Here is a 72,089-nt window from a genome sequence, read left to right as displayed (position 1 = left end):
TGCGAGCACGCGCGCGAGGTCGCACACACACGCCACGAACTAACCGTGCGCACGTCGGGGCCACGCGCTAGCCAAGCTCAAGGTCGCGTGCCCTAGGCACGCTGGGCCGAACTCGAGGCTACGTTGGGGCCGACACGACGCGAGCAAGGCACGGCGAGGCGAGCGGGCAAGCACGCCAAGGCAAGCGAGCACGGGCGAGCGAGGACGCCGCGGACCACGGCGGGCGAGGCACGGACGGGGCGAGGACACGGCCGGCCACCACGTCGGGGCGGGGACGGCGCGGCCGAGCCGGGCCCGGGGGCGGGCGGTTGAGCCGGGGGGCGGCCGAGGTCGGGGACGGGGGCGGGCGGTTGAGCCGGGGGGCGGCCGAGGTCAGGGACGGGGGCGGGCGAGCTGGGCGCGGGGCGGCCGAGCCGGGGCGGGGCGGGGGGCGGCCGAGCCGGGCACGGGGTGGGCGGGATGGCGGCGCGGGCTCGCCGGAGGGGGGTCGAGCACGGGGCGGGGCGGGCTCGCCGGAGGGGCGGCTTGCCGGGACCGGGCGGGGTCGGGGCGAGGCGGCCGAGGGTGGCCGAGCCGGGGGCGGACGGGGGCGGCGCCGAGGGGCGCGGCCGGGCGGACAGTTGAGCCGGGGCGCGACGAGGGGAGGGCGGGGCGGCCGAGGGGACGGCGGCCGGGGCCGGGGTCGAGCTCGCCGAGGCCGGAAAGGCACGCCCATGGCGCGGGGGAGGGCGCCGACGGGAGGGAAGGAGGAGGGAGGGGGAGGGGAGGAGGGAGGAGGGGGGGAGAAGCCTCACCGGAGGGGGAAGACGGCGCGACGGCGGCGCCGAGGAGGGGCGGCGGCGGTGCTAGGGCAGGGGAGGCGGCGGCGGTTAGGGTTAGGGAGAGGGAGAGAGAGAGAGGGAGGGAAATTTTGGGAAAAAGAAAAAAAGGAAAAAGGGGGGCGGTTGGGCCGGCTAGGCCCAAAGGGGGGGAAGGGGGGCGCGCGGCTGGGCCGGCGTGAGGCCCACGCGGGAAGGGGGGAGGGGGGCGGCTGGGCCGCCAGCTGGGCCGGCCGAAGGGGGGGGGGCGGCTGGGCCAAAAGGGGAGAAGGGGGGAAGAGAGAAAAAAAAGAAAAGGCTTTTTCCTTTTTCTAATTTCCATAATTTCTTAGATGCCTAATTCTCCAATTCACTCAACCACAAACAAAAGAGTGCATAATCCGGCATGATGCAACAAACAAAAATAGTTCTAGGTTTTGGTTACACAAGATGTCGAGCTAATTCTCGCTATAACTTTGGAAAAGATCAAAGTTTAGCGAGGGAAAAAAAGGAAAAGGAAAGGGTAACGCCCGAATTTGGTGAGAGAAAAGAAGAAAAAAAATTCTACCCCCAAATTCAGGGCGTTACAAACCTATCCCCCTTAAAAGAATCTCGCCCTCGAGATTCAGGGTTGGCTAGCAAAGAGCTCAGGGTATTTAGCCATCAGATCATCTTCACGCTCTCTGGTTGCTTCTTCCTCAGAGTGATGATTCCATCTGACTTTGCACATTCTGATGGTCTTCCTTCGGGTGACTCTGTCTGCAACCTCAAGGATTTGCACTGGCTTCTCGACGTAGGTCAAGTCCTCCTGGACTTCAAGACCTTCCACTGGCAGCTGCACTTCTGGCACACGCAAGCACTTCTTCAACTGAGACACATGAGACATCATGCATAGCAGACAAATTCTCTGGCAGACTGAGCTGATAGGCCACTTCTCCACGCCTTGAGAAAATTTGGTACGGACCAATGTAGCGGGGTGCTAGCTTGCCTTTGACTCCGAACCTTCTGACTCCTCTGATCGGTGACACTTTCAGATAGACGAAGTCTCTGACTTTGAAACTCAGCTCTCTTCTTCTTGTATCTGCATAGCTTCGCTGCCTCGATTGCGCTATCTTCAGATTCTCTCGGACCATCTTGATGTTCTCTTCAGCTTCAAGTAGAATGTCTGGCCCAAACACTTGCTTTTCTCCAGGCTGATCCCATTGCAATGGAGTTCTACAACTCCTTCCATAAAGCGCCTGAAATGGTGACATCTTCAAACTGGCCTGGTAACTGTTGTTATAGGAAAACTCTGCATAAGGCAATCTCTTGTCCCATCCGGACTGATCTTGCAACGCACATGCTCTCAACATGTCTTCAAGAATTTGATTGGTTCTTTCGGTCTGGCCATCTGTCTGCGGATGATAAGCTGAACTGAAATTCAGATGTGTACCCAAGGCTTCATGCAACTGCTGCCAGAAATGAGAGGTGGACTGTGTTCCTCTGTCTAACACTATCTTCTTTGGCACACCATGAAGACAAATGATCCGAGACATATACAATTCTGCCAACACTGCACTGCTGTAGTTGGTCTTGACAGGTATGGAGTGGGCTGACTTGGTCAAACGGTCCACTACTACCCAAATAGAATCGTAGCCGGCTCGAGTGCGAGGCAATCCGACTATGAAATCCATACCGATTTCATCCCATTTCCACTGAGGAATTTGCAACGGTTGCAACAATCCAGCTGGTCTCTGGTGCTCTGCCTTAATTCTTCGACAACTATCGCACATAGCCACATGCTCTGCGATTTCCCTCTTCATTCCGTACCACCAGAATTTCTTCTTCAGATCCTGATACATCTTCTCACTACCAGGGTGAATCGAATAAGCAGTCTCATGAGCTTCCTTGAGAATCAACTCTCGAATGGATTGGACATTGGGAACGCACAAGCGATCTTTGAACCATATCACACCTTCTGCATCTTTTCGAAAATCTTTGCCTCTGCCGTCTAGAATCAGTCGCCGAATCTCACTGATCTTCTCATCATTCTTCTGCGCTTCTTTGATTTCTCGCTCTAGGGTAGGTTCCAACTCAACTGTGACTCCTCGCGAATTGTTTAGAAACCCGAGACTCAACCTGTCAAACTCTTTGGCCAACTCATAAGGCATCGGACGAGCGACCATCAGATTGACTTGACTCTTCCTGCTCAAAGCATCTGCCACTACGTTTGCTTTGCCTGAATGGTAATGGATCTCCAACTCATAGTCTTTGATGAACTCTAACCATCTTCGCTGCCTCATATTCAACTCTGACTGAGTGAATATGTACTTCAGACTCTTGTGGTCTGTGTAAACATCACATTTCTGTCCATACAGATAATGCCTCCATGTCTTCAGTGTGTGAACCACTGCTGCCAACTCTAGGTCATGGATTGGGTAATTCTTCTCATGAACCTTCAGCTGTCGGGATGAGTAAGCCACAACTCTTCCCTCTTGCATCAACACACATCCCAAACCTGTGTAGCAAGCATCACAATACACCGAGAAGGGCTTGTGCACATCAGGCAAGATTAGTACAGGCGCTGTAGTCAACTTCTCTTTCAGCACTTCAAAGGCCTCTTGACATTTCTGGGTCCACTTGAACTCAACCTTGTTGCCTAGCAACGCTGTCATTGGTTTCGCAATCTTCGAGAACCCTTCAATGAATCGCCGATAATATCCGGCCATTCCAATGAAACTCTTGATTCCTCGAGCATCTGTTGGCGCTTTCTAGTTCAGAATGTCTACCACTTTCTTCGGATCCACAGCCAATCCTTCTTTGTTGATTATGTGACCCAAGAACAGGACTTCATGGATCCAGAATTCACACTTGCTCAACTTTGCATACAACTGGTGCTCTCGCAATCTCTGCAATACCATCCTCAAATGATCTACATGTTCTTCTTCGCTTTGAGAATAAATCAGAATGTCATCAATGAATACCACCACAAACTTATCGAGATAGTCCATGAATACACTATTCATCAAGTTCATGAAGAACACTGGTGCATTGGTTAGACCGAAAGACATCACAGTGAACTCATACAACCCATACTTGGTAATGAATGCTGTCTTCGGAATATCCGAAGGTCGGATCCTGAGCTGATGATAACCTAACCTCAGATCAATCTTGGAGAATACACTGGCTCCTCTCAACTGGTCGAACAGATCTTCTATTCTGGGCAAAGGGTACTTGTTCTTGATCGTGACCTCATTCAAAGCTCGATAATCGATGCACATCCTTTTGGTGCCATCTGGTAACAACTTCCTTTCTTTGGCTCAGGCGGGACTAACTCGGTCACCACTTCCTCTCCTAGTGGGGACACCAACTTGATTGTCCTCTTATCACAACTGATAACTGCCTAATACTTATCTAGCCAATTCATCCCTAGGATGACATCTATGCCCTGAGTACCCATCACTATGAGGTTAGCGGGAAACGCTATCCCCCTTATTTCCACACTTACATTCAAACAAATGCTATCAGCTCGAATTCTACCACCGGCTGAGTCAATTTGAATGGGGGTTGACATGGTAGTAATTGGAAGATTATGTGTTCCTACCCATGATACAGTAATGAAAGAAGGTGTTGCTCCAGTATCAAATAACACCTCTGCAATATGGGAGTCGACTGGGAACATACCTACTATCATGCTGGGGGTCTCTTGAACTACTTCAGCCTCCAAGTGGTTCAGTCTCCCATGATTGTAGCACGGCTGAGAGCGATTGCCTGCTCTAGGCTGAGGCACGTTCTGCTTTGCTAGGGCATTGGGGCCTGACTGCTGCTGGGCTGCCTTCTTCGGATATTGCATCACCCAATGGCCTTGCTCTCCACAGTGGAAACATGCTCTGTTTCCAACCTGAGCTGGTGCTGCCTGACTGTTCTGCTGGTTTGCTGGGGCAGGAGGACGAGGTGCCTGCTGATTCTGCCTCTGAAACTGACCTCCTGACTGATTGCTCTGACGGTTCTGGTACTGGTGCTGAGGATACTGCCTTTGGAACTGCTGACGCTGCTGAGGTGGACGCTGGTTCTGCCTGAACTGCTGAGGTTGATTGCCTGAGAAACGAGGACGATTGCTGCTTCCGGACTGGGGTCCACTGATCTTGCGCTTACGATCCTCCATCTCCTTACGCTTCCTCTCTGTCATGATTGCTCTGTCAATCAGGTGCTGGAATGTCGGGAAGGTGTGATTCATCAGCTGATAGTGCAGAGGGTCAACCAAGCCTCTCAAGAAACGGTACTGTCGCTTGGCATCGGTGTTGACATCTTTAGGAGCATAGCGAGACAACTGCAGAAACTTGTCCCAGTACTCACTGACAGACAATGACCCTTGCTTGAGAGCCAGGAACTCCTCCTTCTTCACTGTCATCAGACCTGCCGGGACATGGTACTGACGAAAGCTACCTCTGAACTCTTCCCAGGTGATGGTGTCAGGGTGGGCATGGGTGGCGAGGTAAGACTCCCACCAAGACTGAGCTGCTCCTCTCAACAGACGGGGACCATACAAGACTTTCTCCCTATCATCACACTGAGCGGTATGCAACTCCCGCTCCACAGTGCGCAGCCAATCTTCAGCATCCATGGGGTCAGAAGAGTGAGCAGTCGTTGGGGGATGACCTCTCATGAATTCAGCACGCTTGTCTCTGGGTATCTGGGGCATCTGAGGTTGAGGTGGGGCCTGCTGCTGTTGCTGCTGCTGCTGCTGAATGGCGGCCAGAGTCTGACCAATAGCTTGAACTGCCTGAGTCTGCATCAGAAACATCTGCTCGATCGACATCGGGGGCGGGGGCGGCAGGTGCTGCTACTGGGGCATCTCATCCTGCTGAGCGGCTCGCTCCTGCTGAGCACGCCTTCCTCCTCTGCGCCTGTTCTCTGACATCTGCAGAATGCAACCACACATCAGAACTGATCTGGCAAATCTTGCAGCATAAGAAAAGAGTATAGAATTCTTCAACAGCACTGAACAGATGAGCATCTTCACTGATCTCCAACACAGACCACACATCTTCTCAGATAGAGAGGAAAGTGGAACAAAAGGTTTCCCAACTATATAACTAACTCCATTAACATAATAGGTGAACCAAAATGCAGGGGATACACACACTCTGGTGACAGTCATTACAAAGATCCAAACCAAACATAGTTCATCATGACAAACATAAATGCACAGGATATAGCAAACTACCCTGTCTAACTAAGACTAACTAAGAGCGAGACTAACGCTAAGACTGTAGCTTCTACGTATATATTTTGTATTAATTACAAGATCCAACTCTAACGATCTATGGTTCTAGATTTATCTTGGTCTTGCAGTCGGGATTGCCATAAGACTGGCGTCCACGCCGAGGTGAGCGGTACGGGTGCTGAGTCCCGACAGGAGCGGGGGAACCGTCATCCAGGTGACGACGTTCCGCGCGCTCAGTCCGCAGTAGGGCGACCTCAGCACGAGCCCTACTCAGCTCGTCTAGTGCATGGTCCAGCTCCATGTTTAGCATGGCGGCTAGGTTGACTGTGCTGCTCAACCTAGGATTGCCCTCACCGACAGGTGAGACAATCACGCCTCCTGTGCTGCCAGATGGACGGCGGGGGTAATACTTCAGGTCGAGATCGTCAGCTACCCCACCGAGAACCGAGCAGTAGTGCGAAAGCGCACGCCGTGCGGCATCTTGCATGGCCGCCTCAGCTGAGTCCCGCTCAGAGATAGAATAGTGCTCTGAGCAGGCCTCCGCGCCCTGGAGACCGTTCTCCGGACGACGCACCAAGCAGGTTGCCTCCCAGCGGTCCAGGTAGACCCCGCGACTATGCTGGTAGACCACACAGCGATACTCGATGGACTAAGTACGCCGGTTAAGTGCCTGACGTAGTAGGGTGTTGAGCACATCGTGGAAGTGACACCCGTGAGCAGCGTCGCGAGTGATGGGTCGAGCAACCCATCCTTTCGGCTCCTGGTCAGCAGAGAAGTCGGTGTCGTGGCTCAAGTTGTCATTGCCACCTCCGTCGTCTGGGTCTCCTCCAGCAGCTACTCCAGGGGCTGGGGCGCCCAGTGGTGGTGCAGGGGGTGCCTCCAGGGGAAGCACAGGAGAGCAGCTCCTCACAGACTCTATCTCCTATTGGAGCGAGAAAGAAGAGCCTTGCTGCTCCTGTCGTCGACGTTCCTGCTCCTCATGCAGGCGGTGGCGCAGTCTCTCCATATGGCTGGACTGTCCGGCCACGGGACGGCGAAGCGGACGCTCAGCAAGGCGGGAGGATAAGTAGGGGATGACGGACTTTCGTGCAGTGTGTCTAAGTCGAGCCATCTACAAAAGACATCGTAAGCAAAAGAGTGAGAACAGAACTAGTATGACCAGCAAATAATGAACCATAAATAAATGAAGGATTAGAATAAAACACAATTTTCAGCAAGGTATATTATATAGTAGAACATAGGTTTGGTCGGTATGACCAACTTTTGAAGGGATATCAAAGTCAAGGCAGGGACATAGGTCTATAATCCTTAGAACGACCATTCTACTCTAGGTTAGCGGTCCTACAGTCAACATGGCTTTGATACCACTTATGTCACACCCGGTTTTAGAAGGTAAACCGAATGCGAACCATGTACGTGCCAAGATCAGTTATTCACGTACACAGCAGTTACATAACATGGACATCATCACACAGTGCTCAAAATAGTATTAAAAAGGGAAATAATAGTCGATTACATCATACGTGTGAGACGTCCATATAGTCCTTACAATAAATCAAAGTGCGAAAACGAAACGTAGATAAACGCGGCCTTCACAGGCAGCCGACTGGGGGTTGCCGCTAACCCACACCTAGAACTCGTCGTAGTCTTGGAACTCCTGGAAGTCTCCTTCCACAGCTTCATCTTCTCCTGAGCAGTGGTTGCAATGCTGACAACATGGGGGGGGGTTTGGTGTGTAGAGCAAGAGTGAGTACACATCAACATACTCAGCAAGTATCTTGTTTGGCTGTAGTGGACTAGCTTTATGTGGGGATAAGTTAAGCAGTTGCTTTTAGTTGGTCAGATTATTATTTACTAGTAGAAGCCAGGTTTTAGCATTAACCCAAGTTATTAGCCTGATGTACTCTTTCCAAACGGAAAGAATACCACTTACCAGCACCATAGTCATAACCAAAACCATCAGTCTCATTGCCACCTGCAAACCAAAATGTCTCTGATCAAGTACCACTAATCACTGGAGCTCCCTTGGCCGCTCATAACCGTGAGCACGGCTGATATATCAGTTTTCAAACACTCTGCAGAGGTTGTGCACTTTACCCACAAGCCGTGATTCCCTCTTGCCTCGGGCCGATCAAACCCTTAAACACTACCAAGGTGAATAGGCAGGATTTCACTACGTAGCCTTTACAAAGATTCTCCAGGGCTGTAGCCGCCCGTTAGGTTTCCTAAATGTACCACACTCCTCCCCAAGGGACAAATCAACCTTGGCAGAGCGAGCCGCATACACCGAGCCCCATTGACGGCACGACGGCGAAGCGAACTACACCCTGGATCCTCTAATTATTCAGTTAAGGGCGTCCCACTCCACCCTCATGGTTGCACTGTTTTCCTGGGCGGTCATCCATAGAACAGGTCCTTACGGAGAGGCACTCGAGAAACCGCTCGAGCCCCCTTGAAGACCACAAGTATAACATCATAATAAGAGAGGGGAAAACAGTGTATCATAGATAATCTCACCATGTTCATTGATTTAAGTTGAGCAATAGCATAAAGCTAAACAATAATAATCCAACCCAAATAGGTAAACAAGGACATGGATAACAAAAGCTATTCAATCCTTAGGTATACATGTGTAAAGCGGGAGGTGAATTAAAGAATGAATAGGACAGAGATAGGTCAAAGGACACTTGCCTCCACCAACCAACTGCTGCTCAGGGGCTTCTCCTGCGAGTTCTTCGGGCTCCTCAACCGGATCGTTCTCTATGCGATTGCAAGCATACATACTGTCGGCGTCTCGAGACCGGGGGGTCCCTAAGCCGACGAGTGAGTGTGCCGCGTGCCCCAGCCCAGATGGGTCGAGCGCGTGGGCGAGCGCAAAGGGAGGAAGCGAGGTGGCCGGGACGGGCGTGAGAGAGGTGGAAATCCCGCGGCCTTCGTGTTCGCCCCGCGCCCAGGTCGGGTGCGCTTGCAGTAGGGGGTTACAAGCGTCCACGCGGGTGAGGGAAGCGAGCGGCCCCAAGAGAGCGCCTGTCCCGTCCTCGTCCCCGCGCGGCCAACCTCCTCTAAGAGGGCCATGGTCCTTCCTTTTATAAACGCAAGGAGAGGATCCAGGTGTACAATGGGGGTGTAGCAGAGTGCTAAGTGTCTAGCGGGGGAGAGCTAGCGCCCTAAGTACATGCCGATGTGGCAGCCGGAGAGATCTTGGCACCCAGCTGGTGTGGTGTCGTGGCTGTCGGAGGAGCAACGGAGCCTGGCGGAGGGACAGCTGTCGGAGCGGTTGAGTCCTCGCTGACGTCCCCCTGCTTCCGTAAGGTAGCTGTGAGCCGCCGTCGTCATAGGGCTAGCGGGGCGCCATCATTGCCTATCTGGTGGAGACAGCCAGATGGGACACCAGTCTTGTTTTCGGCGGCCCGAGTCGGCTCGGGGTAGGGTGATGATGGCGCTTCCTGTTGACGTGGCTGACCTGCGCCCTAGGTTGGGCGACGTGGAGGCTCCTCCGAAGCTGAGGTCGAGTCTGTCTTCCATGGCCGAGGCCGAGTCCGAGCCCCTGGGTCGGGCGAGGCGGAGGTCGTCGGCAGAGGCCAGGGCGGTGTCCGAGCCCTTGGGTCGGGCGAAGCGGAGTTCGTCGTCTTCCGGGTCTTAGCCCGAGTCCGAGCCCTGGGTTGGGCGGAGCGGAGTTCGCCGTCTTCCGGGGCCTAGCCCGAGTCCGAGCCCTGGGTCGGGCGGAGCGGAGTTCGCCGTCTTCCGGGGCCTAGCCCGAGTCCGAGCCCTGGGTCGGGCGGAGCGGAGTTCGCCGTCTTCCAGGGCCTAGCCCGAGTCCGAGCCCTGGGTCGGGCGGAGCGGAGTTCGCCGTCTTCCGGGGCCTAGCCCGAGTCCGAGCCCTGGGTCGGGCGGAGCGGAGTTCGCCGTCTTCCGGGGCCTAGCCCGAGTCCGAGCCCTGGGTCGGGCGGAGCGGAGTTCGCCGTCTTCCGGGGCCTAGCCCGAGTCCGAGCCCTGGGTCAGGCGGAGCGGAGTTTCCTATGGCGCCTTTGGCAAGGCCTGACTGCCTGTCAGTCTCACTCTGTCAAGTGGCACTGCAGTCGGAGTGGCGCAGGCGGCGCTGTCCTTCTGTCAGACCGGTCAGTGGAGCTGTGAAGTGACGGCGGTCACTTCGGCTCTGCCGGGGGGCGCGCGTCAGGATAAAGGTGTCATGCTACCTTTGCGTTAAATGCTCCTGCGACTCGGTCGGTCGGCGCGGCGATTTAGTCAGGGTTGCTTCTTAGGGAAGGCAAGGCCTCGGGCGAGCCGGAGATGTGTCCGCCGTTAAAAGGGGGGCCTCGGGCGAGACGGAAACCCCTCGAGGTCGGCTGCCCTTGCCCGAGGCTAGGCTCGGGCGAGGCGTGATCGAGTCGCTCGTATGGACTGATCCCTGACTTAATCGCACCCATCAGGCCTCTACAGCTTTATGCTGATGGGGGTTACCAGCTGAGAATTAGGCGTCTTGAGGGTACCCCTAATTATGGTCCCCGACAGTAGCCCCCGAGCCTCGAAGGGAGTGTTAGCACTCGCTTGGAGGCTTTCGTCGCACTTTTTTGCAAGGGGACCAGCCTTTCTCGGTTGCATTTTGTTCCGGTGGGTGCGCGCGAGCGCACCCGCCGGGTGTAGCCCCCGAGGCCTCGGAGGAGTGGTTTCACTCCTTCGAGGTCTTAATGCCTTGCGTAATGCTTCGGTTGGTCTGGTTGTTCCCTCATGCGAGCAGGCCGTAGCCCGGGTGTACGGTCGGGGCCCAAGTTCTCGGGCTGGTATGTTGACGCTGTCAACGGTTCGGCCGGAGCCGGGTTTGCGAGAGCAGCCCCCGAGCCTCCGCACAGGGCGAGAGGGCGATCAGGGACAGACTCGGCTTTTTTACATACGCCCCTACGTCGCCTTTCCGCAAGGAGGAGGGGGAGAGCGCCATGTTACCCTCGATGGGCACCGAACATGGTGTCTCCGGTGAGCTGCAAGCGGGTAATCCGAGTGGACGTCCGTGCCCCATTCGTTGGGGGTCGGCTAGGGGCCCAGAGGCACGCCCAAAAGTACCTGCGGGTGATCTGCCGGACCCGGTCCCCTGGCGACGGGGTCCGAGGGCTCGATGCCTCCCTCCGATGGGATTCCGTTACAAGATCGCTCCCGCTGGTCTCGGAAATGTCCTAGGGTACCTCGGGAGCGCAGCCCGAGCCTTGGTTATGTATCGAACGTACCCCTGGTCATCCCTCGCTCGGCGTCTGAGGCGACTGTGAACCTTTCGGGGGCCAGCCTTCGAACCCCTGATCAGTAATGGGCGCGGAGCCCGAGTAGCCTGAGGCGGCCGTGGAACCCTTTGGGGGGCCGGCCTTCGAACCTCGGACCAGTAGTGGGTGTAGGGCCCACGCGATCTGAGGCGGCTGTTGAACCCTTCGGGGGGCCAGCCTTCGAACCCCTGATCAGTATGGAGGCTCGGAGCCTGGTTCCTTCACGGGGAAGGATCCCTTTCGGGGTATCCCCCTTTCCCGGTCCCTATCGCAAGAGATAGAGAAAGAGGAAAAAAGGAAAAAGGATACGAAACCGAACGACGCGGCGTACCTTTTTTTGGCGCGGTTGTTTCGGCGAAGGCGAAGCGTCGCCCGCTGCTCCTGTCAGAAGCGCCGCCTGTCCAGCCGCGGAGTTAATGCGACGGGGCGAGTAGTTGGCAGGGCGGCCGTTGCGCGTGCGCGAGCCGTTCGAGGAACGGATCACGGGCGCGTTGTCTTCACGCCATGAGAGGGGGTTCTCTTGCTGCCCCCGGATGGGACGTGAGCTTGGCTGACGACGTGACCGCTGCTCCCGCACGCCTGCCACCGTCATTACTGCCGGCCCACTTTTGGCCGCGTTGGCCGCCGTGTCAGGCTGGCGCTGCTGGGTCGCGTGCTGGGTCGCCTCGAGTCGCGGTATGGGTTCCGCAATCGAGGAGGCGCGATGGTGGCACAGGCGGTACAGTTGCTTGCATGCAGCATCCGGCGCGTCGGTTGCGCGACGCGTGGGCCTGGGCCTCCATGCTGGCGTGTCGGGAGTCGGAGAAGCGCGTCCACTTGGCGCGGTTGCATGCCGCCTGCATGGCTGCCCGCCTCTTTTGCCCGTTGGTCTGGGCAAAAGTGGAGGGTCACTTGTAACCGTTGGGCGGTTGCGTGCACCATGCGCGGCGGTTTGGCTTCTTCTGCTCGGAGCCGGTCTGCATGACATGCGGGACCCAGCCCCCGCGCCGCAGGGGAGGGCTTTGGAGCGTGTTGGAGAAGACTCAGCCCGTGACGGTTGGGGGCGCACGTAGGGAGAGTTGCCGTTAAAAGGAGGGCGACCCCTTTCGTAAGGCGACCATGTCTTCTCGCTCCCTTATGCGCCGCGCCTTTCCACCTTCCAAGCCCCCGGATGGGGGGAAACCGCCGTCTTTTCGCCTCATCGTTGGAGGAACGCAACTCCGTGGGAGTTGGTACCTTTCAGCCATCGTTCGGCTTCAAGGATTTTCATCATGCAGCCCGGCTGCACCCCTCCACCGGCGGTCACCCAAGATGGTGACCTCCAGCTTGATGGTGGGGGAAAGCGAGCCGGGCTGCGGCCTCTGCCCCTCCCTCAGCCTCAAGGATTTTCATCACTAGTGCTGGGGAGGGGAGTGTGCCGAGTTGGGGTCGGCCCCTGCGTGGGCGGTGGCCTGCTCCTTCCCTCCGTGATCGGGGGGAAGGGCGGGAGTTGTCCGTGGCGCCGACAGCTGCACCGTGCCCGGCTCGCTGAGCCGAGTGGCTTCGGAGCCGCTCCCGGTGCCGCCTCCCGCCACGGCAGCTGGAAGAGGTTCCGCCGCCGTCGAGTTTGCCGGCGCCACCCGCGGACCAACCTCCAACTCTATGGCCTTCTGCCCGTCCTTGCCTCTCGAGTTTGGGCATGGGCGGGGGCCTCCTGGCAGCAGCATCCGCCCTGAGGTCATCGCTGCTGCTGTTCGGCCCCCCGAGACAGAAGTCTTCATCGTCGCCGCTGCTGGGGCGGGCGACGACAAGCCGTTCGTCGGTCTTCTGTTGCTCCGCAGGCCCACCCCTATCGAGTGGGGTTGTTCGTACCTGCGGAGGGGGGAACCGGAGTTCCGTTTGTAATGGCACTTCGAATGCCAGGGTTTTTTGTTCATTGCGGCTGTCGAGGCCTGAACATGTATGTAACTTCGACACGGAGCCGTGTTTTTTCCTCATTTTTGAGCACTAAGACTCGTCTGTTGATTATCTGAACCGCTTCACCAAGCATGAGTCGCCCCGTGTCAAGGTGACGAGTGAGGTATCCGTATCCCGGAGGCGTAGGAGTCCCTCGGCAAGGTCGGCCTTGCTGTCCGAGGCTCCTCTAGCTTAGTTAAAGAGACCCCTCGGCCGCTCTTCGACGAGCCGAGGCCAGGGGTAGCGATATCAGTATGAACAGAGGCGGAGTCGGCTCGAGAATGAAACCTGGTTGGCCGGAGCCTAGCCTGGTTGTCCGTTAGCAGGACCGACGCCGGAGTTGATCAGCCGAGGCCTCAGGTCGGGCTGGCGCCCTCGGGAGATGGTTGGCCGAGGCCCCTGGGGTAACCAGCCGAGCCGCCTGCTCGGGCCGGATTCCCGGGGAAGTCCCTGGGAGCGATTGCCCGGGCGTGGTGATGACGTCGTCCTTCGGAGCGGAGAACCTCGGACCGCGTCGCCGTCCGAGGCTAGGTCGGGCCTCGCCGAAGGCGTCGTCGATGCCGAGGGTGTTGCTGCCCCCTTCCAGCGTCAAGACCCGAGCCTGCAGGGTCAGAGTGTCTTGTAGCGTGTGCCTTGTGCGGCCGCCGAGGCCAGAACACACACCCTCGCTGCGTTGTAAAGCTGTGTCTCTTTTCCTCTTGTTTCGAGTATCTGGACTTTTTGTCGGTAACAGGGATGTTTGTGCGAGCGAGAGTTGCTTCTCGCGGAAGGTGATGAGTAAGGTATCCGTATCCCGGAGGCGTGGGAGTCCCTCGGCTCGGTCGGCCTTGCCGCTTACGCGTACTTTCACCTGTCCGTGAGGCCCTGTCACCGACTCGGTCGAGAAGGCTCGAAGGATCGCTTCGGCAGAAGGGCTTCCGAACGTAGGAGTCCCTCGGCTCGGTCCGCGGAGCCACTTTATCCGAACGCGAGTTACTTATCGCAGAAGGTGATGAGTGAGGTATCCGTATCCCGGAGGCGTAGGAGTCCCTCGGCTCGGTCAGCCTTGGCTGCTTACGTGTACTCCGTCGTTTCCAGGACCCACTTTTCGAAGTAGTCAAAAAGCACGAAAGATATTCTGGTAAAAGAGATCTTTTTTCGAGGAAAATTTTGACGCAGAGGGGGTTTCCCCCCTTTTAGCCCCCGAGGGAGGGTCGGGCTTTCCCGAAGCGAGGCCGACCCTTCCTTGTTGACTAAACTTTGCGTGGGTGCGAGGTATATGAACAATTTGGAAACATCTTAAGGGTAGAAGCGACGTAGCTGTTGGATGTTCCAAGCGTTGCCATAGACCTCGCCTTGACTGTTGGCCAGCTTGTACGTTTCGGGCTTCAAAACTTTGGCGATGACGAATGGCCCCTCCCAGGGGGGCGTGAGCTTGTGCCTCCCTCGGGTGTCTTGCCGCAGCCGAAGTACCAGGTCGCCCACCTGGAGGTCCCGGGGTCGGACCCCTCGGGCGTGGTAGCGTCGCAGGGATTGCTGATACCGCGCCGAGTGTAGTAAGGCCCTGTCCCGAGCCTTTTCCAGCTGGTCCAGCGAGTCTTCTCGGCTAGCTTGGTTGCTTTGATCGCCATAGGCCCTCGTCCTCGGGGAGCCGTATTCCAGGTCAGTGGGCAAGACGGCCTCGGCCCCGTAGACCAGGAAGAACGGCGTGAAACCCGTGGCTCGGCTCGGCGTTGTCCTCAGGCTCCAGACCACTGAGGGGAGTTCCTTCATCCATCGCTTCTCGAACTTGTTGAGGTCGTTGTAAATCCGAGGCTTGAGCCCTTGTAGAATCATGCCGTTGGCACGCTCTACTTGCCCATTCGACATGGGATGAGCCACGGCGGCCCAGTCCACCCGGATGTGGTGATCCTCGCAAAAATCCAAGAATTTTCTGCCGGTGAACTGGGTGCCGTTGTCGGTGATGATGGAATTTGGGACCCCGAAGCGATGGATGATGTTGGTGAAGAACGCCACCGCCTGCTCGGACCTGATGCTGTTCAGGGGTCGGACCTCGATCCACTTGGAGAATTTGTCGATGGCGACCAGCAGGTGCGTGTAGCCCCCGGGCGCCTTCTGCAAAGGGCCGACGAGGTCCAGACCCCACACAGCGAAGGGCCAGGTGATGGGTATCGTCTGTAGAGCCTGAGCGGGCAGGTGGGTCTGCTTCGCATAGAATTGACATCCTTCGCAGGTGCGGACAATTCTGGTGGCGTCAGCCACCGCCGTCGGCCAGTAGAAGCCTTGCCGGAAAGCATTTCCGACGAGGGCTCGAGGCGCCGCATGATGGTCGCAAGCCCCCGAGTGTATCTCTTGCAAGAGTTCCTGACCTTCAGCGATGGAGATGCATCGCTGGAGGATGCCCGAGGGGCTGCGGTGGTAGAGCTCCTTCTCATCGCCCAGCAAGACGAACGACTTGGCGCGTCGTGCTACCCGCCGAGCCTTGGCTTGGTCGAGGGGTAGCTCTCCTTGGCGGAGATATTGCAGGTACGGGGTCTGCCAATCTCGATCAGGCGTGGCCTCGCTCCGCTCCTCCTCGATGCGCAGCGCCTCGCCCTCGGGGGCCGAGGGTACCTTGGGCTGAACCGAGGACGCCTCGGGCTGGACCGAGGGTACCTCGGGCTAGACCGAGGGTGCCTCGGGCTCGGGCGTGTCGTTGATCTTGACGGAGGGTTGGTGCAGATCCTGGGAGAAGACATCCGGGGGAACCGTCGTTCGCCCCGAGGCTATTTTTGCCAGCTCGTCCGCAGTCTCGTTGTAGCGCCGAGCGATGTGGTTAAGCTCGAGCCCATAAAACTTGTCTTCCAGGCGCCGAACCTCATCGCAGTAGGCCTCCATCTTCGGGTCGCGGCAGTGGGAGTTCTTCATGACTTGGTCGATGACGAGCTGCGAGTCGCCGCGAGCGTCGAGGCGTCGGATCCCTAGCTCGATGGCGATTCGCAATCCGTTGATCAGAGCCTCGTACTCAGCCACATTGTTGGACGCCGGGAAATGGAGGCGTAGAACATAGCGTAGGTGTTTTCCGAGGGGCGAGATGAAGAGCAGGCCCGCGCCGGCTCCCGTCTTCATCAGCGACCCGTCGAAAAACATGGTCCAGAGCTCCGGTTGGATCGGAGCCGTCGGTAGCTGGGTGTCGACCCATTCGGCTACGAAGTCCGCCAAGACTTGGGACTTGATGGCCTTCCGAGGCGCGAACGAGATGGTCTCGTCCATGATTTCCACCGCCCACTTCGCAATCCTGCCCGAGGCCTCTCGGCACTGGATGATCTCCCCCAGGGGGAAGGATGACACCATAGTTACCGGGTGAGACTCGAAGTAGTGTCGCAACTTCCGCCTCGTCAGGATCACTGCGTACAACAGCTTCTGAACTTGTGGGTAGCGGATCTTGGTTTCGGACAGTACCTCGCTGACGAAGTAAACCGGCCTCTGAACGGGCAATGCATGCCCCTCTTCTTGCCTCTCGACCACAATCACGGCGCTAACCACCTGAGTGGTCGCAGCGACGTAGACCAAGAGGGCTTCTCCATCGGCTGGGGGCACCAAGATAGGCGCCTTGGTGAGGAGTGCCTTCAGGTTCCCGAGAGCTTCCTCGGCCTCAGGGGTCCAAGTGAAGCACTCGGCCTTCCTTAAGAGGCGGTACAGAGGCAGGCCTCTTTCGCCGAGGCGTGAGATGAAATGGCTTAGGGCCGCGAGACATCCCATGACCCTCTGTACGCCTTTTAAGTCCTTGATGGGCCCCATGCTGGTGATAGCTGCGATCTTCTCCGGGTTGGCTTCGATGCCTCGCTCGGAGACGATGAACCCCAAGAGCATGCCCCGGGGCACCCCGAAGACACACTTCTCAGGATTGAGCTTGACGCCTTTTGCCTTGAGACACCGGAATGTCACTTCAAGGTCGGAGAGGAGGTTAGAGGCTTTCCTTGTCTTGACTACGATGTCATCGACGTAGGCCTCGACCGTGCGACCGATGTGTTCGCCGAACACATGGTTCATGCACCGCTGGTACGTCGCACCCGCGTTCCTCAAACTGAACGGCATGGTGACATAGCAGTACATGCCGAAGGGCGTGATGAAAGAAGTCGCGAGCTGGTCGGACTCTTTCATCTTGATTTGATGATACCCTGAGTAGGCATCGAGGAAAGACAGGGTTTCGCACCCAGTAGTGGAATCCACGATTTGATCGATGCGAGGCAGAGGGTAGGGAACCTTCGGACACGCTTTGTTGAGACCAGTGTAGTCTACACACATCCGCCATTTCCCCCCTTTCTTTCTCACGAGCACCGGGTTGGCGAACCATTCGGGATGGAATACCTCTTTGATGAACCCGGCTGCCATTAGCTTGTGGATCTCCTCGCCTATCGCTCTGCGCTTCTCCTCGTCGAATCGACGCAGAGGCTGCTTGACCGGTCGGGCTCCAGCCCGAATATCCAGCGAGTGCTCGGCGACATCCCTCGGTATGTCGGGCATGTCCGAGGGACTCCACGCGAAGACGTCGGTGTTCGCGCGGAGAAAGTCGACGAGCACTGCTTCCTATTTGGGCTCGAGCCCGGAACCGATCCGGATCTGCTTGGAGGTGTCGCCACTGGGGTCGAGGGGGACGGTCTTAGCCGTCTCCACTGGCTCGAAGTTGCCGGCATGACGCTTCACGTCTGGCACTTCTTTGGAGAGGCTCTCCAGGTCGGTGATGAGGGCCTCAGACTCGGCGAGGGCCTCGGCGTACTCCACACACTCCACGTCGCATTCGAACGCGTGTTTGTACGTGGGGCCGACGGTGATGACCCCGTTGGGGCCCGGCATCTTGAGCTTCAGGTAGGTGTAGTTGGGGACGGCCATGAACTTCGAGTAGCATGGCCTCCCCAATACCGCGTGGTAGGTTCCTCGGAACCCGACCACCTCGAACGTCAAAATCTCCCTTCGGAAGTTGGAGGGCGTTCCGAAGCAGACAGGAAGGTCGAGCCGTCCGAGGGGCTGGACGCGCTTCCCAAGAATGATCCCGTGGAAGGGCGCAGCGCCTGCTCGGACGGAGGACAGATCGACGCGCAGAAGCCTGAGGGTCTCGGCGTAGATGATGTTGAGGCAGCTGCCCCCATCCATCAGGACCTTGGTGAGCCTGACATCGCCGACGATGGGGTCGACGACGAGCGGGTATTTCCCCGGGCTCGGCACGTGGTCGGGGTGATCAGCTTGGTCGAAGGTGATGGGCTTGTCGGACCAGTTTAGGTAGACTGGCGCCGCCACCTTCACCGAGCAGACCTCCCGGCGCTCTTGCTTGCGATGCCGAGTCGAGGCATTTGCCGCATGCCCTCCGTAGATCATGAAGCAGTCGCGGACCTCGGGGAACTCTCCTGCTTGGTGATCTTCCTTTTTGTCGTCGTCGCGGGCCCTGCCACCCTCTGCGGGTGGCCCGGCCTTGTGGAAGTGGCATCGAAGCACGACGCACTCCTCGAGGGTGTGCTTGACGGGCCCCTGATGGTAGGGGCACGGCTCCTTGAGCATCTTGTCGAAGAGGTTAGCACCTCCGGGGGGCTTCCGAAGGTTCTTGTACTCGGCGGCGGCGACAAGGTCCGCGTCGGCGACGTCGCGTTTCGCTTGCGACTTCTTCTTGCCTTTCTTCTTGGCGCCGCGCGGAGTAGACGCCTCGGCAGCATCTTCCGACGGGCGGCCCTGGGGCTGCTTGTCCTTTCGGAAGATAGCCTCGACCGCCTCCTGGCCAGAGGTGAACTTGGTGGCGATGTCCATCAGTTCGCTCGCCCTGGTGGGGGTCTTGCGACCCAACTTGCTCACCAGGTCGCGGCAGGTGGTGCCGGCAAGGAACGCGCCGATGACATCTGAGTCGGTGATGTTGGGCAACTCAGTGCGCTGCTTCGAGAATCGCCGGATGTAGTCCCGAAGAGACTCTCCCGGCTGTTGCCGGCAGCTTCGGAGGTCCCAGGAATTCCAGGGGCGCACGTACGTGCCCTGGAAATTGCCGGCGAAGGCTTGGACCAAATCATCCCAGTTGGAGATCTGCCCCGGAGGCAGGTGCTCCAACCAGGCGCGAGCAGTGTCGGAGAGAAACAGGGGGAGGTTGCGGATGATGAGGTTGTCGTCGTCCGTTCCACCCAGTTGGCAGGCCAGGCGGTAGTCTATGAGCCACAGTTCCGGTCTCGTTTCCCCCGAGTACTTTGTGATAGTAGTCGGGGGTCGGAACCGGGCCGGGAACGGCGCCCGTCGGATGGCCCGACTGAAGGCCTGCGGACCGGGTGGTTCAGGCGAGGGACTCCGATCCTCCCCGCTGTCGTAGCGTCCCCCACGCCTGGGGTGGTGGCCTCGGCACACCCTTTCGTCGAGGTGGGCTTGACGGTCGCGACGATGGTGCTCGTTGCCGAGGTGGCCCGGGGCCACAGGCGCGGTGTTGCGCGTGCGCCCGGTGTAGACCGAGGCTTCCCGCATGAATCGGGAAGTCGCGGCATGAGGTTCTGAGGGGTATCCCTGCCTTCGGGAGGCAGAGCTCTCGGCCCGTCGGGCCGCAGCGCCTTCCAGAAGATTCTTGAGCTCTCCCTGGATTCGCCGACCCTCGGTGGTTGATGGCTCCGGCATCGCGCGGAGGAGCATCGCTGCGGCTGCCAGGTTCTGACCGACCCCGCTGGATGCGGGTGGCGGCCTGACCCTGACGTCGTTGGCGACGCGATGCTGGAAACCCTGGGGCAGGTGGCGTATTTCTCCGGCCGGGGGTTGGCCCGCCCATACCTACCCGACGTCCCGGCGGATCGACTCGAGCGCTCCCGCTCCCTCGTCGAGCCTGGCCTGCGCCCCGCGGACTTGCTCGAGCTGTGGGTCGTGACCCCCCGCCGGAACGGGGACCCCAGCTAGCTCCCGCAGGATGTCGGCGCGAGGCACCAGCCTAGGGAGATCACCGTCCTCCGGCATGCCGAGATGGTTGCCTTCGGAGTGATCCCCTAGCTCGACGTGGAAACATTCGCGACTTGGGCCGCACTCCTTGTCGTCAAGGCTGCGGCTACCGTCGGAACAGTCGGAGAGGCAGTAGTCACATGCGGTCATAAAGTCCCGCATGGCACTGGGGTTGCCAAATCCAGAGAAATCCCAGCAGATGCTGGGATCGTCATCTTCCTCGGACCCAGAGGGCCCGTAGGTCGAGACGTCCGTCAATCGGTCCCAATGCGACCGCATACGAAACCCCAGAGGAGTTGCACTCGCCTCAATGAGAGCGCTCGCCAAAGCGAGGTCGCTAGGCGGGTTGAGGCCGAGTCGAAATGACGTAGGATGGGAATCAATCAGTACCTTTTGGTCGACGAGGAGCGACATAGTCACGTCGGGGACTGATTGCGCCGTCGTCTTAGGTACGAGGGCGACGTCCTACAGGCCCTCCGCGAGCATGCTGGCGTCGTCCACTTGCTCGGGATTGGCGTGTCGCGGGGGGACGGCGCTCGCCTTCGTCTCAAACGCGAGGTCGACACCCGACGCGCCCCCCGTTGGGGCGCTGGGGACGTCGATTTGCTCGACAGCCGACGAAGCACGGCCTCCCGCTCGGCCTTGGTTGCCCCGCCTCCTCCTCCGATGGCGGGGGAGAGGACGGGGCGAGCTCGAATGTTGTTCTTCCACCACGCGGGGAAGACGTCGTCGATTCCGCCGCCGGCGGGCGGGTTGTCGGCCGCCATTGTCGTTGTCGCGCGGCGGTGGAAGGAGTATCATGTCGTAGCCGCCGTCGAGGGACATGAACTCAAGACTCCCGAAACGGAGCACCCTCCCGGGTTGGAGAGGTTGTTGGAGACTGCCCATCTGGAGCTTGACGGGAAACTGCTCGTCAACACGCAGCGTGCCCCTACCTGGCGCGCCAACTGTCGGCGTCTCGAGACCGGGGGGTCCCTAAGCCGACGAGTGAGTGTGCCGCGTGCCCCAGCCCAGATGAGTCGAGCGCGTGGGCGAGCGCAAAGGGGGGAAGCGAGGTGGCCGGAGACGGGCGTGAGAGAGGTGGAAATCCCGCGGCCTTCGTGTTCGCCCCGCGCCCAGGTCGGGTGCGCTTGCAGTAGGGGGTTACAAGCGTCCACGCGGGTGAGGGAAGCGAGCGGCCCCAAGAGAGCGCATGTCCCGTCCTCGTCCCCGCGCGGCCAACCTCCTCTAAGAGGGCCCTGGTCCTTCCTTTTATAGACGCAAGGAGAGGATCCAGGTGTACAATGGGGGTGTAGCAGAGTGCTACGTGTCTAGCGGGGGAGAGCTAGCGCCCTATGTACATGCCGATGTGGCAGCCGGAGAGATCTTGGCACCCAGCTGGTGTGGTGTCGTGGTTGTCGGAGGAGCAACGGAGCCTGGCGGAGGGACAGCTGTCAGAGCGGTTGAGTCCTCGCTAACGTCCCCCTGCTTCCGTAAGGGAGCTGTGAGCCACCGTCGTCATAGGGCTAGCGGGGCGCCATCATTGCCTATCTGGTGGAGACAGCCAGATGGGACACCGGACTTGTTTTCTGCGGCCCGAGTCGGCTCGGGGTAGGGTGATGATGGCGCTTCCTGTTGACGTGGCTGGCCTACGCCCTAGGTCGGGCGACGTGGAGGCTCCTCCGAAGCCGAGGTCGAGTCTGTCTTCCATGCCCGAGGCCGAGTCCGAGCCCCTGGGTCGGGCGAGGCGGAGGTCGTCGGCAGAGGCCAGGGCGGTGTCCGAGCCCTGGGGTCGGGCGAAGCGGAGTTCGTCGTCTTCCGGGTCTTAGCCCGAGTCCGAGCCCTGGGTCGGGCGGAGCGGAGTTCGCCGTCTTCCGGGGCCTAGCCCGAGTCCGAGCCCTGGGTCGGGCGGAGCGGAGTTCGCCATCTTCCGGGGCCTAGCCCGAGTCCGAGCCCTGGGTCGGGCGGAGCGGAGTTTGCCGTCTTCCGGGGCCTAGCCCGAGTCCGAGCCCTGGGTCGGGCGGAGCGGAGTTCGCCGTCTTCCGGGGCCTAGCCCGAGTCCGAGCCCTGGGTCGGGCGGAGCGGAGTTCGCCGTCTTCCGGGGCCTAGCCCGAGTCCGAGCCCTGGGTCGGGCGGAGCGGAGTTCGCCGTCTTCCGGGGCCTAGCCCGAGTCCGAGCCCTGGGTCGGGCGGAGCGGAGTTTCCTATGGCGCCTTTGGCAAGGCCTGACTGCCTGTCAGTCTCACTCTGTCAAGTGGCACTGCAGTCGGAGTGGCGCAGGCGGCGCTGTCCTTCTGTCAGACCGGTCAGTGGAGCGGTGAAGTGACGGCGGTCACTTCGGCTCTGCCGGGGGGCGCGCGTCAGGATAAAGGTGTCAGGCTACCTTTGCGTTAAATGCTCCTGCGACTCGGTCGGTCGGCACGGCGATTTAGTCAGGGTTGCTTCTTAGCGAAGGCAAGGCCTCGGGCGAGCCGGAGATGTGTCCGCCGTTAAAAGGGGGGCCTCGGGCGAGACGGAAACCCCTCGAGGTCTGCTGCCCTTGCCCGAGGCTAGGCTCGGGCGAGGCGTGATCGAGTCGCTCGTATGGACTGATCCCTGACTTAATCGCACCCATCAGGCCTCTGCAGCTTTATGCTGATGGGGGTTACCAGCTGAGAATTAGGCGTCTTGAGGGTACCCCTAATTATGGTCCCCGACACATACATCCATCCATTCAAATTAGGAAACAAACAGTACACCATACAAGAGAACAATGAAAGTAAATATGCATAGAATATCACATACGATAATGAATTTACCATGGCTAGAAAGAAACGAGGGAAGGTCTTGCCGGGGTTAAGGCTTATGCTCGAGATGCACTACGGGTAAACGAATAACTAGACGTCAACAAAGAAAGTAAATACGCATAGAATATCACATACGATAATGAATTTACCATGGCTAGAAAGAAACGAGGGAAGGTCTTGCAGGGGTTAAGGCTTATGCTCGAGATGCACTACGGGTAAACGAATAACTAGACGTCACGTGCTCTAGTTCCAATTGGTCCTAAAAAAAGAATTAGCTACATGCACTAATGTAAACGTGACCACTTTTAGTAGATTAACATTGAATGAGATAGATGATTAGCTATACAAATTAACTAACGTAACCAATTTCCAAATTGAGACTCCTATCTTATTAATATAAACAACGTGATTAGCGCACATAGGATACGGGGGGGTAGACGGAGGCACGGGGGGTCGTGCCAAGGCACGCGCACTATGCGAGCACGCGCGTGAGGTCGCACACACACGCCATGAACTAATCGTGCGCACGTCGGGGCCGCGCGCTAGCCGAGCTCAAGGCCGCGTGCCCTAGGCACGCTGGGCCAAACTCGAGGCTACGCTGGGGCCGACACGACGCGAGCAAGGCACGGCGGGGTGAGCGGGCAAGCACGCCAGGGCAAGCGAGCACGGGCGAGCGAGGACGCCACGGACCACGGCGGGCGAGGCACGGACAGGGCGAGGACACGGCCGGCCACCACGTCGGGGCGGGGACGGCGCGGCCGAGCCGGGCACGGGGGCGGGCGGTTGAGCCGGGGGGCGGCCGAGGTCGGGGATGGGGGCGGGCGGTTGAGCCGGGGGGCGGCCGAGGTCGGGGACGGGGGCGGGCGAGCCAGGGCGGGGGCGGCCGAGCCGGGCGCGGGGCGGGCGAAATGGCGGCGCGGGCTCGCCGGAGGGGGGTCGAGCATGGGGCGGGGCGGGCTCGCCGGAGGGGTGGCTCGCTGGGACCGGGCGGGGTCGGGGCGAGGCGGCCGAGGGCGGCCGAGCCGGGTGGACGGGGGCGGGGCCGAGGGGCACGGTCGGGCGGGCGGTTGAGCCGGGGCGCGACGAAGGGAGGGCGGGGCGGCCGAGGGGAGGGCAGCCGGGGCCGGGGCCGAGCTCGCCGGGGCTGGACAGGCGCGCCCATGGCGTGGGGGAGGGCGCCGACGGGAGGGAAGGATGAGGGAGGGGGAGGGGAGGAGGGAGGAGGGGGGAGAAGCCTCACCGGAGGGGGAAGACGGCGCAGCGGCGGCGCCGGGGAGGGGCGGCGGCGGTGCTAGGGCAGGGGAGGCGGCGGCGGTTAGGGTTAGGGAGAGGGAGAGAGAGAGAGGGAGGGAAATTTTGGGAAAAAGAAAAAAAAGGAAAAAGGGGGGCGGTCGGGCCGGCTGGGCCCAAAGGGGGGGAAGGGGGGCGCGCGGCTGGGCCGGCGCGAGGCCCACGCGGGAAGGGGGGGAGGGGGGCGGCTGGGCCAAAAGGGGAGAAGGGGGGAAGAGAGAAAAAAAAGAAAAGGCTTTTCCTTTTTCTAATTTCCATAATTTCTTATATGCCTAATTCTCCAATTCACTCAACCACAAACAAAAGAGTGCATAATCCGGCATGATGCAACAAACAAAAATAGTTCTAGGTTTTGGTTACACAAGATGTCGAGCTAATTCTCGCTATAACTTTGGAAAAGATCAAGGTTTAGCGAGGGAAAAAAAGGAAAAGGAAAGGGTAACGCCCGAATTTGGTGAGAGAAAAGAAGAAGAAAAAATTCTACCCCCAAATTCAGGGCGTTACATTAACGAAGGACTCCTTGTCCTTATCATTGATCACAATCCCCTTGCCCTTAGGATCCATCTCTTCGGGCGATTAGTCCCTTTCTTGAAGAGAACGGCTCTGATACCAATTGAGAGCACCTAGAGGGGGGGTGAATAGGTGATCCTGTGAGACTTGAAAACTTAATGCCACAAAACTTGATTAGGAGTTAGCACAATAATGCCATGTGGCTAGAGAGGAGTCTTAGCAAAACACAAGAACCACAAGAGGATCAACACAGATAGACACAGTGGTTTATCCCGTGGTTCGGCCAAGTACAAAACTTGCCTACTCCACGTTGTGGCGTCCCAATGGATGAGGGTTGCAATCAACCCCTCTCAAGCGGTCCAAAGACCCACTTGAATACCACGGTGTTTTGCTTTGTTTACTATATCCCGCTTGTGAGGAATCTCCACAACTTGGAGTCTCTCGCCCTTACACTTTGATGTTCACAAAGAAGCACGGAGTAAGGGAGGGATGAGCAACTCACACAAGACACAAAACTCACAGCAAATACGCACACACAAGACCCAGACTTGAGCTCAAAAGAATATCACGAGATTCTCACTAGAACGGAGCTCAAATCACTAAGAATGTCGAACAAGTGCGCAAGAATGAAGTGTGAGTGATCAACAATGCTCAAAGGATGCTTGGTGTGCTTCTCCATGCGCCTTGGGGTCCCTTTTATAGCCCCAAGTCAGCTAGGAGCCGTTGAGAGCATTCCAGGAAGGCAATTCTTGCCTTCTGTCGTCTGGCGCACCGGACAGTACGGTGCACCACCGGACACTGTCCAGTGCGGATCTCTTTCCTTATTTGGCGAAGCCGACCGTTGCAGATTTAGAGCCGTTGGCGCACCGGACACTGTCCGGTGCCCCCTTGTGACCGTTGGCTCGGCTACGCATCACGCGCGGAATCCTCGGCTGACCGTTGGCCCGGCTGACCGTTGGCTCACCGGACAGTCCGGTGCACCACCGGACAGTCCGGTGATTTATAGTCGTACGCCGTTAATCACTTCCCGAGAGCGACGACTTCGCCTGTGAATGGCTCACCGGACAGTCCGGTGCACCACCGGATAGTCCGGTGATTTATAGCCGTACACCGCCGTCGAAGTCCCGAGAACAGCCAGTCCGCGCGAGCCAGCCTGGCGCACCGGACACTGTCCGATGCACCACCGGACATTCTGGTGCACCCAGACCGAGCTGTCTTTGGCTGAGCAAAGTCATCTCTTTTCCAATTTGATTTCTCTTGTTTCCAGCAGTTAGACACAAAACATTAGCTTTCAAAACAATGTACTAAGTGTAGAAACATACATTTAATCTTGATTTGCACTTAGTCCATCACTTGTCATAGATTAACAACTAAGCACTTGTGTTGGACACTAAATCACCAAAATACTTAGAAATGGCCCAAAGGCACATTTCCCTTTCACAAAATTAATCTTTTTAAGTTTAATTATCAAATAACAATGCGTTTTAGAGTACTACAAATATATTATACTTTTTTTGAACTTGTTCGAACCAGAATTGAGCGGCGGACTGTCCGGCCCTGAGGCCGGACGGTCCGCGGTCCGGACGGTCCGCGCCTGTGGGCCGGACGGTCCGCGCGTGCGCAGAACAGATTAGGGTTCCGAGTTTTGTGCTACGGTTGTTAGCTATATTCGCGGGATTAGCTCGGAATCAGTTGTGTAAAGGGTCCAGCCCCCCTCCTCTATAAATAGAGAGGTCTACGGCCGATTTGTAATCATCAACAATCGAATCAATACAACTTTTATTCGCATTTTATCCTAGGAGTAGTTCTAGTCTAGTTTAGGTTTAGCCACTCGATCCCCAAATTCTCCGTCTCTCCTCGACTCTACGTCGATTAGAGGAGTCTAGGTCGGCCTGCCCGAGCCTAGACACCACCTAGGATCTCTACTCCCCGACGGGGTCCCTCCCGGGAGCGAGATCCAGGCGCCGTCGGCGATCTTCCGCCGTCCCTGCGTACGTGCGGACCGTCCGGCCCCAGGGCGCGGACCGTCCGACCGTCAGGCAGAAGTCCCAGCAGCGCACCAGGCCGCGGACCGTCCGGCCCCAGGCCGCGAACAGTCCGCCCTTGCGCAGAGATCACCACCGCGCCTCGCACCAGGCCGCGGACCGTCCGGCCCCTGCGCGCGGACCGTCCGCCCCTGTGCAGAGGGCACCGCCACGGTTCTTGTTGAGTGTTTGGCGCTCCGAAAAGGCGTCAACATACTTTTGGCGACTCCGCTGGGGACGACATATCTAAGCTCATCAAATCGGCCCTCAATGGCCGGTTCAAGGGATAGCTCTGATATTTCTCCAAGCAACATCATAGAGCCGACTTGGGAAACCTTGCCGGCTGACGAGCAGCTCCAGTTCGAGGAGCACAAGGAGCGGATGATCCAGGAGGCGAAAGCAAAGTTCTTGGCCAACTTCAAAGTGGACAGGAACAACAAGGTCGTCCGACATCGGGCAACGGATCCGGCTTCGCTCCAACCCACGCCAGATATCCCCAATGTAAGTAATACCAACGATTTGCAATCTCTTAGAAATTATGTAGAAGATCAGCGTGAACAAATGCAGAACATCATAGGGGGTATGCAAAGCGATCTTAAGAGACTAGTACGTGCATTTGATAAATCTAGTATCGCAAATTTTCCTTCGCACGAGGTTGAGTTAGGAGATAACGCGTGTAACACATCGGCTACAGGTTGTCACGACCAGTCACAACCCCTTTATGGGATGCCGATGGACACATACCCTAATCAACCGCAAATCGGCAGCAAACCAGCCGATCTGCACATGCCCGGACCGTCCGCACGTGAGCGCGGACCGTTCGGGCCAGCAACAGTCGGGCCTATTTTTAATGAGTTACCTAGATATGCGACCGAGCCACCACACACGGCACAGAACCTAAACTACCCAGTCGGACCGTCCGCGTACAACAACGGACGGTCCGCACATAATCACGGACGGTCCGGGCCAATGTCCGGACAGTCCGCACATGACCTTTTTGAGGAGGATTGTTACCGGAATCCTCACCCGTCCCAGCAGCACTTCCCATCGCACTATACAATGCATCAACCCATTAATTCAAGGTCCAGAACCCAGGAAAACTTTCCGGCCCCACCCAGGAAGCCGGAAAGAAACGATCAAACCTATGACCCATATAGGGCAAATGAAAATGCACCACGTAACTCAAACCAATGGGGGGAAAGACAGCATGCTAATATCCAGCCAACCCCACCTATGTTTGACCAGAGAGCCGGTGGTCTCGCACCGGCTGCCATTGATATAGTAAGGGAAGAGATAGCCGGGGCGTTCCGAGATAAGCTCGGAGTAAGCATGGTCCCTGGGGGGCAATCATATCGGAAACCTTATGACAGTCGATTTGATCACCACCCATACCCACAGGGAACCAGGATACCCGAATTCGCAAAATTTTTGGGTGATCAAGGGAAAAACACACGCGAACATATAGGCCAGTTCTTAGCACAATTGGGAGAATTGGCCGACACAGAGGCATTTCGCGTACGTTTATTTTCATTATCGCTAACAGGAACCGCGTTTGCATGGTATGCCACTTTACCTCCTAATTCCATTTCATCATGGGGGGATCTAGAACAAAAATTTCATGATCATTTTTTCTCCGGTGACTATGAGTTGGATTTGGTAGATTTAGTGTCGTTGCGGCAGACAAAAGATGAATCGGTTAATGATTACATCCGGAGATTCCGAGATACGAGAAACCGATGCTTTCAAATTCATTTAACAGAGAAACAGCTAGTAGGATTAGCCTTTAATGGTCTGCGATATTATTTAAAAGAAAGATTAGAAGGCATCCAATTCTTTACACTAGCACAATTACACCAGAGAGCTTTGGCTTGTGAAAGCCGAAGCAAAGAAACTGCTAAAACAATTCGTCACAACGTACATGTAGTAGAATGCGACCAAAGTAGCTCAGAAGACGAATCAGCAGAGGTGTATGCTGCTGAAATGGTTTGGCCAAAGCAGGCCAAATCTTCGGCTTGTGCCTCCTTACAGCCGGTTCAAAAGAAACGGCAAGAGGAGGTTAAGTTTACATTTAATGTTGGTAAGTGTGATAGAATATTCAATGAATTACTTAAGAATGGCAACATTAAAATAAATCACACTGTTCCATCCGCCGACGAGCTAAAACGTCGTGCATATTGCAAGTGGCATAACTCATTTTCTCATGCCACTAATGATTGTAATGTATTTCGGCGACAGATTCAATCGGCCATTAATGAAGGATGATTGAAATTTTAGGAAATGCAGGTGGATACAGAGCCCTTTCCGATGAACATGATTGACTTCGAGGGCAAGAAAGTCCTGATTCGGCCAAATACAGCTGATAAAGGCAAAGGCAAGGAAACAATCATCGGCAATGCTAAAAAGGCCGATGGGGATTGTAAAGCTTCTTGCAGGAAAGTGGTTGCCGAGAAGACTCCCGATGGAGGGGAGACCCTGAAGGTGACCATCACAGCCTCTAGCATTGGGGGGCAAGCGCAGACGGGAAGACAGTTGCAGGAACCCGTGCTGTGCATCACGGACAGTCCGCCGTCCAGACGCGGACGGTCCGACGCTTCGCCGGACGGTCCGGAGGACTCTGGCGGACGGTCCGGCCGTGCTCAGGACCCCCAGCGACCACGTACCTTCAAACCACGACGACCCGAGATAGGTACGTGGAAAACCAATACATTTAAAGCAGCTGGTCGGCTGATCAAGCCTGGCCCGACTTTCGATCAATTGTTGTCTAAATACGTGAAAAAGAAGGCCGGCCCTAGTGACCGGCCACCAAAGCGACCCCGCTCACCCATTCATGAGCAACGTCAGGTCAGGCCGATTGGATCACCTCACCAATCGGATGAAATGAGAGGTCCTATTGTACAAGTGAGACCTAACATACCTGCATGGACACCTCCACCTCCATATCCACCTATGCCATATCCATACACATATTTACCTCCGCCATATGTCCCAAATCAAATGTGGGGCATGCCACCATATCCATTTGGGATGCCACAGTACCCCGCCTGGGGGGCACCCCAAACATCTGTTTTTGACAGGTTGACGCCACCAGTACAAGACCGATTGAGCACTGCTCAATCCGGTCACCAGGCACAAACTCAACAGGATTGCCGGACTACTCGGCCTTACAGGCTGACCAATCCGGCAGGGGGGCATATGCCTGTAGCGACTCAAAGAACAACAAAAAAGGACATCATCAAAATAGGCACCGCAGATGTTGTCATACAGGGAGATAATAAAGGGCCGATGATTTTCGGCGAATCGACCAACACAACCGAAAAGGATACGGCTACCATCAAAACAGCCGATCCAAAATACTCCATGCCTCGATGGTGCCCAGCGGGATTGACACGATCTCAAAAGAGAAAATTACAGCGCCTAAGAGCAAAGGAGAGCCAGGAAAAGGAGGCAGAAAAGACATTCAATGACACACATCCACTATACCCGCCACCGCAAAAGAAATGGAGACCGAAGGCCGTTGAGAAAAAACAAACGGCCACAGGAATAGAAAGTCAATCTGCACCAGGCGCGGACCGTCCGACCCCTGCGCAAGGACCGTCCGTCGTTCACCAGGAAGTCTCTGGACAACCTGCACCAGGCGCGGACCGTCCGGCCCCCGCGCGCGGACCGTCCGCCGTTCACCAGGAAGCCTCCAACGACACGACAACATCAATGGAAGAGGACGACCTGCTGGGAGAAGACCTGGTCGACTACGAGGCTTCTCCAGAACGCCCAGGTATGGATGTAAATGTTATTACATTTTCTGCCGATTGTACTATTATCGGCGACGATGAACCTGTTGTTGCCCAGTTTGATTTTGGTCCTAAAGAAGCCGCCTTTACTAAACCAAAAGAATCGGTAAATCATTTAAAGCCGCTCTTCGTGTGCGGCCACATTGATGGGATACCGATTGCTAAGATGTTGGTAGATGGAGGGGCGGCTGTAAATCTAATGCCTTATTCGTTATACAGAAAATTAGGTAAACAAGACGACGAACTTGTCCAGACCAACATGACCCTCAGCGGTGTTGGAACTGATAGTTCGATCAAAGCCAAGGGAGTCACGTCTGTTGAATTAACCATCGGGACTAAGACCCTTGCTGCTGCATTCTTCGTCGCTGATGTAGAAGGAAATTACAGTTTAATCCTAGGCAGAGATTGGATTCACGCCAATCAATGTATACCTTCTACATTACATCAAATGCTGATACAATGGGTAGGCGATGATATAGAACAAGTACATGCTGATGTATCGGCCTGCATCACTGTGGCCGATGCCCCTGTACTCTGGACGTATGAGACCGCTACATGTCTCACAGGAGTAGACTTTTCTGATTATCAATTCATAAGTATAGATAAGAAAGGTTTCATTCCTGTAATGCTAGAGCCGATGGAAAATCGGCTAAATCCTAAATAAAGTTAAATGATGAATACACACAAAGTTCATGAGTCTTTGGTCACGGACAGTTCGGCCGCCAAGGCCGGATGGTCTGGTCTTTCACAAAAGAGTTCGGACTTTAAGACCGAACATCTACCACAACGAAAAGACAGTATTACGGATGATCCGGTCCCCGAGACCGGACAGTCCGCCATCACACAAAGATCATCTGATTCCTCTGTGGGGGACATGATAGAGGAATTCAGAGATCTTGATAAACTAGGACAGGGGTTTACATCGGCCGATCCTTTGGAGGAGATTGACATAGGAGATGGTAAAACTCCAAGGCCGACTTTTGTAAACAAGACCCTGGAGACCGATTCTAGAAATGAGATGATCGGTCTATTAAAGGAATATTCAGATTGCTTTGCTTGGAATTATACTGAGATGCCTGGATTAAGCCGAGAGATCGTAGAGCATCGGCTGCCTATTAAATCTGGTTTCAGACCTTTCAAGCAAAAAGCTAGAACATTTCGTCCGGATCTTCTCCCACGCATCAAGGACGAAATCCACCGGCTGCTAGAAGCTGATTTTATCAGACCTTGCAGATACGCAGAGTGGGTCTCCAATATTGTGCCGGTGGAGAAGAAGGAGACAGGTAAACTTAGAGTATGCATTGATTTTCGCAATTTAAATAGAGCAACTCCTAAAGACGAATATCCCATGCCCATAGCCGACACATTAATCAATAATGCATCAGGAAATAGAATTATTAGCTTCCTTGATGGTAATGCCGGATATAATCAGATTTTCATGGCCGAAGAAGATGCGTCTAAAACGGCCTTTATATGTCCAGGCTTCATTGGTTTATTTGAGTGGGTTGTCATGACATTTGGTCTAAAAAATGCTGGTGCTACTTATCAGAGGGCTATGAATTTGATCTTCCATGAATTGTTAGGAAACACTGTGGAAGTTTACATTGATGATATTGTAGTCAAATCGGCTGGGTTTAGTTCTCATATAGCTGATTTGCGCAAGGCCTTTGATAAAATGCGTCAGTATGGTTTGAAAATGAACCCACGTAAATGTGCTTTTGGAGTGTCGGCTGGTAAGTTTTTAGGATTTGTCATACATGAACATGGTATAGAGATAGACCCTGACCGAATCAAGTCTATTCGGAATGTGGGGCCTCCGACCTGTAAAGTCGAGGTACAGAGGTTCCTCGGCAAGGTGAATTATTTACGAAGATTTATTTCTAACCTAGCCGGGAAGATTGATGCGTTTACCCCTATTCTTCGGCTTAAGAATGATGCCGAATTCACTTGGGGGGCAGAACAGCAAGAGGCATTTGATCTCATAAAAAAATACTTATCTTCGGCTCCCGTATTAAAAGCACCACAAGCAGGAGTGCCATTTCGATTATACATTGCAGCTGAGGATAAGACACAAGAAACTGAGGGGAAGGAGCATGTTGTGGCATATCTAAGCCGAAGGTTGGTGGATGCTGAAACAAGGTACACTTTTATTGAAAAGTTATGTTTATGCTTGTTTTACGCATGCACCAAATGTAGATGTTATTTACTGTCTAGTCATTGCACTGTTTCTGGTCAAGCCGATGTGATCAAATACATGTTGCATAACCCAATTATGAGTGGTAGAATTGGTAAGTGGGCTTATGCACTAATAGAATATGACTTGGCCTATGAACCATTGAAATCTATGAAAGGCCAAGTTGTAGCGGATTTCATTGTAGAACATCGGGTTAATGATATTCATGAGCTAGACATGTCATACCTCACTATTACTCCTTGGACTTTATATTTTGATGGATCGGTTTGCCATGAAGGGCAAGGAATTGGCATTGTACTTGTTTCACCAAGTAATGTCTCCTTTGACTTCTCCAGCCGATTGGAAACTTATTGCACTAATAATCAAGCTGAATATGAGGCCCTCCTATTCGGTTTAGAACTTTTAGATGGTATGGGAGTAAAACATGTGATGGTATTTGGTGATTCTCAGCTGGTTGTCCAACAAGTGTTAGAAGAATATCAATGTCTTGATGGTACTCTAAATAGTTATCTTGAGAAATGTTGGAGCATAATCCATTCTTTTGACGAATTCAGTATTCGGCATATCTCTAGAGTTGAGAATCATAGAGCTAACAACTTGGCACAAGATGCATCGGGTTATCGGATAAAGAGAGGGAAATTTCACAAAACTGAAAATCTGATAACCAGTGCAGAGCCAAAATCCCAGGTCGCGGACCGTCCGCGTGTTGACGCCGGACCGTCCGAGGTTACCAGAAAGGTTCTCTTAATCGATTCGGCTGACAATGAAGCTGATACAAGTGATTGGAGGACACCTATACTTAATTATTTGCAAAATCCCAATATCAGGACAGATAAGAACATTCGGCGAATAGCTTTCAAGTATGTTTTGATGAGTGATGAACTTTATCGCCGAACGGTTAATGATGTCCTGCTTAAGTGCTTGGGCCCAGATGATGCTATATTAGCCATGGCCGAAGTACATGAAGGAATTTGTGGTACCCATCAATCAGCTCCAAAGATGAAGTGGTTGTTGCGAAGGTCTGGTTTTTATTGGCCTAGTATGACAGCTGATTGTTTCAAGTACTACAAGGGGTGCCAAGTGTGTCAAAAATTCGGCGACCTACAGTTGGTCCCTGCAGCCGAATTACATCCTATCATCAAGCCTTGGCCATTCAGAGGATGGGGATTAGACTTTATTGGAGAAATTCATCCTTCATCATCAAAGGGGCATCAGTTTGTGTTAGTTGCCACTGACTATTTCACCAAATGGACTGAAGCCGTTGCTCTAAAGAACATGACGCACAAGGAGGTAATTGAGTTCATAACTGAGCATATTATTCATAGATTCGGCATTCCCCAGACCTTGACTACAGATCAAGGTACTTCTTTTATGTCAAAGGAGGTACGTGAATTTGCTGAATTATACAGAATTAAGCTACTTAATTCGTCTCCATATTATGCTCAGGCCAATGGACAGGCCGAGTCTAGTAATAGGACGTTGATTAATTTGATAAAGAAGAAGGTATCTGATAATCCTAAACATTGGCATAAGATTTTGTCTGAAGCTTTATGGGCTCATAGAATATCTAAACATAGTGCTACTAAAGTATCTCCTTTTGAGCTTGTCTATGGGCAGGAAGCAGTGTTACCTGTGGAAATAAGTTTGAATGCTGTCAGGTTTGCCAGACAAAATGATCTAACTGCTACTGATTATTATAATTCAATGATGGATAATATTGATGAGGTGACCGACAAGAGGATGATAGCTTTGGGAGCAATAGAAAAGGACAAGATCATGGTAGCCAGGGCCTACAATAAGAAGGTCAAAGCAAAATCATTCCAAGTAGGAGACTTGGTGTGGAAGACCATTCTACCTCTGAGGAATAAAGACCGAAAGTTCGGGAAATGGTCGCCAAGCTGGGAGGGTCCTTATAAAGTGAAACAGGTGATGTCTGGTAACGCTTATTTACTACAAACATTACAAGGCAAGGATTTACCTAAGGCTTTGAATGGGCGTTTCCTCAAACAATACCATCCTAGTATGTGGCAAGATGCCTAAGAAAACCGATGTAATCACATCGAGTTAGTTGCTTTTGGTTCGCCCAGCTCCACCAAAAGGCAGGGGGGCATATGTTCGAACCAGAATTGAGCGGCGGACTGTCCGGCCCTGAGGCCGGACGGTCCGCGGTCCGGACGGTCTGCGCCTGTGGGCCGGACGGTCCGCGCGTGCGCAGAACAGATTAGGGTTCCGAGTTTTGTGCTACGGTTGTTAGCTATATTCGCGGGATTAGCTCGGAATCAGTTGTGTAAAGGGTCCAGCCCCCCTCCTCTATAAATAGAGAGGTCTACGGCCGATTTGTAATGTCACACCCGGATTTTAGGGGTCCAAAACCCGGGCGCGAACATAAACACCAGGTGTGTTGGGACCAAGTCTCACACAAATGATGCATAGTGGCACAGGATCGAATGTCACGTATTTACTATATAACAGGAGTTCTGTACAAAAATAATTAAATAATTACATCATATGAAGAAACGATCCAGCAACCCAAAGTTGACTGGGAGACGACGACCTAGACCTCTCACGAACACATCGCAGCATCCTCCATGCGCCTCATCCTGTGGTACCTGTTCTTGACCTGTGGGGGGTGTGAGACAGCAAGAGTGAGCTCACATACGTTCATCGCTCAACAAGTTGTGGGGAATAATGTGCATGAACTCGCCAAAGGTGGGAGCTCACGTGAAGTGTAAGGCTTACCAAAGAGGATGGTTAGAGCTGAGCATTGCTTTTAAAGTTGGTCAAAATTTTATTAGCAATTACTAAGTATAAGTAAATACCAACCCAATTAAGTAGTAGAACAAAAGTAACAACATCACCTGCGATGCAATGCATATGACAAATTGAGTTTAAGTTCCATAATTTAATCATCAGAGAGTCCTGAGCCGCTCATGACCGTGAGCTCGGCTAGTATACCAGTTTTACACTCTGCAGAGGTGGTACCCTTTACCCACAAGTCGTGTTACCCATCTGCCAAGAGATCGCGACTTCCCATACACCTCTACCGAGGAGGCGAGGCAGGGTAACACTACGAGGCCTTTACAAAGTTCCACTAGCTTCAGAAAACCCGCTACAGTTTATGGGAAGTTCCAATGCAGGAATCCCTTGCAGGACCGCCATCGCAGCAAAATCCTCCCGAGGGCCTCCCTACACTGACCACTCCCCTACTGCCCTTGCCCCTTTCGGGTAAGGTAGTCCTCCACTAGCTTTCCTAATTAGTCAGCCAAGGGCGTCCATAAACCCTTGTGGTGGCACGTGTTTCTCAAGTTAAGCTCTATGTTCCAATTAACATTTAATGATCTTGTCATGAACATAAATGAAATAACAACATAACTGGAACATAGATATAATGAAATATTAACCCAAAACCATATAAAGCAGTAGCAGAACTACCCAAGTGATTCAGGGGTAAACAAGGTATTCAGGATAAACAAACTAGGTGACCTATTGGGTCCCATCAAAGTTAAACCTATGCAGATCATTATGATTAAATAGAACATGAGTGGGTAAAAGAAGTGATCAAGGGCACAACTTGCCTGGGACTTGAGATTCCAGGTACCAACTTGCTCTTCAGATGACACGTGACCTCACTGCTAGTCGTAGTAATACAAACAAACAGTATATAGACAAGATTAACATTACACCAAACATAAGTACAAACTGAATAATAATGATCTACGCGTTTCTGCGAGACTAACGCAACTTGAACGGATCAAATCGGAGTTAAAACGGAGGAGATACGAATTTCCTAAGGTTTTATGTGCTTAAAATAGGGTTAAATAAGATATTAATTTTATTACTATTTTCATGACAAAACAGAGATTTCCAGTGGTAGATAATAATATTACAAAAATTTAGGAACTGGAATGGAGTGATTTGGACTACAAATGACTTTTCTATGCATTTTACAAGTTCTAGCACTAATTTATATATTAAGAATCTATTTAAAATTTTAATTTCTCTGATTTTCGAGTTGGCTGGACTGGGCGTCAATTACCAGAAAGATCAGGGCTCTTGGCGAAAGATGTCCAAGGCACAGGGAACATGGAGAGGGATGGCGGGTTGGTTTCTACTTTCTACAGGGGCTTAAGTGTTAATTTGACAGGCCGAAGAGGTATCTTGCAATCTCGGCCGCACGATCCAAAACGGACGGTGAGGATTAGATCCCGGCCGCGGTAAACGGTTACACGAGCGTGTCCACACGATCCACGATCGACGGTCGCGATTTAATGAAGCAGGATGCGATCTGAGCCTACGGATCAAAGATCTACGGTCGCGCGAGTTATTCAAACGAAGGGGTATGATCTTCTAATCGCAGCCGTTGCCTGCTAAATCAACGGATCACGCCGATCACCTTCCTCCGACCAACCGAGACGGCGGCGCCGCCCCGATCCCCACCCAGTCGAGCTCCGGTGAGGTGGAATCGGTGCTCCCCGGGTGTTAAGCCTCAAATTGAATCGATATTTACCATGCGGAAGTCAAAACGATCACGAGGGACAGATACGTACCGGCAATCGCGACTCCGACGACGCTGGCCACGCGATGATGCGGTTCCGCGGGGAAGATCCAACCACGGCGAGAAATTCCCAGGGTCACGCGAACCCGCGCGCACCACGCTCCTTCCTGCAGGCTCCACACGTTCAACCGAGCACCCACGACCGACCGCAGACTCCAAATCGGCGGTGAAGGCCAGATATGGGGGGCGCGGATCCTTCTCTGTTCGACGACCCGCTTGGATGGAACGACGAGGCGGTGAGGCCAGGATTATATAGGGAGACGCGCCGGCCCCCAACGATCCGCGACGACCCGCGAGTATCGCGGCATGCGCGCTAGCGATTTAGCCGAGCACGTGTTGGGTCGCTACATCCCCGGCCACGGATTCCGCCCCCAATCTGTTGAAGACGATAACTCTGACAAGAAGGTCCCACGGGGATAGTTAGATAGGTGCGGCTGAGCTTGCAGATGGACCATGCGGCTGAGGAAAATGAGCCCACATTGGCCCAAGCCGAGTGCAGGGGGAAAAAGAGAGTATCGTTGGGCCCGCGCGGATGAAATGGGAGGGTGGGCTACGCAGGGTTTAGGCTAGGAATGGGCCGAAAACAAGGACCTCGGCCCAGGTAGCGATTCATCTTTCTCTTTTTCTATTTTTTTCATTTGAATTTTTGTTTTATTCCTATCTCTATTTATTTGAGATTTTCAAATTCAAATTTGACTCTTGTTTCACATTTAATCTTCAAAATAACAAGCACAATCCAAATCCAACATGTGATGAAGTACTATTTTATTTATTTGTTTGTTTATTATCTTACATAAGTACATACTTTTGGATATGTTACTCCACCTAATTATTTTAAAGATATATATATGTTTTTTTTGTATAATCTCTATTAAGTAAAGCTCTAATATTTATCCTTATAATACTTATCAACTTAATCAAAGAATAATTTATAGAAGAATCTTTTTATTGAATCTTTACTATAAAACTTTTGTTTTAGGAGATGTAACTTCAAAAGTTATGTGAAAAAAAGAATCTAATTCAAGATGAAAAGAAAAAAAAATACATAATTCTCAAAATGAGATTTTGAGGTGTTACAAATCCTACCCCCCCTAAAAAAAATCTCGTCCTCGAGATTTGTAAGGAGAGGGTATATACTCATTTTATCTTAGAACATATGCACAAACAAAGAAATCTGAGCATGATGCATAACTCATTAGCAACACATAGGGTCAACAGACCTTATTATTATTACTAAAAGGGTAAAATACTTCTACTAGCTAAACTAATATTTAGGCCTTACAAATAGTAAAATATATATCTATGTTTATGTTTATCTCTATTCTTGTTGTTCATTGACCTCTTCACCGACTATTTCCTCTTCCACTGGCCCTTCTTCTTGAATTTCCAGTTCACCTGGTTCAGCTTCTACTTCTGCATGATAGGCTTGTCCTCGGTTGACAGATAGGGGCTGACTCTTTCCTGCCGAGGCCTGACCTTGTTTCATTGGAGCTGGTGTAGTGTAGGCAGCCCTGTTGGGACAGTAGTTGGCGTAGTGTCCCGGTTGTCCACATTTGAAGCATGCCCTGTTGGTGGATGTGTTGGGAGCAACAGGTCCTGCGGGGGTGCTTGCTTTTGGAGGAGCAGTTGGTGCCTGTTGAGTTTGTTGTCCAGAACTGCCACTAGCTGGTGTACTTGGAGTGGTAGTATAGCGAGGACGGGAACTACTTCCAGCCTGCCCTTGGTTAGCAGCCTTTCTTTTCTCTCCAAATATACTCCTCTTGTTTTCTACAGCAATAGCTTTGTCAAGTAGCCTTTGGAAGGATGGGAATGTGTGCGATACCAGTTGATATTGCAAGGGTCCAATCAAACCGTCCAGAAAAAGCTCCTGCTTTTGCTCATCATCCTCAACATCTCTAGGAGCATATCGAGATAACTGGATGAATTTGTCCCTATATTCACTCACGGACATACTTCCTTGCTTGAGGGAGAGAAACTCCTTTCTCTTAATCTTCATGAGTCCAGCAGGAATATGGTAATTCCTGAATTGTGTGGAGAATTCTGCCCAGGTAATTGTATCGACAGCAGCATGAGCAGCGTAGTACGCATCCCACCAATCTGCAGCAGGACCAGCGAGACGACCTGATGCGTAGAGTACTTTCTCTCGGTCCGAGCACTGAGCTATGTTGAGCATCTTCTCTATAGACTTTAGCCAGTCATCAGCTTGTAGTGGATCCGTGGAGTTGGAGAAGGTTGGTGGTTTATGGCTCATGAATTCCCGATGCTTATCTCGGGGTGGAACTGGTGGTGGAGGTGGAGGTGGAGGCAATGGCACCTGTTGCTGTTGCTGCTGTTGTTGAAGTTGTTGTTGCAGCTGCTGTTGTTGCACCCTTCTCTCCTGGTGTATCTCTTCCCGCTCTTGGTGCATCTCCCGACGTGCATCCTCTCTTTCCTGGCGCATTTCCTGGCGTTCTTGCTGCATTTGGGCGCGCATATCTGCCATAGTGTCAGCCATTTGCTGCATCATCCTCATTTGAGCTGCAATCAGTGGGTCAACTCCGCCTGGTGGAGGATTAGGAGGATTCATCTCTGCTGGCTGTGGCTGGGGTTGTCTATATATCTGCCGAGTGTGTCGTTTAGGAGGTAAATCAATTCCACCACCCCTCCTGGTATTGACCATCTAAGTTAGAAGCATATCGTAAGATAGTTTTGCAAGGGAATCATTTGGTAGGCAGAATGAATAAGCTAATAGTTGGTTATGTACTGAAGATTCTTTGGTAGGGCTTGACCAGATATTTTATGTCAAGACTAGGGTAACTAGTTGTATGAGGTGAATGTCCAAAGGTAAGATAGAATCTGATAAGATGAGATAGATACGAAATACTAGATTTTTTTTAGGGGAATAATCTAGTTTATCTAGTTATTTTTATAAACATTTTTTATATGTATATGCAGATGTAATTGTGGACATTACTCCACAACTCATCACACTCAATCAAAGATCCAAATCAGACAAGTATCATAAGAACAAACATTCAAGTTCATAGAGATTAAAAAAATATTTTTGTTTTTGTTTCTACGATTAGGTCTCCTATTCCTAAAGGTCACTTTTAGGCATAGGATTTCAAAGTGTGAAATCCACAATTGTCTTTAGAAAGAAAAGGTAAGAATAATCAGAGTAAGCGGAAATAGATGAGAAAGGATTAAGAAAAGTTTAGAAAGAATCAGAGTAGTAAAGATAAGTAGATAAGGGTTATCCAGTTCTATCTAGGTTTCGTCCTACAGTCAACATTCCTCTGATACCACTTCTGTCACACCCGGATTTTAGGGGTCCAAAACCCGGGCGCGAACATAAACACCAGGTGTGTTGGGACCAAGTCTCACACATATGATGCATAGTGGCACAGGATCGAATGTCACGTATTTACTATATAACAGGAGTTCTGTACAAAAATAATTAAATAATTACATCATATGAAGAAACGATCCAGCAACCCAAAGTTGACTGGGAGACGACGACCTAGACCTCTCACGAACACATCGCAGCATCCTCCATGCGCCTCATCCTGTGGTACCTGTTCTTGACCTGTGGGGGGTGTGAGACAGCAAGAGTGAGCTCACATACGTTCATCGCTCAACAAGTTGTGGGGAATAATGTGCATGAACTCGCCAAAGGTGGGAGCTCACGTGAAGTGTAAGGCTTACCAAAGAGGATGGTTAGAGCTGAGCATTGCTTTTAAAGTTGGTCAAAATTTTATTAGCAATTACTAAGTATAAGTAAATACCAACCCAATTAAGTAGTAGAACAAAAGTAACAACATCACCTGCGATGCAATGCATATGACAAATTGAGTTTAAGTTCCATAATTTAATCATCAGAGAGTCCTGAGCCGCTCATGACCGTGAGCTCGGCTAGTATACCAGTTTTACACTCTGCAGAGGTGGTACCCTTTACCCACAAGTCGTGTTACCCATCTGCCAAGAGATCGCGACTTCCCATACACCTCTACCGAGGAGGCGAGGCAGGGTAACACTACGAGGCCTTTACAAAGTTCCACTAGCTTCAGAAAACCCGCTACAGTTTATGGGAAGTTCCAATGCAGGAATCCCTTGCAGGACCGCCATCGCAGCAAAATCCTCCCGAGGGCCTCCCTACACTGACCACTCCCCTACTGCCCTTGCCCCTTTCGGGTAAGGTAGTCCTCCACTAGCTTTCCTAATTAGTCAGCCAAGGGCGTCCATAAACCCTTGTGGTGGCACGTGTTTCTCAAGTTAAGCTCTATGTTCCAATTAACATTTAATGATCTTGTCATGAACATAAATGAAATAACAACATAACTGGAACATAGATATAATGAAATATTAACCCAAAACCATATAAAGCAGTAGCAGAACTACCCAAGTGATTCAGGGGTAAACAAGGTATTCAGGATAAACAAACTAGGTGACCTATTGGGTCCCATCAAAGTTAAACCTATGCAGATCATTATGATTAAATAGAACATGAGTGGGTAAAAGAAGTGATCAAGGGCACAACTTGCCTGGGACTTGAGATTCCAGGTACCAACTTGCTCTTCAGATGACACGTGACCTCACTGCTAGTCGTAGTAATACAAACAAACAGTATATAGACAAGATTAACATTACACCAAACATAAGTACAAACTGAATAATAATGATCTACGCGTTTCTGCGAGACTAACGCAACTTGAACGGATCAAATCGGAGTTAAAACGGAGGAGATACGAATTTCCTAAGGTTTTATGTGCTTAAAATAGGGTTAAATAAGATATTAATTTTATTACTATTTTCATGACAAAACAGAGATTTCCAGTGGTAGATAATAATATTACAAAAATTTAGGAACTGGAATGGAGTGATTTGGACTACAAATGACTTTTCTATGCATTTTACAAGTTCTAGCACTAATTTATATATTAAGAATCTATTTAAAATTTTAATTTCTCTGATTTTCGAGTTGGCTGGACTGGGCGTCAATTACCAGAAAGATCAGGGCTCTTGGCGAAAGATGTCCAAGGCACAGGGAACATGGAGAGGGATGGCGGGTTGGTTTCTACTTTCTACAGGGGCTTAAGTGTTAATTTGACAGGCCGAAGAGGTATCTTGCAATCTCGGCCACACGATCCAAAACGGACGGTGAGGATTAGATCCCGGCCGCGGTAAACGGTTACACGAGCGTGTCCACACGATCCACGATCGACGGTCGCGATTTAATGAAGCAGGATGCGATCTGAGCCTACGGATCAAAGATCTACGGTCGCGCGAGTTATTCAAACGAAGGGGTATGATCTTCTAATCGCAGCCGTTGCCTGCTAAATCAACGGATCACGCCGATCACCTTCCTCCGACCAACCGAGACGGCGGCGCCGCCCCGATCCCCACCCAGTCGAGCTCCGGTGAGGTGGAATCGGTGCTCCCCGGGTGTTAAGCCTCAAATTGAATCGATATTTACCATGCGGAAGTCAAAACGATCACGAGGGACAGATACGTACCGGCAATCGCGACTCCGACGACGCTGGCCACGCGATGATGCGGTTCCGCGGGGAAGATCCAACTACGGCGAGAAATTCCCAGGGTCACGCGAACCCGCGCGCACCACGCTCCTTCCTGCAGGCTCCACACGTTCAACCGAGCACCCACGACCGACCGCAGACTCCAAATCGGCGGTGAAGGCCAGATATGGGGGGCGCGGATCCTTCTCTGTTCGACGACCCGCTTGGATGGAACGACGAGGCGGTGAGGCCAGGATTATATAGGGAGACGCGCCGGCCCCCAACGATCCGCGACGACCCGCGAGTATCGCGGCATGCGCGCTAGCGATTTAGCCGAGCACGTGTTGGGTCGCTACATCCCCGGCCACGGATTCCGCCCCCAATCTGTTGAAGACGATAACTCTGACAAGAAGGTCCCACGGGGATAGTTAGATAGGTGCGGCTGAGCTTGCAGATGGACCATGCGGCTGAGGGAAATGAGCCCACATTGGCCCAAGCCGAGTGCAGGGGGAAAAAGAGAGTATCGTTGGGCCCGCGCGGATGAAATGGGAGGGTGGGCTACGCAGGGTTTAGGCTAGGAATGGGCCGAAAACAAGGACCTCGGCCCAGGTAGCGATTCATCTTTCTCTTTTTCTATTTTTTTCATTTGAATTTTTGTTTTATTCCTATCTCTATTTATTTGAGATTTTCAAATTCAAATTTGACTCTTGTTTCACATTTAATCTTCAAAATAACAAGCACAATCCAAATCCAACATGTGATGAAGTACTATTTTATTTATTTGTTTGTTTATTATCTTACATAAGTACATACTTTTGGATATGTTACTCCACCTAATTATTTTAAAGATATATATATGTTTTTTTTTGTATAATCTCTATTAAGTAAAGCTCTAATATTTATCCTTATAATACTTATCAACTTAATCAAAGAATAATTTATAGAAGAATCTTTTTATTGAATCTTTACTATAAAACTTTTGTTTTAGGAGATGTAACTTCAAAAGTTATGTGAAAAAAAGAATCTAATTCAAGATGAAAAGAAAAAAAATACATAATTCTCAAAATGAGATTTTGAGGTGTTACATGTAATCATCAACAATCGAATCAATACAACTTTTATTCGCATTTTATCCTAGGAGTAGTTCTAGTCTAGTTTAGGTTTAGCCACTCGATCCCCAAATTCTCCGTCTCTCCTCGACTCTACGTCGATTAGAGGAGTCTAGGTCGGCCTGCCCGAGCCTAGACACCACCTAGGATCTCTACTCCCCGACGGGGTCCCTCCCGGGAGCGAGATCCAGGCGCCGTCGGCGATCTTCCGCCGTCCCTGCGTACGTGCGGACCGTCCGGCCCCAGGGCGCGGACCGTCCGGCCGTCAGGCAGAAGTCCCAGCAGCGCACCAGGCCGCGGACCGTCCGGCCCCAGGCCGCGGACAGTCCGCCCTTGCGCAGAGATCACCACCGCGCCTCGCACCAGGCCGCGGACCGTCCGGCCCCTGCGCGCGGACCGTCCGCCCCTGTGCAGAGGGCACCGCCACGGTTCTTGTTGAGTGTTTGGCGCTCCGAAAAGGCGTCAACAGAACTATAAAAAATAATGTATAAGAGTCAAATAGCTCAGTTAAAGTGTAAAGAAGAGTTGAATAGTGGTTGGAACCAGCCTAAGAGAGAGCGTGGAGGTAGCACTGGGTAAGAACGAGAGGGTGTATTCATGTGTAAGATCGCTTCTAACGGCTCAATGAATATGTCCCCCCACACTGTATTCCGTGTACGATGCCTCCAACCATTCCCTCTCCCGTTCCCTGAAATTGAGGTGTGAGAGAAGCAAATCACGCTCTATAGAGGGTGAGGTCTAATCTCCATGTTTCTTTAATTAGTGCTTTTAACTATGTAATTAATCATTTTCATGTTTAATCAATTGATAATAATGTGTATTATGATACTATAAATATTGTATAATTTTTTAAAACTCCAAAAACTAATGTGTAAAAGTTAAACAATAGCTCAATTTATGCGCACAGAGGGAGCTGAGTAGAGGAAATTCATGGTTGAAAAAGAGGGTGAAATATGGTGCAGAATCTTGAGGGGAGATATTTAAATATGAATAAAAAATACGAATAGGAAGATTTGAGAGGGGAAATCGTTGAGTTCAGCCTAAGAGAGTGAGGGGTTGTAACTTACGGTGGCTGAGACATACTATATTGTTAGAGTTTGTGTTAACAGGCCGCGTCTCTAGAAAGTAGTAATGTTTTTTCTCATAGACATGTCTTTGTATTTGGGTTTTAATTAGAGTCTTTCCCCTTTTGACTATTTGCAGAGGCCGCAGCGAAAATTCCCGCTTCTACCAAAAAAAAAATCTATGTCTCTGAAAATTCTCGCCTCTATAAGGTTGTTTGCAGCTGTATGCCTGTACTGCTGGTCTTAAATAGATCGTGTGTATCTGCTTCCCCCCTGAGTATCTGTGTACGTCATTTGCCAAACAATCAATATAGTTTATATCCTCGGCAAATCAATGCATGACAAGTTTGTGCGTGCACAGTAATATATAATAATGGAGCACAGATGAAAAGTAGTCCGATCCTTTGGGAGGTGGTGAGTGGTTGGCTTTCCAAGAAACCAGCAGACAAGGCGTTAATTAATTAGAACCAAGCAAGCATATGTAGAGTGGTTTGCTAATAAACAAATATGACTAAGTGAAACATCCTTGAATATGATGTTTGTGGGAGGAATGCATCGTAAAGTATATGCGAGACTATCACTCGAGGTCGCGTTAGTCTTTTGTATTTTACACTATTCATCAATGACTGATTTTTTTTATATAAACTAGCTCTAAGCTAGATCATTGAAGATGCAAGTCTGTCTCTAGCGGGTGCAGGTCGTGTGTACGTTATGGTTACGTAAAACACTGTTTTATACTGTATACTTCATTCGTGTTTATAGAATGAAGTTTAAAATAAAGAAAATATGATGAGTAAGTTGCTGACAAGCTAATTAAGTGACGTGCAGTAGTTGCGATGTATACCCAGGATTAATTAATAAGCTCTGCGCTAATCACATGCTAATGAACTTTTGTGATGTCGACTTAGTATTCCTAGCTGGCCGTATTTGCATACAGCAGGCTTTAACTTTTGGGAGGAAATTGAACAGCGAGGACGAGATCGGGATCCGTTGGCCTGGGCGAGCCGAGCTCGATCTCCTTGCTGTTGTGCCCGTCTGGAACATGTATAAAAACCAGATGCGCATGCGCTGCATGCATGTGTTCTCTCTCTCCCTCGTTGCTACCGGCCATTTGCTAGTCATGCAACCTGAACAAACATATGCTGTGCATATGCATCCATGTTTGTGTCAGTGTTCCTATCTGGGGCACATCTACAGCTAGCTGGGAGAGTGGCAACGCCGGTGCCGGAGCAGCCCGCGAAGTACCAGAACCATCAAACCAAACATGCAATATGATCCCAAGGTCTGGCACTACAGGACTTGTCTTCTTTGCCAAGTGTCACAGACACTAGACAAAGCCTCTTTTACACTCGGCAAACGCTTTGCCTAGTGTTGCACTCGGCAAAGTGGAGTCGGTAACGAAGGAATCGGCAAAGTGCCTTTGCCGAGTGTCATTTCTCGGGCACTCGGCAAACACTTTGCCTAGTGCCACACGTCACTCGGTGAAGAAAAGTTTCCATGACGGCGGAAGGCACGGTAACGGAAGCTTTGCCTAGTGCAGCACTAGGCAGAGACGACCCCTTTGCCGAGTGCAGCACTAGGCAGAGACGACCCCTTTGCCGAGTGCAGCACTAGGCAGAGGCGACCCCTGTGCCGAGTGCAGCACTAGGCAGAGGCGGCCCCTTTGCCGAGTGTAGCACTAGGCAAAGTGTGTTTCCAGGCTACCCTCGCTTCTTACCTTGCCGAGTGCTATGGTTGTTGCACTCGGCAAAGACCCTCTTTGCCGAGTGCAACACTAGGCAAAATGACCAGAGCCACCCTTTTTATTTATTTGTATATATTCCATCCAAACAGACAGAAAATACATATCAAACACCACATACATATCATCAACATCACATGTAAAGCAGCAACAACACATGTCTCACAAATAAGTTCACATGTCTCATAAATAAGTCCACATGTCTCACAAATAAGTCCACATGTCTCACAAATAAGTCCACATGTCTCACAAATAAGTTCACAAAGATCACAATATATCACCGACAATACATATCTCACAAATAAGTTCACAAACGACGCACGCAATTAGGCTCAGTTGGTGAAACATGAGGATCATTCGATGCCGCCGATTGATTCTTCAAAAATGAGAAGGCATTGCATGTGTGAGACAAGATAAATATATATTATATTTAACGAAAACTTTTATACTCTACTAGGTTTCAATTAGTGCAGTGGTTTGACCCTAAGCATGAACATACAAACTAAAACAGTCATACTCACAGGAGTGGAAAACTGAGATGGAGGTGGATTTGGAGTGAATAGCGAAGGTGGTGGAGCTACACCCGTTGCGGACTGTATGTAACGAAGAATGTCCTCCGTCCTCTGCTGCTCGGACCTCATCCTCGCATCCAACTCCAAACGTTGCCTCCTCTCTTCTTCAAGTTGGGCCTAGAACATTTCACCCACATGTTACAATAATGCATAGAAAAGATATATTATCAATGAACGACGAATATAGCATGAACAACCTGGAGTTCCCTCCTCTCTTCTACCAGTTGGTTCTGCAATATTTCACTCAAATGTTAAAATAATGCATAGAAAAGAAATATTTCAATGAACGATGAATATATCATGAACAACCTGGAGTGCTTGTATCTGATGCTGTGAAGTGTCCTGCCGAGGTCGTATAGCTGGGCTCGCGCTCGTGCTACTTGCTCGAATCTGAGATAGAGAGGGAGTAGCGGCTGAGTCGATTGCACCGTCGCAAATCCAGTAGCGTCCATGCTTCTTGCCTCCTCCAACCCTCATGACAACTTCTGCGTCAAGCTCCTCGGTGCTCGGATCGTATTCAGACCCATGGACCTCCCTTGCCATCGATGTGTACTCACTGAGGCGACTGTGGATGGTTCCATTGCTGTACGCCTCTGGCCCATCCTCTGGGTTATAGTTGACGTCGGACGTCGCCTTGGCCTTGTGGGACATAGCAAATGCCTTGAAGATGGAACAAGTCTGTCCACCATGTGACACCGACTACGAGAAAACCAGTGAGATGATTAGAAATTATGCATAATTGAGTGTTTCAATAAATAAATGAATTCACATACCCATGCTTGTGCGTATCCGCTGAGGCTGCGACTGCCTTGATGGTGTGGTACACCTGGCATCATCAAACGTCGATCCCGACAAGTGTTGTGCACCTCCTCCCACTCGTCTGAGCACCATTTGTCCACCATTCGTTCCCAACACTTGGGATGCTGTTGTGAGGTTATGCACACTAGGGAGGTTGTCACCATAGTATGTTGTTGTGAAGTTCGACACCTCCTCTAGAATGTATGCCTCTGCAATGGAAGCCTCGATTTTGCATTTATTTCTACATTTCTTTCGAAGAACCTTTAAACATCTCTCGATTGGATAGCACCAACGGCCCTGCACAGGCCCCCCCATTCGTGCCTCATATGGGAGGTGCAAAACCAAATGTTGCATCGGATTGAAGAAGCCAGGTGGAAATATCTTCTCCAACTTACACAACAACACCGATGACATCCTTTCCAAGTCTGCAATCACGGTCCGAGATAACTCCTTGGCACAAAGCTGGCGGAAGAAATAGCTCAACTCTGCAAGCACTAGCCAGACATGCTCAGGGACATAGCCTCGAACCATCGTCGGAAGAAGCCGCTCAATCCATATGTGGTAGTCATGACTCTTCATCCCTAAGACTCGCATAGTAGATAAGTTCACCCCCTACTCAGGTTAGCCGCATACCCATCAGGGAACATTAATGTCTTGATCCATACTAGTACTTCCCTCCTCTGTGCCTTGCTCAGGACGAAATCGGCCTTAGGCCTTCTCCATGTCTTTCCACTACTAGGCGGCTTCATCTCTTGGTTTGGTCTATCACATAACACTGCCAGATCCACTCTTGCCTTTACATTATCCTTTGACTTATCAGGAATGTCCATGATTGTTGCCCAAAGTGCCTCGGCGACATTCTTTTCAGTGTGCATCACGTCAATATTGTGTGGAAGGAGAAGGTCATCATAATAGGGGAGCCGAGTCAAGCCCGACTTGTGGGTCCACATATGTTGCTCACCATATCCCACAAAACCACCTTCTGGATTGACCACGAGACCATCTATCTGTTGACGAACTTCAGCACCAGTCATCATTGTAGGTGGGTGGTCTGTCACTATGACATCTTTCGTAAAGTTCTTGATGTCTAGTCTGAATGCATGGTCAAGAGGAAGGAACTGTCGATGTTTGTCGAATGATGAATACTTGCCACCCTTCTGTAACCAAAGGAACCTCAAACCTTCCTTGCATACTGGGCATGGGAACTTCCCGTGAACACACCAGGCGGAGAATAGCCCATACGCTGGGAAGTCATGCATGGAGTACTGGTACCAAACATGCATTTTGAAGTTTTTCTTTGTAGCTCGATCGTATGTCCACACCCCTTCCTCCCAAGCACGGACCAATTCATCAATCACAGGCTCCATATACACACCCATTTTATTCCTCGGGTGTCTAGGAATTATCAACGACAAGAACACGTTTTGTCGTTGAAAGCATACGCCGGGGGGGAGATTGAGGGGGATTACGAACACAGGCCAACATGTGTATGGGACAGCCATTAGTCCATAAGGATTGAACCCATCTATGGCAAGCGCAACACGTACATTACGAGCCTCTTCAGCTTTCACATGGTGAATGGAATCAAAGTGGGTCCATGCTTCACCATCGGATGCATGTACCATCTTGTCGGGATTGTATCGTTTGCCATTTTTGTGCCATGTCATCTATTTCGCGGATTCCTCGGTCATGTATAGCCGCTGGATCCTTGGTATGAACGGAAGGTGCCGTAGGATTTTCATGGGGATGTCAAGCTGCCTCTTCTGGCCATCAGTAGAGTCTACCTCTATGAACCTAGAGGATTTACACTTTGGACAGTACTTTGCTTCCGAGTATTCTTTTCTAAATAGGATGCACCCCTTCGGACAAGCATGTATCTGCTCATATGGCATCTTGATTGCACGAAGAAGTTTTTGTGCCTCATACATGCTCTTTGGCAGAACATGACCCTCTGGAAGCAGGCTACCGATAACTGTCAACATACCATCGAAGGCATCTCGACTCAGGCTATACTGCGACTTTAACGCCATTATGCGTCCAATGGCATCCAATTGAGAAACATTTGTCTTGTCATGAAGGGGTTTTTGTGCTGCAGCAAACATGTCGTAGAACGCCTTTGCGGTTGCCTCTGGCTCCTCCTCCATGCATCCTTCAGCGAACTGTGCCTCGTGATAGTCATTTAACATATCCGCTACCCCAGCGTCATCATCATAATCCTCAACGCGTGGTCTCACCACCTCCTCTCTCATTCGACCGGCTTCACCATGATAGATCCAACGGGAATAGTCTGCTGTAAATCCATTCAACCAAAGATGTTCCCCCATGACCTTCTTTGTTTGTCTTTTCCTGTTTGCACATTTACTGCATGGACAACAAATTCTACTCGCTCCTTTAGCAGCCTCACCAAATGCTCGTTCCAAGAAAGCATCAGTCTTGTTGATCCATTCATTGGTGACCTGACCCTGACCTGAGCGGCCCATGTACATCCACTCACGGTCCTCCATCGCCTAACATATATAGTAGAGAGTAACATAAACAACAATCGCAGGAAAGAACGAGTGAATTGGGTGGAATTGTTCTGTTAATTCTGAATTTTGCAGGAAAGAACGAGTGAACGAGTGAACATGGACATGCTGAAAAGAACGAGTGAACTAGGTCGAATTGCAGGAAAGCTCTACTCGCTCCTTTTGCATTTCTCAACGCAACTCAATTGCAGGAAAAAATGACTCTTTGTGCATTTTTTTTATTTTGTGAATGAGGCCAAAAGGTTATGTGTATGAGGCAAAAGTTTATGGCGAATTTTTTTTATAGAATCAATTACAACAAAAGAATATTATGGTGAAAAAATTATAGAGTAATATTAGGAAAGCATTCGTAAGTCATAATTCACAATTAATACATAAGTCATACATCACTTGAAGGATTATCTAGAAAGAAAGATCACTCTTGCGATGGCATGATAAAAGTTATCCATAGTACGATTATTAGAGTATGCATTTCAGCCAAACAGCAAAATGGCTACTTTCAGCTAAACGGTAATTTGAGCCAAACAACAAAACTTTTAGCCAAACTGAAATTTTCCTACTTCCTACTTGCTGCATTCAACAAAACTACTACTTTCAGCTACTTACGACGGCGGGGAACAACAGCGAACTGAATTCAACAAAACTGCTACTTTTAGCACGGAGCGGGGAACAGCGGCGGACTGAATTCAACAAAACCAAACTGTTTGCTGCTTACGATGGTGGGGAACAACGGCGAACTGAACTTCGCTTGAGAGAGAGCACGAAGCTGTTTACCGGCACTACTACTACTCAGATTTATGGACTTGAAGGGCTTTTGTATTTATGGACACGAAGCTGTTCACATAATACTGGATTTACCTGAGAATTCATGTGAGATACATCTAGTTTCTGGCACTTAAAAAGTTCAACTGGTGTCCGTGGAACCCATTTGAGCTTTACAAATTCTTATTACTGTTATCACGTTAGCCGTAGCACATGCAACTCGTAGATAGTCTTGCTGATGTACTCTGAGTAGTTCAGTCTTTCATGCGATTTGGTGAACATGGTTCAATGCATAACCCCTGTAATCTATCTGCTCAATAGGCTACTCCCTCTGTCCGCTTGATTTAGACGCTCTAGAATTTTTTGGACTGATTAAGTGAGTGGCAAAATGACGCATGTAACCCTGTTTTCTCCTATTTAAATGTTAATTGCAGTGCAACTAATACAAGCTAATTAAGAGTCAGACGCTTTCTCCTAGACGGCACTAAAAGGACCCACTTGCATGTCCAATTAGATGGCGTCAACTATTTTTCTCAGGAGACAAATCTTCCAGCTAGATGGCGCTAACGAGAAGAACGAGGCAGCGTTGGCATGGGGGATATTGCGCCCCCTCGATTCTAGCTGTGAACAAAACACTTGGGCTGCTAGTGTGACAAAATCCGTGGACAACCGAAAAGGACTAGAACGTCTAAATCAAGTGGACGGAGGGAGTAGTTTGCACTACAATACACAAATTACGACTCCAATGCAGGTTGTTAGGAGGACATGGTGACCGGAGGCTAATCTATCTGCTCAATAACCCCTGTAATCTATCTGATGTGCTCTGAGGTGGCCATGCAGTGCGTCGAAGGGCTACTCCAGCTCCACTACCGCGGCGTCGCGCACCTCGACGTAAAACCTGACAACATCCTCGCCAACTCCCGCGGGGAAATCAAGATGGGCGACTGCAATGACAAGCCGGTAGAGCAGGAATGACGGGGAGACTGGAATGCAGGGACTCACCAGAAGGAGAAGAACCGGAGCCGCCGCCACGCTAGGGTTGAACCGGAGCCACCAGAAGCTCACCGTCGGCCAGTGCACAGGCCAAATCCGAAGCCGCCGCCGCCGCCACGCTAGGGTTGGACCGGTCGCGCTCACCCAAGTCCAGTTCGTGAGTCGTGGCCCCACTTGTCACTGATGTGAATTGGAGCTCGTGTGCGTGGCACACTCCATTTTTACTTTGCCTAGTGTCAGTTCAGGAACTAGGCAAACAGACACTTTGCCTAGTGTCAGTTCAGGACACTAGGCAAAGAGACATTTTGCCTAGTGTCTTTTTTTGACACTCGGTAAAATATTTTTTTCTTTTCTTTTTTGCTTCCAAACTTTTTATGATATGTTTCTATAGCACCTAGAACTACATGTAAAGTTTTGATAATTTTTAAAAATGTTTAGCTATATTTAGTTAATTTATTTCATTTAATTGAATTTCGTCTGATAATTTAAATTTGAACTGCAAGTCATTCGCATAATGGAAAAATCGATGGAAAAATGATATTCATGTTATTTAGTATAATTTGAGGCCTTATCCGGTAACATACTAGAGATTTCAAACATCATGTTCACGAAACTTGACCACAAACGTGTGGTCTAGTTGTTTTTAAATTGCATAAAAAGCAAATGAAGTCAGAAAATCATAAAACTTGTCGAGATGTCATGATACCATATATGGAGGCTATGATAAAAATTTGACAATATTCCATAAAAGTTTTTATGTACAATGCTTACAAACCAATGAATTGAGAGAGAAGTTTAATGATTTAATGTAGAGGCCGACTAGGTGGTAACTATCGTTCGTGTCAAACTTGTACGAAACCTTGTCAACTTTTTATCACAGCCTCCACATATGATATCATGACATCTCGACAAGTTTAATGATTTTCTGACTTTTTTTTATTTTTATACAATTAAAAAACAATTGGACCGTAAGTTTGTGGTCATGTTTCGTGAACATGATGTTTAAAATTTATAGTCGGTTACTCGATAAGGTCTTAAATTATGATAAATAACATGAATATCAGTTTTTCGTCATGCGAATGACTTGCAGTTCAAATTTGAATTATCAAAAGAAATTCAATTAAATGAAATAAATTGAATAAATATAGCAAAAACTTCAAAAAATTTACCAAAGCTTGACATGTAGTTCTAGGTGCTATAGAAACACATCATAAAAAGTTTGGAAGCAGAAAGAAAAGAAAAAAAATTATTTTACCGAGTGTCAAAATAAGACACTAGGTAAAGTTCCTCTTTGCCTAGTGTTCCAGTCCGACACTAGGCAAAGAGACCTTCTTTGCCGAGTGTTGAAGGCAGATACTCGGCAACGTTAACGGTTGGTGGATGGTGTTAGATGACGACGCTAGTTTATCAAGTGGTTTTCTTTGCCTAGTGTCTGGCACTAGGCAAACGTCCGGTTTGCCGAGTGTTTTTTTTGCCTAGTGTCTGGCATTAGGCAAACGTTCGATTTGCCTAGTGTTTTTCTTTGCCTAGTGGCGGACACTCGGCAAACGACTGATTTGCCTAGTGTCTTGATTTGTCGAGCGTAACACTCGGCAAAGAAGATCTTTGCCTAGTGCCCGTGAATTCACAATCGGCAAAATATTTAGCGCTAGGCAAAGTTTGTCTCTCCCGTAGTGTGGGTGTAAGGCTGTCTCCAACAAGGTTTGGTAAACTGACCTGTACGCTAGAAATAACGGACCGAGGCGTCCTGAAGGCCTCCAACAAGATCCGCTATAGCCTCCGGTAAAATTTAGGGTGTGTTCGTCGTCCGCTATCTGTAGCGTGCTAGCTTTCGCTCGCTATCTACTGTTCACTCCCGCGCTGCCGTCGTCCGTCGTCTCCCGCGCTGGCTCGAAACCCTCTCGTCGTCGCGCCCACTATGCAGCACATCCCCTCCGATGTACGGCTCCAACGACGACAAGGTGTTCTACCCGCTCCGGCCCAGCTTCCCCTCCCTTGGCCGCACACGCTCCCCCGGCTCCCCAACCAATCTGCCCACACAAAGTCGCAGTAGCTGATGCTGTCGGGGCTCAAGATGATGCGTGTGGAGCCGGATGAAGCGGCTTCGCATGCTGGAGGTGGGCGGCGACATGCCTGAAAGGTTGGCGGCGCTGTGCTTGAAGTTGAAGACGTTGTGGTCAACCACGTCGTCGCTTCCAGACCCAATCTGATTTTGGGCACGCAGGCAAGCAATTTGTCTTTGGTTGCTTCCAGACCTAATCTGAATCCCTCATCACACTTTCTCCTCACGGCAAAACAAGATTCATCATTTACCTGCACATGTAATGGAATAGATTTATCCATTTCCTAAGTGAGATTTAACCATTTCTCAAGTGTTCCTAGCCATTGTTCAGATTATGTCTATTCTGTACATGTGCGACGAGGGATTCAGTAAAGTGTTCCTAGCCATTTTTGTGGATGAAAATGATTTATCTATTCATAGGAATGCTTTCTATTTGGAAATTTGGTTGCATATGCAGAAATTCCAGTAGTCATTGGTCGGGTGTGCTGTTGATGTCTGCTCTAGGTGTTGATTATGCTATTAATCGGAGTACTTTTTTGTTGACATATTGTCGAAATAGTTGAACGCATGCAGTAATTCCTAAAATGCTAAAGATCGATTCAGTTGATCCGATAAAAAATGATGAAAATAATTTATGTTAATATGGTTGCAAAGAATATGGAGGATGGGATATAGAGGACGAAATTTAGAGAACCTTGTTGGAGATGGAGAAGATATAGAGGATGAAATCTTTTAGAGTGTGCTGTAAAGTACAGAGAATATTCCTTTAGGGGACGTTGCTGGAGATAGCCTAGAATTAGGGTATTGGCCAAAGCTGCCCATGTAAGGCCCACTAAGCTACTAAGGTGTCATATAACTGAGTTATTTGCCATTATAATACCACCAACCTCGTCGTTCGCCGTTCTGTTACTCCGACACTAGTAGAAAAGAGCTTTAAGGTGGCGGCACACAGAAATTTATACTGGCGGTTTTAGTTATAGCACGCCAGTGAAAAAAAAACAGGTGGGGCCACCTTAAGAAACCGCCAGTTTAAATATATTTACACTGACGGTTCACATAACTGAACCGTCGGTGGAAAGGATGTATTTACACTGCCGGCTGTATTAAGTAAACCACCAGTGGAAATATCATATACACTGGCGGTTCACTTAACTGAACAGTCAGTGGAAAGGATGTATTTACACTGGCGGGTGTATTAAGTAAACCGCTAGCGGAAATATCATATACACAGGCGGTTCACTTAACTAAACCGTCAGTATAAAACAGATATTTACACTAGCGGTTGTATTAAGTGAACCGCCAATGGAAATATGTATACACTGGCGGTTTACTTAATGAAACCATCTATACTTTGCATGAATTACTCAGTGATCGGTACCCCAATACATTGCATGATTTCTCAATACCAGAGAGTTGATCAGTACACTGCATGATTACACAATCTATATATACCGAGCAATCTGAGATACACTATATATCACTAACTACTTCATTACATCTAACTACTTCATTACATACACTACATCAATGATACTCCGGCAGCGATCCAATCCCTCACTAATGTTATTTCTTGACTTGCATTTTTACATTCACCCAATCTAACACATCGTAATCAGATTGGCCATGCGAACTACTCCCTAATCCTCCTATGTGGCCTCGGTCCAACAAATAGTTATGCAAAGCAAAACAAGCAATTATAATCTTCACTTGCATGCTTCTTTCGTAAAATGGGAGTCCTCATAGCACATGCCACCTTGATTTGAGAAGTCCAAAAGCCCGTTCAACTACATTTTGTAGACTCGAGTGGTGGAAATTAAACTTATCCTGCATAGTCTCTACTCCTATTTGATTAAAATCTTCTAAGTGATGTCTCTGATTCCAATATGGTGGCAAGTAACCTTCGTGAATTGAGTAACCAACATCCACTAGATAATACCTCCTTGTACACAAACAAATAAACCCAGAAAAAGATTTACTAGATCGTAATGCATGAATACAATGTATGCAATGGCGCCAACATAACATGCATGCCACCATACCTGCTGGTGGGTGTGGATAGTTCGCTTCTCCCATACAACTCCTGAGCACTGCCATGTCATGGCAAGAACCAGACAACGTAGCACCTACAAAAGTGAACTGCATATCCATGTCCACTATACCTAATACATTATAACTAGGCCACCCTTTTCTATTTATGTGTTCAAGCCTCGACTCATGACATACGTGAGCTGGAATGTGTATGCCATCTAAGGCTCCTATGCACCCATCAAAGAAAGGGGCATATGGTCTAAGCTTGTTATGCACTTTAGAAAATGTTGGATCTTTTGGACATATAATGGTTTGTGCAAAACCATACATAGCATCTGCCACCATAGACATTTTTCTACTAATGGTATCCAAAGACCTTTCAAATTTGTCTCTAATTTGGCATGTTGCTTGTTGTGTCCCACATGCCCATAAGAACATCTCTAATGCCTCACATGATTCCACCTCTTGTGTTGACCTTAACCCATGATACCTCACTAAAGTATCATGCAATTCTATAAAAAAATCTAGAGTCATACGAAAATTGTCATGACACTTCCTGAAGTCCCTCATATTAAGTTCCACCTATTGTCGTCATGTCACATGCAGCAATGGAGTAGGAAGATTGATCATATATAGGAGCAAGAGTATATGAACAAGAAGCGAAAGCAGCTAGAATAGCCGATGCACCAGCTTGTTGGAATATGTTGGAGCTATCATCACTTATCGTGTCGCTATGGCTGGAGTCTTCTGCACTACTCATCTCGGAGTTGCCTACATTTAACAGAAATGCAATACTAATCTCCAATTTGATTATAAATCATTCAAAACAGAAATACAATACTTAACTTGTATGTTATAAAACTAAAGTGCACAAGCACATAAATAAAATTGAACTGCAATATGTCCGCAAACATCAAAGCAACCCAGAGTTATTACAACACACACATTCAAAACTAGATTGGAAAACTTAACAGTGTACGTCAAAGCATTATTACAAGGCCACACAGACAAGCTACTTAGAAATATGATTCCATTGGAACCTAATCCAATGGAGACGTCCCTCTTTAGTATTCAAATGAAGAAAAAACCTCCTATCTATATCATTTTTGCAAAGAATATTTGCCATGCTGTACAAATCAAAGTCTTCTTCAAGTCCATCTTGCTTCAAGACTCGCACAACTTCATCAACTTCTTCTTGTGCACGACTAAGAGTTCTTCGGTTTCTGATGCAAATGGACTCAAAAATATTAGCAATGTGATCTTCCAAACTCATCTTTTTCTTAGGAGGGCTATCCACTGTGGCTTCCCTGATCGTTTTGGATGATGATCTAATATTGGAGCAACCCACACCGTCATCAGGAGTATCCTGGCTGCCATAGCTTCGCGGGGGCTCACGGACTCCTCCAGCACTAATCAAATTTCCCCTATCATGTGTGGTTCGACCAAACAAAGTGTAAAGCTGTCACACTCGGCTTTAAGAAACAAAGCCAGATGTATCTCATACATGCGCCAAGAAGACAACACATATAATAACAGAGTGTATAGAGATAAATGTCACAAAACATCAGAGTACTTATTACATAGCGGAAGACTTATTACAAAATAAAAGGATAAACATAAAACGAACTAAGGATCGTCGGCGCCAATGTCGACTGAGAAACGCCACCTAGATCAGATCATACTCCTCGCCTTGTGGCTCCACCTGAACCACCTGCTCTTCTCCTGTGGGGGGGTGTGAGACAGCAAGGGTGAGCTCACACATGATCATAGCTCAACAAGTTGTGGGGAACCAGTGGACATAAACTCACAAAGGTGTGAGTTCATGTGATGTGTAAGGCTAATCAATGATAGGGGTTAAAGCTGAGCATTGCTTTTAAGTAGTTGGTCAAAATTTTATTAGCAGTTACTAAGTGTAAGTAAATACCAAACCTTAAATAAAATAATAGAACAAAATTAATAATAAACCCATGCATATGCAAATGACAAAATTGAGTTTAGGTTTCATAATTTAATCATCAGAGAGTCCTGAGCTGCTCATGACCGTGAGCTCGGCTAGTATACCAGTTTTACACTCTGCAGAGGTTGTACCCTTTACCCACAAGTCATGCTACCCATCTGCCAAGGGGTCGCGAATCCCATACACCTCTACCTAGGAAGCGCGGCAGGGCAACACTACGAGGCCTTTACAAAGTTCCACTAGCTTCCGAAAACCCGCTACAGTTTATAGGAAGCTCCAATGCAGGGTTCTTGTCTGACCGCCATCGCAACAAAATCAACCAAGGACCTCCCTACACTGACCACTCCCCTACTGCCCTTGCCCCTTTCGGGTAAGGTAGTCTTCCACTAGCTTTCCTAATTAGTCAGCCAAGGGCGTCCCATTAAACCCTTGTGGTGGCACGTGGTTCTCAAGTTAAGCTCTATGTTCCAATTAACATTAATGATCTTAACATGAACATAAATAGAATAACAAGAATAATTGGAACATAGATATAGTAAAAGATTATCCCAAAACCATGTAAAGCAATAGCAAACTACCCAAGTGATTCAGGGGTAAACATGGTAATGAGATAAACAATCTAGGGTGTCCTATTGGGTCCCATCAAAATTAACCTATGCATGGATAAATGATATTAAAGAACATTATTGGGTAAAAAGTGGTCAAGGGCACAACTTGCCTTCAATGAGCTCCTGCTCAGCTACTTCAACCTGCTGCTCACCAGGATCCTCAATCACGTGCTCTTCTACTCGCCACAATACAAACAAGCACAATATATAGAGAAAATTAACATCACACCAAACATGTACACAAAATACATAATGATAATCTACACATTAAAATAAAATCCTAGGAACATGAATCATAATTTTTTGAGTTATAGATTTTAAGTTATGGATTTTCAAAGGTTTCATGTGTTTAAAATAGATTAAGTGAGGAATTAAATTTCTTACTGTGTTCATGACAAAACAGAGACTCTAAGTGATAGAGAATTAAATTACAAAAATTTAGAAAGTGGAATGGGTTAATTTGGAGTTCATATGAATTTTCTATGAGTTATTGAAGTTCTAGCAATTATTTTCCTATTAAAATCCATTTATAAGTTATTTTCTCTGGTTTTATTACGTTCTGGACTGGGCCTCAAATCCTGGAAAGCGCAGGATTCTCGGTGTAAGTTTCCTAAGACACAGGGTATAGTGACTATGGACGGCGAGTTGATACTAAAATAACAGAGGGTTTCTTTTGCATAATACGCTAGCCGAAGGGGGTATCTTGTGATCACGGCCGTTCGATTCCCATCCGAGGGCCCAGATTAGATTTAACTTATACCGAACCGGTATGCTTAGAGAACCACAGGATGCAGGATCTACGGCCCACAACACTCGGTCACAAAGCCCACTCTCGGCCGCACGATCCGAGATCAAGGGTACTAGTCTAATTAGCCGGATCCAAACGGCAGGATCCAAATCCATCCGCTGCTAGAGCATCCGATGGCTAATTGGTTTTCTTCTACCTACGCGCACCAGCGCCCAACGGCGGTGAGCAGCCTGCGGTGGCGCCCTTGCAGAGCCACCCAAACCTACGCTACCGAGCCAGGACTTGCTACCGGTTGGTCCTATACGGCACGGGGATTAAAGCAGATCGAGGGAGGCACTAACCTTAGACCGGGCGACAGGAGACCTGGGGACGATTGTGGCGGCACCATGACGGACCGCGGCCAAGGAAGCTACGCCGAGCTCCACGGATCGCAAAGGCCTGGCGCGCGCGACCATGGAGCACGCGAGGGCGCCCCGCGCTTGGGTACTAAACGCACGCGTGGTCCACTGGTCCGGGCACCCAGGCGACACACAGAACGCTTTCTCTCACTCTCTCTCCTATCGGCGGCTACGAATGGATGAGCACCCAGCGCGGCTCACGCACACGAGGCATTAGGCTAGGGATGTCGGCGCTGTGAGGTTGGGCGGTCCTGGCGAGATGAGCACGAGCGAGGGCTTCCTCTCCCTCTCTCTCTCATCTCTCGGTCACGACATTGGTGTTCTCGATCCCGGCTGCTCGGATGGCTTGAGTGCGAAGGGAAGGACGTCGCATCACATAAGTACTCCGGCTCGGTCAAGAGGTCAAGCGGGTCCCTCGGTCGCACGTTGTGACGACGAGTTTGCCGCGCACGTCCCCGGGGAAGTCACGCGAGTCGTTGAGATGGCGGCTGGCGAGATCTCCCTGCGTTGGGCGCACAGGCTGACCAAGTGTGTGGAAAAGCTGTCGCGAGTCGAGCGGTGCCAAACCCGCGACGTCCACGCATTAGGAAGGAAGTCCGGGTAGGTCGGGAGGGCGAGGCCGACTTTTCCTGCGCGAGCTACGCCATGTTCCGTTGCGGCGAGGAAGGAGAAGACAGACCCGACAGGTGGGGTCCACACACGGGTGAGAAGAGGGAGTGGGCGGCGCGTGACCAGGAGTCTAAGTGGGCCAAAATGCACCCGATTGGCCCAGGAAGGTTATACTTCCTTTTCTTTTATTCTATTTGAATTTCCCCTTACCAATTTGAATTTGGTTTTTTAATTTCCAATGAAATTCAAGGTTCATGGCAAATTTGTCTTCACAGTTATATGCTCAATTCCTCTTAACGTAGTATGGATAAATTTTTATTTATTTCTCAATTTATTCTATTTTGCATAGTATTTCCTCTCTTTTCTCAAATCTCAAATTCTAAATTTTGTTTAGAACTTAAATTCCATTGTTGGGCTTTTTAATATATTTCTTGTCACATTATTTTTTTTAATGTTGTCACAAAATGCACACAACATGAAAACCCAGCATGATGCATATCTTGGTAGCGTATATCTTAATAGTTATTTGTTTTTTTAAATATGGTGTTCACATGTGATGGTACATAAAGGTCAAACTCACATAAAGAGAAATTGTTTTCTCCATTTATATTATTTCTAACAAATTGCAAATTGTGTATTACAAAAGCTCATCAAGAAAGGGTGGTGGTTTTCCTCGACTGCCCTAAGGACTAGGATCCTGCGTTTGAACATAGTACAGATTTAGTATTGGTCCACAAAATAAAAAACTTGTAATAAATTCGTGAGCAATGTACCCCTTCCTGGGTCCCCCAGTACGAATCATCAGTCGCTATATCACCAGTCCTTGAGTCAAGGCCAAGCCCAATATGGTTCTGCAAGTATTGCTAATGCTGGAAAGACCTTCGGAGGAAGTTCAAATTGTTTTGCAGTTTTTTGTTTTCATAATCAAGACCAGTCTGCTCTTTGAAGCTACGATACACTTGTTGCCAACCATATTTAGTTAAGCCCATGCTATTGAAGTTATTAAGGTTCTTCTGAATGATGCATAGGTCAATGAATATTTTAGTTGTCATCGCATCCCAGCTGGCACGGTCCGAACTCATCTGTGGGCAAGTTGCACATGCACGTAACTATTTGGAACAGAGGACATGTAGTTAAAGAAATAAGAACTTGCCGTGGTCAAAGAAACAAGATAGGAACTTTCTGTAGGTCAATGAATACAAAGGCGCATTTAACAATTTCTAAAACAGAGGATATAAGAAACAAGATAAGTTATGCACATAAGAACTTGCCGTGGGAGTTGTTTTGGCACGCTTCTGGCGTAGGTTGTACTGAGTAGGTGCAGTTCTCTTGCCACGCAGGTTGTACTGAGTAGGTTTGTCCGGGGAACAAGAATCAGTGAATGAAGGTGCTAGATTGGGCAACCTTATGCAGGAACTGCACCGAAAAAGAAGAGTGATTTAATACATTAAAATGGAGGCATGAGGACAAATAGCAACAGTAAAATGGAGGAACTAAGCAGTTGACCTAGATCCACGTCTTGGTGTCTGGCGCGCAGTGTGCAGAGTCGACAGCCGAGCCCGCTGCCTACTTCACTTCGGCTAGGACGACGGAGGGAGGGCAGATCCGGCATCGACAACGAAGGGGAGGCGCGAGGTGGCACGTCGGCGACTCGAGCGAGAATGGAGAGCAGGGATAGTACTAGGGCGTCTAGAGCGGCGATAGGAGACCATTGAGGTGCATATAATTAAAACGATTTCTACTGGTGGTTCCCATAGAAATGATTTCCACAGACAGTTCCTTAAGCCAGCCGCTAGTGTTAATTTAGCGTTTTCACAGGCGGTTCCTAAAGCCAGCCGCCAATGTTAATTCAGCGTTTTCACTGGCGGTTCCATAAGCCAGTCGCCAGTGTTAATTCAGCGTTTTCACAGGCGGTTCCTAAAGCCAGCCACCAATGTAATTCAGCGTTTTCACTGGCGGTTCCTTAAACCAGCCGCCTTTGTTATTTTTTCACTGGCGGTTCTTTAAGAGAAACGCCAGTGGAAAGTATTTTTGGGTTCTAAAAATCATCAGATTTCATCATAAAAGTATTAGTTAACAATAACTACTTTATTCATTAAAAATGATTGTTTTCATCCTAGTACAAACTACTACTTTTCCTACCAGAATAAGCTACCATGTAGCAGCCGACGACGCTTGCTGGGAGGCATCTCATCGCATTGGCTTGCCCCGCCATCATCATCGCCGTCATCATCGCCATTGTCGTCGCTGTCCTCGTCACTGCTTCCGTAGTCATTGTTGTCGTCGTCGTTCTCGTCATTGTCGTCTTCGTCGTCCGAGGAGCCGATGCCCATCCAATGTCCAGACATTAGGCCGTCATCGTTGTCGAAGGACTCCACATCCAACGATTCTCCATCGTACGTCCAAGACCAGTCAGTGCTGGTGTCAGAGTCTAGCTCCCCGTCAACGAGGAACTGGAGGTCGTCCCAGTCGGCGAGGTCGCCGTCGGATTCCGATGCAACCTCAAAGTCCCATCCTTCTGCATCCCAGTGCAAAGGGGCTTGTTTCTCATATGCCGGTATAGGATCCCACTCTGGGGTTGGTTCACAGCTAGAGGAATGGGAGACAAAAGAAGCAGAGAAATCACTCGATGATGTCGCCATGGGTGGAAAGCTGAAGCAAGATAGTTTTTTCTGAGTTTGTAGGCGATGAATAGTGGAAATGAGGTCGATGAGCATTTAAATAGATTAAAATAGAGAACTGGATTGACATTTACACGAACTTCGGGAGCAAAGAGGCATCAAAAGTCACCGCTTCGTGTTCGGCGAGCATAATTGTCATTTCAATTCTACAGGGACAGTTGAAAAGACACAACTCTTCAAAATGAAATGGTTTCCACTAGCGGCTGAGTTAAGAGAGCCACCAGTGGAAAGAACATTTCCACTGGCGGTTTCTTAAGACAACCGCCAGTGATACTTACACTGGCGGTTTCTTAAGCAACCCGCCTGTGAACTTTGTATTACCCCTTTCTCCCCTGACAGGAAGATCGCAACCCACTTCCATTGGAGGCGATTTTGGAGGTCTAGATTACATAAAATACACGGGGGAGGTTTTGATCTTCATTTTTTGGAGGAAGGTTGCTAAGAAAGGTTAGTTTTATGTTTCTTTGTCAATTTTTGTTCATATTATTTCTCATTTTAGCCAAATTTTGGATCTAGGCTTTTACCATGTGAAAGAGATGCAGTGTACGTAGCCACGTTTCGTATCTAGGGTTTCACCATGTTTGGGATAGAGGGAGAAATGTTTGGTAATTATGGGTTATTTCTAATTTATTAGTTGTTATGAGGTAATTGGTTTATAATTATGTTTGAATTGCCAATTATTGTTATAGATCTATAATTGGGTATTAAGTTTAATAGTTGTTATGAGCTTTATTAATTATGTTTGTAGTGCCAATTTTTAGAGATATGTTAATTGGGTATTAAGATTTTTTTTGTTTATTAGTTGCTAAGAATTTATTACGTTCGGCTTATGTTTCTTTTCCAACTTTCATTGTAATGCCAGATATATTTCACAAAATACAAGTGGTAGGTTTCGTTCCTTAGTTGTTAGGAAATGTTGCTTTTTTCTTCTCTGGCCAATTTGTGTTCTTGTGTGTTTTATATTACTTTTTACAGGTAGTGATGGAGAGGACATCATGGATGTACAACTTATCAAGGCTAGACCATACATATCCGAGGTCCATAGGTTTATTGATGTCGCTACGAAACATGCTTGGAGAACAAAGACAAAGATCATATATTGTCCATGCATGGACTGCAAAAATGTTGTTGTATTTGATGACACAAACCAAATCATATCTCATCTGGTATGCCGAAGATTTGTGAAGGATTACACAGTTTGGGCAAAGCATGGAGAGGGTAGCACGCCTTATACGACTGAAAACCCTGGGGACGAAAGATTTCAGTTTGTTCACGGGACACACCAACCTCTTCCACAGAGCGAACATGTAGTGCCTAATGTTACTGATCATGGTTACTGTGGAGGAAATGAACAAGATAGAACTCTTGTTCTGCCAAATGTTATGGATGAGAAAGATGCAGAGTTGTTAGAGGCAATGTTGCATCGTCATACGGATCCATCGATGTTCTTCAAGGAAGGTATGGAGTCCCTGAAGAAGGCAGCAGAAGAGCCTTTGTACGATGAGTCTAAGGGTTGTACCAAAGAGTTCACGACGCTTCGGTCTGTGTTAAAGCTGTTGATGTTAAAAGCTAGATATGGTCTGTCTGATGTTGGCTTTGATGCGTTCTTAAGTATCATCGCAGACATTCTTCCAAAGGAGAACAAAGTGCCTACTAACACGTACTATGCAAATAAACTAATCAGTCCGCTCGCTATGGATGTGGATAAGATCCACGCGTGTAGAAATCATTGTATCCTTTATCAAGGTGATGATTATAAAGACTTGGAGAGCTGCCCAAAGTGCAATGCAAGTAGGTACAAGACAAATAAAAGACTATCGAGAGGAAGAGTGTGTTGCATCCGTGTCTAAAGGGAAGAAGCGAAAGAAAGCCCCAAAGAAGACTTCAAAACCCACGAGCAAAGAAAAAGAAGAAGTAGACTATTATGTGCTCAAAAAGATTCCTGCTTTGGTAATGTGGTACCTCCCCGTCATCGATCGATTGAGGTGTTTGTTCGCTAACCCTGAGGATGCCAAACTTATGAGCTGGCATGCTTCTGATGAGCACAAAAACGATGGGAAGCTTCGACATCTAGCCGATGGGAAGCAGTGACAAGATTTCAATGACAACCACCGAGACTTTCGCCGCCCCACCCCCATGTCGCAGCCATCGCGCGCGTGCGCGTGTTGGCAAGTGCCCAGCGCCGGCGCTGCTTGGGGGGCCCACCCGTCGGGCACCGGTTTCTTCTCCAACCGCACGGGTGCCCTACGCCCACGTCCCTCTCTCTCCCTTGCCGAGTTCTCTCCCTTAGAAGCCAGTTTACACTCATTTCTCTCCCTCACGTCCCGCCCTCGCCCTGTGTCATTGCTTGCCGAGGGCCGCCGCGTTCCGTCCCGCCCCACCGCGTCAACGTCAAGGTGAGCCCCTTGCCCCGTCCCCTCTCCCTCTCCTCACATCTCCCGGCCCAGCATGCGGATGCTAGCGCCCATAACCACCAGCAAGTCCCGGTGTGATGCGCGGCTGCTAGCGCTCACGACCTTCCGCGCGACCCAACATGCAGCTGCTCGCGCTCGTAGCCACCAGTGCGGAGCTCGCTGCCGGCGTGCCCTGGATGGCATCCCGGTGCACGGTCTGCGCAGCAGCCCAACCAGCGGCCTGCTCGCGACTCGCTGCCGACGTGCCCTGCGTGGCACCCGGCCGATCGATCGAGGCCCCATCTCCCCGTGTGCACACATCGAGCATGTGCTCGCGAGCGTTGTCGTGCACAATTGCGGATTGTGACTTGCACGCCGTAATGCTTTAATTTTTGCTCGGGTCATGCGTCGTTTCACACGCAGCGCGCGCACTTCTGCGTCATGCGCTTTGCCGCGCGATGATATTTTACTTCACTTAGAATCACGTATGCTAATTAAAGTACATAATGAAACGGCGATTAATCGAATATCGAACTAATCGGGCCCAAGTGACAATTTTATTTGTGCATTTAATGAATATCACTTAATATAATTATGTTGAATTAGATATTTAAAATCTATATCCGCTTAACGTAATCGCGATGCCTCTCGGGTGTATCTTTGACCGTTGTAGTTTCTTTTCTCGCATAGTCGTAAATGCGGGCTCCATGCCTCATGTATATTTAATTGGCATATTTTATTGTATGGTGTATTGTTTCATTCTGTTTCAAAAATGTTGAGTGTATGTTTGTACTCGCGTAGATAACGGTCCGTCTGCGGATTCCGAGGAAGTTGTAGGAGAAGACCTTGAGGAGCAGTTGTTTGGTGAAGGCAAGTGTCCTCTAACCTATCTATGCCCTACTGACTTCATAATTCATCTCTCTGCATTATATATTTAATACCTAAGGATTGACTAGTCTTTATTCATCCTATCCTTGATTACGTATTTGGGTTAGACTGTTTATGATTAGCTTTATGCTAGAGATCTACTCTAATCAATGAACATGATGAGATTATTTATGATACAATGTTTACTTTCGGAGATAGTTATGGCATTGTGATATTTAAGGGGGCTCGAGTTGTTTCTCGAGTACCTCTCCGTCAGGACTTGTTCGTTGGATGAGCACCCGGAAAAAAGTGCTGGAATGGGATGCTGAAAGGGAAATGTGCCTTTTGGCCATTTCTATATTGTTTTGGTGATTAAGTGCCCAACATATATTCTCTAAGTTCTAAATGTGCCCAAGATTGAAAAAGTGCAAATCAAGGCATGAGGTAAGTTTCTAGACTTAGTACATTGGTTTTTGTATACTAATATATTTGTCTAAGTGTTAGAAATAGAGAAAAGAAGAAAAGAAAAGAATTGCATAGGAGTTAGCTCGGTGCAGCCAAACTCAGCTCAGTCTGGCACACCGGACTGTCCGGTGGTGCACCGGATAGTGTCTGGTGCCCCAGGCTGGTCTCCGGTGAAAAGGCCACTCTCGGGAAAAATCGGCGGCGTACGACTATAATTCACCGAGCCGTCCGGTGGTGCACCGGACTGTCCGGTGAGCCAACGGTCACCAGCGCAACGGTCGGTCGCGCAATCCGTGGGCGACGCGTGGCCCGCGCCAACGGTCGGTAGGGGGCACCGGAAAGTGTTCGGTGCACCAACTGGCCTGGAGGAGCAACGGTCATCTGCGCCAGAATAGGAAGGAGATTGGCACCGGACCGTCTACAGTGACTGTCTGATGGCGCACTGGACTGTCCGGTGCGCCACCCGACAGAAGGCAAGGATGGCCTTCCTTGTTGGCCTCCAACGGCTCCTAGCTGCCTTGGGGCTATAAAAGGGACCCCTAGGCGCGTGGAGGAGAAACCCAAGCATTCACTAAGCATTCTAAGGCATCCAGACTCTGCTCCCGCGCATTCGCTTTGTTGTGTTAGAGATTTGAGCTCCATTCGAGTCAAGAACTCCCTATGTGTCATTTGAGCTCAAGTCTTCACTTGAGTGCGTTGGTGTGCTGCATTTTTGAGTCTTGTGTGCGTTGCTCTTCCCAACCTTACTCTTGTGCGTTCTTTGTGATCAATCTTGTAAGGGCGAGAGGCTCCAACTTGTGGAGATTCCTCGCAAACAGGAAAAAAGATATAAGAAAGAAAAGTCGTGGTATTCAAGTTGATCATTGGATCACTTGAAAGGGGTTGAGTGCAACCCTCGTCCATTGGGATGCCACAACGTGGAAGTAGGCAAGTGTTACTTGGCCGAACCATGAGATAAAATCGTGTGTCTGTTGTGATTGCTCATTCTTTGATTGTCCGTGTTTGCAAGAGCTCGCCTCATTGACTTGATTAACCCACACTAGTATCTTTATAATCAAGGTTGTTGGAATTTAGTGTTGAATTTTACAGGATCACCTATTCACCCCCCTCTAGGTGCTCTCAATTGGTATCAAAGACGTTCTCTTCACGTAAGGGACTAATCGCCCGAAGAGATGGATCCTAAGGGAAAGGGGATGGTGGTCAACGACAAGGACAAGGAGTCCATCTTCAACGAGCCAAGAGATGACAAGCCCACTGACTCTAGCTCGAGTCACAAGAAGAAGGACGGGAAGAAGAAGATGCGCATCAAGAAGATCGTCTACTACGATAGCGATGAATCTTCTTCTTCACCAAGAGGCGACGACGATGACGATTCTTCGTCAAAGAAAAAGACGGTTAATCAAAATTACTCTTTTGACTATTCTCGCATGCCGTACAATTCGAATGCACATTTACTCTCTATTCCACTAGGAAAACCTCCACACTTTGATGGAGAGGACTACTCATTTTGGAGTCATAAAATGCGTAGTCATCTATTTTCTCTCCATCCTAGCATTTGGGAAATAGTGGAAAATGGGATGCATTTTGATAGCACTGATAACCTTGTATTCATTAATGAACAAATTCATAAGAATGCCCAAGCTACTACTGTCTTGTTAGCTTCGCTTTGCAGGGATGAATACAATAAAGTAAGTGGCTTGGACAACGCCAAGAAAATTTGGGACACCCTCAAGATCTCACATGAGGGAAACGATGCTACAATGATCACCAAAATGGAGTTGGTGGAAGGCGAATTGGGAAGATTTGCCATGATCAGGGGAGAAGAGCCAACACAAACCTACAACAGGCTCAAGACCCTGGTCAACAAAATTAGAAGCTATGGAAGCACAAGATAGACGGACCACGATGTCGTCCGACTAATGCTAAGGTCATTTACAGTAATTGACCCCCATCTTGTCAACCTTATTCGTGAGAATCCCAGGTACACCAAGATGACGCCCGAGGAGATTCTTGGGAAGTTTGTGAGCGGGCGCATGATGGTGAAGGAGGCTCAATATGTGGACGATGCTCTAAACGCTCCACTACCCATCCACGAGCCTCAAACCATTGCCCTCAAAGCAACCAGCAACAGGGAGACGCTACCAAGCAAGGTGGCACAAGTGGAGGCCGCGGGCCTCAACGAAGATGAGATGGCGCTTGTCATCAAGCGCTTCAAGACCGCACTAAAAGGAAGCAAGGAGTACCCCAACAAGAATAAGACAAAGGGAAAGCGCTCCTATTTCAAATGCGGTAAGACTGGTCACTTTATAGCACAATGCCCCGATAATGACAATGACCAGGAACAAGAAAAGCATGGGAAGAGGGAGAAGAAGAAGGTTTACAAAAAGGCGAAGGGCGAGGCGCACCTTGGAAAAGAATGGGATTCGGACTGCTCTGCATCCGACTCCGACGATGAAGGATTGGCAACCTCGGCCTTCAACTAATCTTCGCTCTTCCCCAACGAATGCCACACCTGCCTCATGGCCAAGGAGAAGAAGGTAAGCGTTCGAGATACCTCTAAGTATACTACTTCTAGTGATGATTCTAGTGATGATGAAGTAGATTACTCTAGCTTATTCAAATGTTTAGATAGAGCTAAGGTAGAAAAGATTAACGAATTAATTGATGCTCTAAATGAAAAGGATAGACTATTAGAAAAACAAGAGGATATTTTATATGAGGAGCATGATAAATTTGTTAGTGTGCAAAAATCGCTTGCTTTAGAGATTAAAAGGAATGAAATGCTATCTTTTGAGTTGTCTGCTTGCCATGAAACTATATCTAGTTTAAAGAAGTTAAATGATGATTTAAATGCTAAGCTAGAGGAAGCTAATAAATCTAATTCATGTGTAGAGCATGTTAGTATTTGTAATAGATGTAAGGACTTTGATGTCGATGCATGTAATGAACATCTTATTGCTATTACAAATTTGAATGATGAAGTGGCAAGTCTTAATGCTCAACTTAAGACTTGCAAAAATGATTTTGATAAGTTAAAATTTGCTAGGGATGCCTACACAATTGGTAGACACCCCTCTATTAAGGATGGACTTGGTTTTCGAAAGGAAACCAAGAACTTAACAAGCCAAAAGGCTCCCGTTCTCAACAAAGAGAAAGGGAAGGCTCCTATTGCTAGTAGTTCTCAAAAAGATCATGCTTACATTTATGATAGAAAGTTTTCTAGGAATGCTCATTATAAAAGGAGTTATGATGCTTTTAATTCACATGCTATGTTTGCTTCTAGCTCTACTTTTGTGCATGATAGAAGTAGGCCTAGGAGAAATCATGTTGTGCATCATGTACCTAGGAAAGTGTGTAATGAATCTACTACCATTTACCATGCTTGCAATACTTCATTTGCGCTTGTATGTAAGAATGAAAAAGTAGTTGCTAGAAAGTTGGGATCCAAATGCAAGGGAGACAAGACTTGTATTTGGGTTCCAAAGGCTATTGTAACTAACCTTGTAGGACCCAACAAGAGTTGGGTACCTAAAACCCAAGCGTAAATTGTCTTGCAGGTTTATGCATCCGGGGGCTCAAGCTGAATTATCGACAGCGGATGCACAAATCACATGACGTGGGAGAAGAAGATGTTCACCTCCTACGTCAAGAACAAGGATTCCCAAGATACGATCATCTTTGGAGATGGGAACCAATGCAAAGTCAAAGACATGGGCAAGATAGCCATCACCAACGAGCACTCCATATCAAACGTATTTCTAGTAGAGTCGCTTGGTTACAACCTCCTGTCTGTAAGTCAATTGTGCCACATGGGCTACAATTGTTTGTTTACAAATGTTGATGTTTCTGTCTTTAGAAGGAGTGATGGTTCATTAGCATTTAAGGGTGTATTAGACGACAAACTCTACTTAGTTGATTTTTCGAAAGAGGAGGCCGATCTAGATGCATGCTTAATAGCTAAGACTAGCATGGGCTGGTTGTGGCATCGCCGTCTAGCACATATTGGGATGAAGAACCTTCATAAACTTCTAAAGGGAGAACATGTGTTAGGACTAACCAATGTATGTTTCGAAAAAGATAGACCTTGTGCAGCTTGTCAAGCAGGGAAACAGGTGGGAAGCACTCATCACAACAAGAATGTGATGACAACATCAAGACCACTAGAGCTTCTTCACATGGACCTCTTCAGACCTGTCGCCTACCTTAGCACTGGGGGAAGTAAGTATGGTCTAGTAATTGTTGATGATTTTTCCCGCTTCACTTGGGTGTTCTTTTTGCAGGATAAATCAGAAACCCAAGGGACCCTAAAGCATTTTCTAAGGAGGGCTCAAAACAAATTTGAGCTCAAGGTGAAAAAGATAAGAAGCGACAATGGGTCAGAGTTCAAGAATCTGCAAGTGGAGGAGTATCTTGAGGAGGAAGGCGTCAAGCACGAGTTCTCCGCTCCCTACACACCACAGCAAAACGGTGTGGTAGAGAGGAACAACAGGACGCTTATCGACATGGAAAGGACGATGCTCGTAGAATTCAAGACGCCCGAGCGGTTTTGGTCAGAAGCTGTGAACACAGCTTGCCACGCCATAAACCGGCTCTACCTGCATCGCCTCCTCAAGAAGACCTCCTACGAACTCCTTACCGGTAACAAACCTAATGTTTCTTACTTTCGTGTATTTGGGAGCAAATGCTACATTTTGGTGAAGAAAGGTAGACATTCTAAATTTGCTCCCAAAGCTGTAGAAGGGTTTTTACTAGGATATGACTCAAATACAAAGGCGTACAGGGTCTTCATCAAATCATCGGGTTTGGTTGAAGTCTCTAGCGACGTTGTATTTGATGAGACTAATGGCTCTCCAAGAGAGCAAGTTGATCTTGATGACATAGATGAAGATGATATTCTAATGGCCGCAATACGAACCATGGCGATTGGAGATGTGCGACCACAACAAGAGCAAGATCAACCATCTTCCTCAATGATGGTGCACCCCCAACTCAAGATGATGGATAGGTTCCTCAAGAA

The 72,089-nt window shown here is 49.7% G+C and overlaps 1 long non-coding RNA gene across 1 annotated transcript; it reads right to left on the bottom strand.

Moving 5' to 3' along the window:
* Nucleotides 1-46,823: 46,823 nt before the first annotated feature.
* LOC103629232 (uncharacterized) lies at nucleotides 46,824-47,754 on the bottom strand. Its single transcript, XR_554239.4, has 3 exons — nucleotides 47,376-47,754; nucleotides 47,128-47,295; nucleotides 46,824-46,982 (listed from the first exon to the last, which is right to left on the bottom strand). It is a non-coding gene; the product is annotated as an uncharacterized lncRNA (long non-coding RNA).
* Between the last annotated feature and the right edge of the window lie 24,335 nt (nucleotides 47,755-72,089).

Source organism: Zea mays, chromosome 6 (assembly GCF_902167145.1).
Source record: "Zea mays cultivar B73 chromosome 6, Zm-B73-REFERENCE-NAM-5.0, whole genome shotgun sequence".
Lineage (NCBI taxonomy): Eukaryota > Viridiplantae > Streptophyta > Magnoliopsida > Poales > Poaceae > Zea > Zea mays.
The sequence above is the reverse complement of the archived record's forward strand: the minus strand, read 5'-3'. Positions and strand labels throughout refer to the sequence as shown.